General features: G+C 41.8%; 3 long non-coding RNA genes across 3 annotated transcripts; all 3 read left to right on the top strand.

The window, feature by feature from the left end:
* The first annotated feature begins 25936 nt into the window (after positions 1-25936).
* Positions 25937-26526, top strand: LOC139370854 (uncharacterized). Its single transcript, XR_011627187.1, has 3 exons — positions 25937-25968; positions 26079-26145; positions 26416-26526. It is a non-coding gene; the product is annotated as an uncharacterized lncRNA (long non-coding RNA).
* An 8789-nt stretch (positions 26527-35315) lies between these two features.
* LOC139370849 (uncharacterized) lies at positions 35316-39025 on the top strand. Its single transcript, XR_011627182.1, has 3 exons — positions 35316-35594; positions 38170-38454; positions 38719-39025. It is a non-coding gene; the product is annotated as an uncharacterized lncRNA (long non-coding RNA).
* Positions 39026-39916: 891 nt separating this feature from the next.
* LOC139370850 (uncharacterized) lies at positions 39917-42991 on the top strand. The gene is made up of 3 exons (XR_011627183.1): positions 39917-40487; positions 41467-41775; positions 42804-42991. It is a non-coding gene; the product is annotated as an uncharacterized lncRNA (long non-coding RNA).
* The last annotated feature ends 22694 nt before the right edge of the window (positions 42992-65685 follow it).

The following is a 65685-nucleotide window of genomic DNA, read 5'->3' as shown; positions in this document are numbered from 1 at the left end:
AATACTGGAGGCTGAGACAGGAGGGGTCAGGAGACACTGTGACCCCATCCGAGGACACCCCCGGACAGGGCCAAACAGGAAGGATATAACCCCACCCACTTTGCCAAAGCACAGCCCCCACACCAATAGAGGGATATCTTCAACCTGGAGGGGCGGGGGGGCAACCCAGACAGGATGACCACATCAGTGAATCAACCCACTCAGGTGACGCACCCCCTCCAGGGACGGCATGAGAGAGCCCCAGTAAGCCAGTGACTCAGCCCCTGTAATAGGGTTAGAGGCAGAGAATCCCAGTGGAAAGAGGGGAACCGGCCAGGCAGAGACAGCAAGGGCGGTTCGTTGCTCCAGAGCCTTTCCGTTCACCCTCCCACTCCTGGGCCAGACTACACTCAATCATATGACCCACTGAAGAGATGAGTCTTCAGTAGAGACTTAAATGTTGAGACCGAGTTTGCGTCTCTGACATGGGTAGGCAGACCGTTCCATAAAAACGGAGCTCTATAGGAGAAAGCCCTGCCTCCAGCTGTTTGCTTAGAAATTCTAGTGACAATTAGGAGGCCTGCGTCTTGTGACCGTAGCGTACGTGTAGGTATGTACGGCAGGACCAAATCAGAGAGATAGGTAGGAGCAAGCCCATGTAATGCTTTGTAGGTTAGCAGTAAAACCTTGAAATCAGCCCTTGCTTTGACAGGAAGCCAGTGTAGAGAGGCTAGCACTGGAGTAATATGATCACATTTTTTGGTTCTAGTCAGGATTCTAGCAGCCGTATTTAGCACTAACTGAAGTTTATTTAGTGCTTTATCCGGGTAGCCGGAAAGTAGAGCATTGCAGTAGTCTAACCTAGAAGTGACAAAAGCATGGATTAATTTTTCTGAATCATTTTTGGACAGAAAGTTTCTGATTTTTGCAATGTTACGCAGATGGAAAAAAGCTGTCCTTGAAATGGTCTTGATATGTTCTTCAAAAGAGAGATCAGGGTCCAGAGTAACGCCGAGGTCCTTCACAGTTTTATTTGAGACGACTGTACAACCATTAAGATTAATTGTCAGATTCAACAGAAGATCTCTTTGTTTCTTGGGACCTAGAACAAGCATCTCTGTTTTGTCCGAGTTTAAAAGTAGAAGGTTTGCAGCCATCCACTTCCTTATGTCTGAAACACATTCTTCTAGCAAGGGCAATTTTGGGGCTTCACCATGTTTCATTGAAATGTACAGCTGTGTGTCATCCGCATAGCAGTGAAAGTTAACATTATGTTTTCGAATAACATCCCCAAGAGGTAAAATATATAGTGAAAACAATAGTGGTCCTAAAACGGAACCTTGAGGAACACCGAAATTTACAGTTGATTTGTCAGAGGACAAACCATTCACAGATACAAACTGATATCTTTCCGACAGATAAGATCTAAACCAGGCCAGAACTTGTCCGTGTAGACCAATTTGGGTTTCCAATCTCTCCAAAAGAATGTGGTGATCGATGGTATCAAAAGCAGCACTAAGGTCTAGGAGCACGAGGACAGATGCAGAGCCTCGGTCCGATGCCATTAAAATGTAATTTACCACCTCCACAAGTGCCGTCTCAGTGCTATGATGGGGTCTAAAACCAGACTGAAGCATTTCGTATACATTGTTTGTCTTCAGGAAGGCAGTGAGTTGTTGCGCAACAGCCTTTTCTAAAATTTTTGAGAGGAATGGAAGATTCGATATAGGCCGATAGTTTTTTATATTTTCTGGGTCAAGGTTTGGCTTTTTCAAGAGAGGCTTTATTACTGCCACTTTTAGTGAGTTTGGTACACATCCGGTGGATAGAGAGCCGTTTATTATGTTCAACATAGGAGGGCCAAGCACAGGAAGCAGCTCTTTCAGTAGTTTAGTTGGAATAGGGTCCAGTATGCAGCTTGAAGGTTTAGAGGCCATGATTATTTTAATCATTGTGTCAAGAGATATAGTACTAAAACACTTGAGCGTCTCTCTTGTTCCTAGGTCCTGGCAGAGTTGTGCAGACTCAGGACAACTGAGCTTTGAAGGAATACGCAGATTTAAGGAGGAGTCTGTAATTTGCTTTCTAATAATCATAATCTTTTCCTCAAAGAAGTTCATGAATTTATCACTGCTAAAGTGAAAGTCATCCTCTCTTGGGGAATGCTGCTTTTTAATTAGCTTTGCGACAGTATCAAAAAGGAATTTCGGATTGTTCTTATTTTCCTCAATTAAGTTAGAAAAATAGGATGATCGAGCAGCAGTAAGGGCTCTTCGGTACTGCACGGTACTGTCTTTCCAAGCTAGTCGGAAGACTTCCAGTTTGGTGTGGCGCCATTTCCGTTCCAATTTTCTGGAAGCTTGCTTCAGAGCTCGGGTATTTTCTCTGTACCAGGGAGCTAGTTTCTTATGAGAAATGTTTTTCGTTTTTAGGGGTGCAACTGCATCTAGGGTATTTTTCGAGGTTAAATTGAGTTCCTCAGTTAGGTGGTTAACTGATTTTTGTCCTCTGACATCTTTGGGTAGACAGAGGGAATCTGGAAGGACATCAAGGAATCTTTGTGTTGTCTGTGAATTTATAGCACGACTTTTGATGATCCTTGGTTGGGGTCTTAGCAGATTATTTGTTGCAATTGCAAACGTAATAAAATGGTGGTCCGATAGTCCAGGATTATGAGGAAAAACATTAAGATCCACAACATTTATTCCATGGGACAAAACTAGGTCCAGCGTATGACTGTGACAGTGAGTGGGTCCAGAGACATGTTGGACAAAACCCACTGAGTCGATGATGGCTCCGAAAGCCTTTTGGAGTGGGTCTGTGGACTTTTCCATGTGAATATTAAAGTCACCAAAGATTAGAATATTATCCGCTATGACTACAAGGTCCGATAGGAATTCAGGGAACTCAGTGAGGAACGCTGTATATGGCCCAGGAGGCCTGTAAACAGTAGCTATAAAAAGTGATTGAGTAGGCTGCATAGATTTCATGACTAGAAGCTCAAAAGACGAAAACGTCATTTTTTTTTTTGTAAATTGAAATTTGCTATCGTAAATGTTAGCAACACCTCCGCCTTTGCGGGATGCACGGGGGATATGGTCACTAGTGTAGGAGGTGAGGCCTCATTTAACACAGTAAATTCATCAGGCTTAAGCCATGTTTCAGTCAGGCCAATCACATCAAGATTATGATCAGTGATTAGTTCATTGACTATAATTGCCTTTGAAGTAAGGGATCTAACATTAAGTAGCCCTATTTTGAGATGTGAGGTATCATGATCTCTTTCAATAATGACAGGAATGGAGGTGGTCTTTATCCTAGTGAGATTGCTAAGGCGAACACCGCCATGTTTAGTTTTGCCCAACCTAGGTCGAGGCACAGACACGGTCTCAATGGTGATAGCTGAGCTGACTACACTGACTGTGCTAGTGGCAGACTCCACTATGCTGGCAGGCTGGCTAACAGCCTGCTGCCTGGCCTGCACCCTATTTCATTGTGGAGCTAGAGGAGTTAGAGCCCTGTCTATGTTGGTAGATAAAATGAGAGCACCCCTCCAGCTAGGATGGAGTCCGTCACTCCTCAGCAGGTCAGGCTTGGTCCTGTTTGTGGGTGAGTCCCAGAAAGAGGGCCAATTATCTACAAATTCTATATTTTGGGAGGGGCAGAAAACAGTTTTCAACCAGCGATTGAGTTGTGAGACTCTGCTGTAGAGCTCATCACTCCCCCTAACTGGGAGGGGGCCAGAGACAATTACTCGATGCCGACACATCTTTCTAGCTGATTTACACGCAGAAGCTATGTTGCGCTTGGTGATCTCTGACTGTTTCATCCTAACATCGTTGGTGCCGACGTGGATAACAATATCTCTATACTCTCTACACTCGCCAGTTTTAGCTTTAGCCAGCACCATCTTCAGATTAGCCTTAACGTCGGTAGCCCTGCCCCCCGGTAAACAGTGTATGATCGCTGGATAATTCGTTTTAAGTCTAATACTGCGGGTAATGGAGTCGCCAATGACTAGAGTTTTCAGTTTGTCAGAGCTAATGGTGGGAAGCTTCGGCGTCTCAGACCCCGTAACGGGAGGAGTAGAGACCAGAGAAGACTCGGCCTCTGACTCCGACCCACTGCTTAATGGGGAAAACCGGTTGAAAGTTTCTGTCGGCTGAATGAGCGACACCGGTTGAGCGTTCCTACAGCATTTCCTTCCAGAAACCGTGAGAAAGTTGTCCGGCTGCGGGGACTGTGCCAGGAGATTTATACTACTATCTGTACTTACTGGTGGCACAGACGCTGTTTCATCCTTTCCTACACTGAAATTACCCTTGTCTAGCGATTGCGTCTGAAGCTGGGCTTGTAGCACAGCTATCCTCGCCGTAAGGCGAGTACAGCGACTGCAATTAGAAGGCATCATGTTAATGTTACTACTTAGCTTCGGCTGTTGGAGGTCCTGACGAATCGTGTCCAGATAAAGCGTCCGGAGTGAAAAAGTTGAGGAGGAAAAAACAAAAATATAAACGGTAATTAAAAAGTAAAAACCGTAAATTTGTCAGGTTGCAAAACAGGTTGGCAACAAAACGCACAGCAACTCGAAAACAAGTCTGCAAGTCTGCTTCCCCTACGTCCCATCCGTGTGTGATGTAGCGAGCAATACAATAATAATGTCCTCCTGTAACTGTGAAAGGGGGAAGCCTGGATGCGATGGACACATCAAATGGAAGGGAAACCTAAAATAATGCAGATCAATGCAACTGCCATCCTCTGGCTTCCCTGCCTTCATGAACAGCTTTACCATACAGGCCATTCCCCTGGGTGAATCAATTCCATCAAATGGAAAGGGGAGGGTAGTCAGCTGAGGTTTGGCTGTGGCACAGGCATAACATTCTTCTTTAGCTACTGATCTGGCTGTATAGTGGATCCATTCTAACCAAAGGTTAGAATCCCCATAACCAGTTTCTACCTCAATCACTTCCTTCAGATCTTTCGTCTTCACTATCTTCACCGGCCCTTGGCTCTGGACTACTCTGCTGTCAGTGTCTGTTGTGTCAGGTGCTCTGCTTGTATTCCTGCTGACGATAGAGTTACCACCTGGCCTAACCTCCTCTACCCGGAACCGTACTAGGGTGTCGACCGAAAACTGGTCAAATCCAACATACCATACCCCTAGATCCTCTTTCATTACCTTTTTAAGGGTCAAGTGTATCTTTATGCAATACATCCCCCTCTCCGGATAACAGTCAAAAACTCTCACCTTCACTATACTCCACCTCCTTCCATACTGGGTGAGTGGATTCATGTAGCCCTCTCTCTCCGTATGAGCTTTGACCTGTGTCCACGACCAACATGGGGACCTGCACCGATATATACCATAATGGTTCAGAGTCCTAGACTGCCATGTAGTTAGACACCCCATTTGGTCTACATAAAACTCCATTGAGACATCCTTCCCAACCTCTACTCTAACTTCCTGTCTACCCAGATCTAGGGATCTCTTATGCTTGTTTGGAACAAAATCCTCATCGTCTAAACCATGGGTGTCAAACTCTGGCCCGTGGGCCAAATTTGGCCCGCGGGGTAATTATATTTGGCCCGCGAGACAATACCAAATTACTACTAGAGCTGGCCCGCCGGTATTATACAGCGCATTCACCACTAATACTACGAATCCCATAATGCTCTGCTGTTTTCGCGCGCCAATCAGGACAGGACCCAGAAACGCTCTCTCCTCTGTGACAGTAGTCATAGCAACATAGACGCTACAACTGTCAGCGAGCTAACCCTTCCCAAAAATGGCGAAAAGAAAGGCAGAAAACAGGAGCTTTCTGGACAAGTGGGAGGCAGAATATCTGTTTACATATGTAAAAGACAAACCTGTTTGTCTTGTTTGTGGAGTCAACGTGGCTGTAAGTAAGGAGTACAACATTAGACGACACTATGAAACGAAACACCATGACAAATACAAGGACAAGGACATGACTCAAAGGAGCCAGAAAGTAGAGGAGATGAAAAGAAGTTTGGTTTCACAACAGAATATGTTTAAAAAAGCCACATCACAAAGCGAGGCTGCTGTAAAGGCTAGTTATATAGTGGCAGCAGAGATCGCAAAATCAGCCCGGCCCTTTAATGAGGGAGAGTTCATGAAAAAGTGCATGATGAAGGTTTGTGACCTCGTATGCTCAGAGAAAAAACAAGCATTTTCAAACGTGAGCCTGAGCAGGAACACATTAGCTGATCGCACATGTGATCTTGCCACCAATCTGTATGACCAGCTGATGTAAAAGGGAAAAGATTTTGTTGCGTTCTCTCTCGCTGTGGATGAGAGCTGCGACGCATCTGATACTGCTCAGCTGTCAGTCTTCATCCGTGGAGTGGACTCAAATCTGTGTGTTACGGAGGAGCTATTAGGATTCAAATCAATGCATGGCACAACCACAGGAAAGGAAATCTTTGAGGAGGTTTCCAAATGTGTAACTGAAATAAAGCTGCCGTGGGATAAACTCGTTGGATTAACGACAGATGGTGCGCCAGCGATGTGCGGTAAAAAGAGTGGACTGGTGGGCATGGTTCGGGAGAAGATGCGGGAAGAGAACTGTGCAGGTGAGCTAACTGTTTACCACTGCATCATACATCAGGAAGCACTGTGTGCCAAAGCCCTAAAGATGGAACATGTTATGACCACAGCAACACAGGTAGTTAACTTTATAAGAGCCAAAGGTCTAAATCACCGCCAGTTTAAATATTTTCTGGAGGAGTGTGGTTCGGAATACGCAGACGTGCCGTATCACACAGAGGTGAGATGGCTAAGCAGAGGAAAAGTACTGAACAGATGTTTCGAGCTGCGTGAGGAAATATGTCAATTCCTGGAAACCAAAGGGAAGGATACAGCAGAGCTACGGGAGCAAAAGTTCCTGTGTGAGCTGGCCTTTCTCTGTGACATCTCGAGCCATCTCGATGCGCTGAACCTGCAGCTTCAGGGGCGGGGGCGCATCATCACAGACATGTACGCTGCAGTGAGGGCCTTCAAAACTAAACTGTGCCTGTGGGAGAATCAGATGCTACAAGGAAACCCTTGTCATTTTCCCTGCTGCCAATCCATAAAAGCGCAGATCTCTACCGACGTGTTCCCATGCGCACAGTTTGCTGAAAAACTCAGTGTTCTCGCCGCTGAGTTTAGCCGGCGATTTGCCGACTTCGATGCCCAGAAATGCAAGTTTGAACTGCTTAGTAATCCCTTCGCAGTTGATGTGGAAAATGCACCAACCAACATCCAAATGGAGCTGATTGAACTCCAGTGCAACGACACGCTGAAGTCAAAGTATGATGTTGTGGGCACCGCACAGTTTCCACGGTTCATCCCTGACACAATGCCTCAGCTCTGCACCCAAGCTGCTCAGATGGTCTCCATGTTCGGCAGAACTTATCTATGCGAGCAACTTTTCTCCTCGATGAAGATGACCAAAACAACTCACAGGAGATGTCTGACTGATGAACATCTTCGCTCGATACTGAAGATTTCTTCAGCTCAGAGCTTGAGCCCAGACATTGATGAACTAGCATCCAAGGAGAGATGCCAGGTATCTGGCTTGGGCACATCAGATTAGACCAGTGTGCAATAATTAACGTTTTCTTTATGCACTTTTTCTTGCTACAAGGCATGGGCTTGAATGGTTGATTGATTTATTATCATTTTATTTGTAAAATTATTAGCCAGTGGAAAAAGTTTATTTTGGTATTTAAATCAGAAGGCTACAAATAGAAAAGAGGCATACAATTTTTATTTAAATTGTATTTATTTAATAAATGAATGCCATTGATGTGTTTTTTCATTTGAAATTCGATTTTGCATGTCTCCACTATTAAATGATATATTGTATGGTAATAAGCGATGCTTGTTCCATATTCAATGTTAAAGCAAAACTTGTTTGGGTCCAAATTAAAAGGTTAATTTGTTCAATGTTGGCCCGTGACTTTGTTCAGGTTTTACATTTTGGCCCACTGGGTATTTGAGTTTGACACCCCTGGTCTAAACCATGGGTCAAATTACCACTCTCCGCATACTCAGGTGGGACGTGGTGTATCAGGAATATGGCTCCCACGATAAGACAGCTCAGACCAAACAGCACTCCGGTGAAGCCCCACCCTTTTCCGGAAAACATATCAAATCAAATTTATTTATATAGCCCTTCGTACATCAGCTGATATCTCAAAGTGCTGTACAGAAACCCAGCCTAAAACCCCAAACAGCAAGCAATGCAGGTGTAGAAGCACGGTGGCTAGGAAAAACTCCCTAGAAAGGCCAAAACCTAGGAAGAAACCTAGAGAGGAACCAGGCTATGTGGGATGGCCAGTCCTCTTCTGGCTGTGCCGGGTGGAGATTATAACAGAACATGGTCAAGATGTTCAAATGTTCATAAATGACCAGCATGGTCGAATAATAATAAGGCAGAACAGTTGAAACTGGAGCAGTAGCACAGTCAGGTGGACTGGGGACAGCAAGGAGTCATCATGTCAGGTATTCCTGGGGCATGGTCCTAGGGCTCAGGTCCTCCGAGAAAGAGAAAGAAAGAGAGAATTAGAGAGAGCATATGTGGGATGGCCAGTCCTCTTCTGGCTGTGCCGGGTGGAGATTATAACAGAACATGGCCAAGATGTTCAAATGTTCATAAATGACCAGCATGGTCGAATAATAATAAGGCAGAACAGTTGAAAGAAACTGGAGCAGCAGCACGGCCAGGTGGACTGGTGACAGCAAGGAGTCATCATGTCAGGTAGTCCTGGGGCATGGTCCTAGGGCTCAGGTCCTCCGAGAGAGAGAAAGAGAGAATTAGAGAACGCACACTTAGATTCACACAGGACACCGAATAGGACAGGAGAAGTACTCCAGATATAACAAACTGACCCTAGCCCCCCGACACATAAACTACTGCAGCATAAATACTGGAGGCTGAGACAGGAGGGGTCAGGAGACACTGTGGCCCCATCCGAGGACACCCCCGGACAGGGCCAAACAGGAAGGATATAACCCCACCCACTTTGACAAAGCACAGCCCCCACACCACTAGAGGGATATCTTCAACCACCAACTTACCATCCTGAGACAAGGCTGAGTATAGCCCACAAAGACCTCCGCCACGGCACAACCCAAGGGGGGGGGGGAGCCAACCCAGACAGGTTGACCACATCAGTGACTCAACCCACTCAGGTGACGCACCCCCTCCAGGGACGGCATGAGAGAGCCCCAGTAAGCCAGTGACTCAGCCCCCGTAATAGGGTTAGAGGCAGAGAATCCCAGTGGAAAGAGGGGAACCGGCCAGGCAGAGACTGCAAGGGCGGTTCGTTGCTCCAGAGCCTTTCCGTTCACCCTCCCACTCCTGGGCCAGACTACACTCAATCATATGACCCACTGAAGAGATGAGTCTTCAGTAGAGACTTAAAGGTTGAGACCGAGTTTGCGTCTCTGACATGGGTAGGCAGACAGTTCCATAAAAATGGAGCTCTATAGGAGAAAGCCCTGCCTCCAGCTGTTTGCTTAGAAATTCTAGGAAAAATTAGGAGGCCTGCGTCTTGTGACCGTAGCGTACGTGTAGGTATGTACGGCAGGACCAAATCAGAGAGGTAGGTAGGAGCAAGCCCATGTACTGCTTTGTAGGTTAGCAGTAAAACCTTGAAATCAGCCCTTGCTTTGACAGGAAGCCATTGTAGAGAGGCTAGCACTGGAGTAATATGATCAAATTTTTTGGTTCTAGTCAGGATTCTAGCAGCCGTATTTAATAAACTGAAGTTTATTTAGTGCTTTATCCGGGTAGCCGGAAAGTAGAGCATTGCAGTAGTCTAACCTAGAAGTGACAAAAGCATGGATTAATTTTTCTGCATCATTTTTGGACAGAAAGTTTCTGATTTTTGCAATGTTACGTAGATGGAAAACAGCTGTCCTTGAAATGGTCTTGATATGTTCTTCAAAAGAGAGATCAGGGTCCAGAGTAACGCCGAGGTCCTTCACAGTTTTATTTGAGACGACTGTACAACCATTAAGATTAATTGTCAGATTCAACAGAAGATCTCTTTGTTTCTTGGGACCTAGAACAAGCATCTCTGTTTTGTCCGAGTTTAAAAGTAGAAGGTTTGCAGCCATCCACTTCCTTATGTCTGAAACACATTCTTCTAGCAAGGGCAATTTTGGGGCTTCACCATGTTTCATTGAAATGTACAGCTGTGTGTCATCCGCATAGCAGTGAAAGTTAACATTATATTTTCGAATAACATCCCCAAGAGGTAAAATATATAGTGAAAACAATAGTGGTCCTAAAACGGAACCTTGAGGAACACCGAAATTTACAGTTGATTTGAGGACAAACCATTCACAGAGACAAACTGATATCTTTCCGACAGATAAGATCTAAACCAGGCCAGAACTTGTCCATGTAGACCAATTTGGGTTTCCAATCTCTCCAAAAGAATGTGGTGATCGATGGTATCAAAAGCAGCACTAAGGTCTAGGAGCACGAGGACAGATGCAGAGCCTCGGTCCGATGCCATTAAAATGTAATTTACCACCTCCACAAGTGCCGTCTCAGTGCTATGATGGGGTCTAAAACCAGACTGAAGCATTTCGTATACATTGTTTGTCTTCAGGAAGGCAGTGAGTTGTTGCGCAACAGCCTTTTCTAAAATTTTTGAGAGGAATGGAAGATTCGATATAGGCCGATAGTTTTTTATATTTTCTGGGTCAAGGTTTGGCTTTTTCAAGAGAGGCTTTATTACTGCCACTTTTAGTGAGTTTGGTACACATCCGGTGGATAGAGAGCCGTTTATTATGTTCAACATAGGAGGGCCAAGCACAGGAAGCAGCTCTTTCAGTAGTTTAGTTGGAATAGGGTCCAGTATGCAGCTTGAAGGTTTAGAGGCCATGATTATTTTAATCATTGTGTCAAGAGATATAGTACTAAAACACTTGAGCGTCTCTCTTGATCCTAGATCCTGGCAGAGTTGTGCAGACTCAGGACAACTGAGCTTTGAAGGAATACGCAGATTTAAGGAGGAGTCCGAAATTTGCTTTCTAATAATCATAATCTTTTCCTCAAAGAAGTTCATGAATTTATCACTGCTAAAGTGAAAGTCATCCTCTCTTGGGGAATGCTGCTTTTTAGTTAGCTTTGCGACAGTATCAAAAAGGAATTTCGGATTGTTCTTATTTTCCTCAATTAAGTTAGAAAAATAGGATGATCGAGCAGCAGTAAGGGCTCTTCGGTACTGCACGGTACTGTCTTTCCAAGCTAGTCGGAAGACTTCCAGTTTGGTGTGGCGCCATTTCCGTTCCAATTTTCTGGAAGCTTGCTTCAGAGCTCGGGTATTTTCTGTGTACCAGGGAGCTAGTTTCTTATGAGAAATGTTTTTTGTTTTTAGGGGTGCAACTGCATCTAGGGTATTGCGCAAGGTTAAATTGAGTTCCTCAGTTAGGTGGTTAACTGATTTTTGTCCTCTGGCGTCCTTGGGTAGACAGAGGGAATCTGGAAGGACATCAAGGAATCTTTGTGCTCTCTGTAAATTTATAGTACGACTTTTGATGATCCTTGGTTGGGGTCTGAGCAGATTATTTGTTGCAATTGCAAACGTAATAAAATGGTGGTCCGATAGTCCAGGATTATGAGGAAAAACATTAAGATCCACAACATTTATTCCATGGGACAAAACTAGGTCCAGCGTATGACTGTGACAGTGAGTGGGTCCAGAGACATGTTGGACAAAACCCACTGAGTCGATGATGGCTCCGAAAGCCTTTTGGAGTGGGTCTGTGGACTTTTCCATGTGAATATTAAAGTCACCAAAGATTAGAATATTATCCGCTATGACTACAAGGTCCGATAGGAATTCAGGGAACTCAGTGAGGAACGCTGTATATGGCCCAGGAGGCCTGTAAACAGTAGCTATAAAAAGTGATTGAGTAGGCAGCTCAAAAGACGAAAACGTCATTTTTTTTTTTGTAAATTGAAATTTGCTATCGTAAATGTTAGCAACACCTCCGCCTTTGCGGGATGCACGGGGGATATGGTCACTAGTGTAGGAGGTGAGGCCTCATTTAACACAGTAAATTCATCAGGCTTAAGCCATGTTTCAGTCAGGCCAATCACATCAAGATTATGATCAGTGATTAGTTCATTGACTATAATTGCCTTTGAAGTAAGGGATCTAACATTAAGTAGCCCTATTTTGAGATGTGAGGTATCATGATCTCTTTCAATAATGACAGGAATGGAGGTGGTCTTTATCCTAGTGAGATTGCTAAGGCGAACACCGCCATGTTTAGTTTTGCCCAACCTAGGTCGAGGCACAGACACGGTCTCAATGGTGATAGCTGAGCTGACTACACTGACTGTGCTAGTGGCAGACTCCACTATGCTGGCAGGCTGGCTAACAGCCTGCTGCCTGGCCTGCACCCTATTTCATTCATATCAGCAGCCAGAGGCCAGACCATACTTCCACTTCTATGAACAAGCACAGGGATGGAATGACGGGGTCAGGGAGTCTTCGTCAGAGAGATGGCCCCCAGATCCTATTGATTTCAGTTCTCCTCTCTAACACTGTGATTGTTCGACAGTGTCAGTGTGTCTTGCCATTTTGCAGTGGGTGATATGAATCCAGGTAGTTATTTCAGCTATTCTCACAGCCAAGGGTGTCACCAGGAGTACTTGGTATAGTCCCTCCCACCGTGGCTGCTTCCAGTCTATTCTCCTCAGGGACTGGATTGAGTGAATCACCTTCTCCTGTAATTTGAAGCAGCCACAACATATGGTGATCGCTACATAAATAGTCATATTAAACATTCATGAAAATACAAGTGTCTCATATGTTTCGAAAGCCTAGAATCTTGCAAATTCAACTGCAAGGATTTACTGTGAAAGAATACGATGCGATTATCTGAGGATAGAGCCCCCTAAAAAACAACTATTTCAACCAGCACAGGCGTAGCAAAATCATAAACGACAATAAAATAAATTGTTTACCTTTGACGATCTTCCTCTGTTTGCAATCCCAATGCTCATTGTTACACAATGAATGGTCTTTTGTTTGATAAAATCAATTTTTATAGCCCCACACAGAAACATTTTGTGAACCGCTTGTGTCGTGAATTCCGTCTCATTCCATTTTCGACGACACATTCGAGGTAAATACACACACAAAACGTGACTTTTCCAGTCATGTTTGGTTTCATTGCAATCAACTGGTTTGTTTGTAATACAACCAAACCTGATGGGTCATTTCGCGGGACGTATTGACTAAAAGAAACCGATTTGAAGACAACAAGTAATGACATCATTGTGCACCAATGATAAGACCGCTGTTTCGTTGATTGACTGTATTTTAACCCAATGACCACCGATCATCTTGAAATCTAGCTGGGTAGATAGCCCATGAGCTGAGGTAAATGGCAATATGTAATGTTTATGTGTTGGATGACCAACCCATGTAGTAAACTCAGGAGTAAAGAGGGTCATTCGCCATTGACGATTCATACCGGAAGGAGCCACGCATGTTGCGCATAGCATTGTTTTGGTAAAGCGCATATTCAGCTGTTTATATATCAATCAGTATGGCGACTAAGTCAGGGAAAACTAAATCTAAGTCTAGATATACAGATGTACACACAATTTTAGAAGAAATTGATCGAGGACGATTCATTTAGCGATTCCCAAATGGAGGAATATTTTTTGAACGGAGAGGACATCGTTTTGGACTGGTAAGTTCTTCTCATGCTAATGCCGTTGTTTGAAATTAATAATATAAAATATTATTTGTGAAATGAAATAGCCTATTTGAGGCTGTTGAGGGGAGGGCAGGCCCACAACAATGGCCAAAGTGAAATGGAGACATTAGATACAGCTGGTCTGTTGTAATATAATAAAGACAGTAGATCTAGCTGGTCTGTCATAATATAATAGAGACAGTAGATCTAGCTGAAATGTCATAATATAAATGAGACAGTAGATCTAGCAGGTCTATAATAATATATTCAACCTTATGTTCACTGACTCTGTTTATTATACCTGTTGATACAGGGCTCATATGTGAAACTATTCTAACTGAACATTTTCTTTCACAGTGACACTGACTCCGAATGGGAGCCCCCAGTGCCAAGGTGTCCATCCCCCACTGAAGCTGGTTCATCCAGCTCCTGCCACAAGTGGTGTTCATCTGCCCAAATGTATTTCTGCAGGCATGGATGTGCCTCAGGGCCAAAAGGGCACAGCATGGAGGCGTTGCTGTGTTCTTTGCAAAATGAAGTCCCCCATCACCTGCACCACATGCTTGGTGACCCTCTGCTTTACAGCAGAAAGAGACTGCTATGGCACCTGACATCAGCAGCACAATATTGTATAGAGGACAAAGGGTCTTCGAAATATTGAAAGTGTTATTTTGTAAATGTATTTTTTTTCATGTTTTTTCTCCATTTTTGGGGGGGGGGGGTGTGTTAGAATACCATTTTGGTATTTTTGTATATAGTTATTCCATTCAAAATGTATAACTTCACCAATTTGGCCACTTGGGTACATTTGGGCTACTTGTGTGGGACACCTGGGTGACTTCATGATAAATGTCATGTAGCACACTCATTTTGGAAGTTATCATTCTGTAACTTTGCACAAGTACTGCTCCCCTCTTATGTTTTTCACTGAAATTGTCCCCATCATCCATGTTTGTTTTGTCTTGTTCATTTTAAAGATAATACAACAATAAAAATGAAAAAACATATGTTTTTTTCATTGTATTATCTAAACTAGATCTACTGTGTTATATTCTCCTACATTCAATTCACATTTACACAAACTTCAGAGTGTTTTCTTTCAAATGAAATCAAGAATATGCATATCCTTGGATCTGAGCCTGAGCTACAGGCAGTTAGATTTGGGTATGTCTTCAGGCGGAAATTGGAAAAAGTAAGGTGGTAGTTCTAAGAGGTTAATTAACCTTTAATAACAGAGCAAAAATGACATACATTTTCAATGTGTGGTTTACTTCGTCATGACCACCATTGTGACTGACGAAAAACATTGTTCCAAAGTCCCTTTAGTTCATGTTTAATGTTCTGAAGCTGGTTATCTATAGTGACAGGACAAAGGAATTTGTCTGTGGCCTGAGATTTACCTGGGCTGTGAGGGGCCATAAAACCCCGCCGCATCATCAGAACCCTAGATCTCTTCTCCTCTGTTGGGGTTGAGAGATAATATGTAGGGTTGTGGTCTCCTGTAACCTGACCTGATCAAGACAGTCATGACACCTGTTTAATTCCTGGCTCTGTCAGTAATGACACCACCTGTAACCTGTATTTTGGAGAGCAGAGTAAGTGTCTCAGGAGAGCACACATCAGGGAGAAGAAACACACCAATTCCAAATGCTGGTTCTGTCAATTCTCTGTGGCTGAGAGTGATCTGAACAGACTTCAGACAGTGAGGCATAAGGAGGTGAGCTGTGACTACAGACTGAGCTCAGGACCAAACTCTCTCTCTCTCCACGCAGTGATGGGTACAGCTTTACAGGTGAGTCATTATCTATACAATAATAATCTATCAGTTCAACAGGTCTTCATGATCTGACTACCCTTTAATTAGTTTAATATGACTATATTCATTCTGACCCTCCCTCCCTCCCCCACTCACTCGCTATTTGCTCGCTCCTTGGAGCACAGCACCTTGATATATGGATCTCCACACTGTCTTATTCTGGGCCAGGTCCCAGGCTGCTTTGGTGTTGAGTCCCAGATTGTGTAGGTTGTCCCCCAAATGGTCAGACCACCTGGATGTCTGTCTTCCTCTTGGGCGTGGCCTGTTGGGGGATGGCTCCTTCCTTCCAATCCCAAAATGGTTGTAAAACTAGTGGGAGTTCACATCAGTGATCCAACAACTATACAGACAACCTCTACAGCAGGGAGACAAAGGGGGTTAGCTTTGGTAATGTGTAAGTGTAGCTGTTGGAATGTCTTTCTCTGTAGTTCATTGTGTTGATGTTGATGGAGGATGTTGTTAAGAACACTTTACAGTAGAAACTTTATGTAATTTTGTTCATAGATATGAAACCAGTCTCAACACCAACGCCTGGAACCATTACCAGAAGTAACACAAATTATTTTTTTAAGTGTTTCAGTGTTTAGATCGTATCTATACGCTGTTAGTCTTCTGCTGTTAGATAACATGGTGACCTTATTCTAGGAAGCTGTCAACAACAATCAACACCTTATCTGTCCTGAAAGACTTGATCACCTTATGAACTGGTCTCATCATCTCTATAATGAGGAGAAATATAATCTACCAGGGCAAGAAGCAATCTGTCCATAGTGAATTTATAGTCCTACTTTTCCCACTTTGAATAGACAAGTCATGAAGGTATTTCAAAAGGACAACAACACCATGATGATCATTAATACGATCATGAATAAAAATACTAATTTCATTAATATGTGTTCTCAGTGGGTTTGACTCCAGGTCCTGGGTCTACTTTGCCGCCCAGCACAACAATGAGTCCTACAGAAGGTGTGTTGGGCCTCTAAATGACCATCTCAGCAAATACCAATTGTACAGTCAATTGTTTAGATTGCAGGCCTGTAAAATTAGGTGAACAAAATGTTAATGTAAAACCTAATTCTTGTGTAATCATATTGCTTCCAACTAGTTTTGACTGTTACTTCTACTTCGACCCGAGACACCACAGTGACACCAACTACCAGTAAGTAGATCCATTAATTTTAACTTACATGTATATTTTTGTTCACATTAATTCACTAAAGCTCCTTCCGATTTATGAATTGACCCATGCTTGTAATTTCTGTCCAGATTTGTATACTTTTAGTCCATATGATTTGTAGGTAATGTGTAGTGTACTTCTCTCTTTCTGCTTATTGAATGACCTTAGATATTAAATGAATTTACATTTGTTCTTGTGTAATCTCTTTTCACCAGGTTTGACCTCTCCTTTGACCCCCAGCACGGCAGTGAATCCTAGTGTGTGAATTCAGGTGTGTTGGTCATCTTTCTCTAGTTAGCAGATAGGACCTAAACAAATACAGTGCCTTGCGAAAGTATTCGGCCCCCTTGAACTTTGCGACCTTTTGCCACATTTCAGGCTTCAAACATAAATATATAAAACTTTATTTTTTTGTGAAGAATCAACAAAAAGTGGGACACAATCATGAAGTGGAACGACATTTATTGGATATTTCAAACTTTTTTAACAAATCAAAAACTGAAAAATTGGGCGTGCAAAATTATTCAGCCCCCTTAAGTTAATACTTTGTAGCGCCACCTTTTGCAGCGATTACAGCTGTAAGTCGCTTGGGGTATGTCTCTATCAGTTTTGCACATCGAGAGACTGACACTTCTTCCACATGTTTGGTGTGTCTCCCAGGTGGCTTGTGGCAAACTTTAAACAACACTTTTTATGGATATCTTTAAGAAATGGCTTTCTTCTTGCCACTCTTCCATAAAGGCCAGATTTGTGCAATATACGACTGTATACCTAATCTATACGATTGTTGTCCTATGGACAGAGTCTCCCACCTCAGCTGTAGATCTCTGCAGGTCATCCAGAGTGATCATGGGCCTCTTGGCTGCATCTCTGATCAGTCTTCTCCTTGTATGAGATGAAAGTTTAGAGGGACGGCCAGGTCTTGGTAGATTTGCAGTGGTCTGATACTCCTTCCATTTCAATATTATCGCTTGCACAGTGCTCCTTGGGATGTTTAAAGCTTGGGAAATCTTTTTGTATCCAAATCCGGCTTTAAACTTCTTCACAACAGTATCTCGGACCTGCCTGGTGTGTTCCTTGTTCTTCATGATGCTCTCTGCGCTTTTAACGAACCTCTGAGACTATCACAGTGCAGGTGCATTTATACGGAGACTTGATTACACACAGGTGGATTGTATTTATCATCATTAGTCATTTAGGTCAACATTGGATCATTCAGAGATCCTCACTGAACTTCTGGAGAGAGTTTGCTGCACTGAAAGTAAAGGGGCTGAATAATTTTGCACGCCCAATATTTCAGTTTTTGATTTGTTAAAAAAGTTTGAAATATCCAATAAATGTCGTTCCACTTCATGATTGTGTCCCACTTGTTGTTGATTCTTCACAAAAAAACACAGTTTTATATCTTTATGTTTGAAGCCTGAAATGTGGCAAAAGGTCGCAAAGTTCAAGGGGGCCGAATACTTTCGCAAGGCACTGTAGACTAGCTTTATTTTAGCCAGGTTTTTACTCACAAATATCCCCTGATAAAAAAAAGAGGTTGATATTTCATTAATTAAATCAACCCATTTAGATACCTTTTATTATTGTATAATCAGATCCAATGACTTTGCTTTGCACCGGGTTTGACTTCTAGTTCTACTTTGACGACTGACACCCCTAAGAGTCCACATGATTTTAGTTTAGTTGTGTAATAAGTTGTGTTGTGTGTTAACTGTTATCAAACATCTCTCTCTTGCATGTGCCCAGGAGGTCAAAGCTCCACAGAAAGCGTTCTGGGTAAGCATCCATCTCTAGCTGACTACCTGTCTTTTCTCAGACAAATGAGACATTTACAGGAAGGAAGTGGAGTTTACAATAAAAAATATTCTATATTATTCTCAGAAAATAAAATGTCGTCCCCCAACTCCCTTACCATGTAGGTCCAGTGCTTGTTAGAGAGGTGCTGATATCTGATAGATATTTTGGTTAATACATCCCATACCTCAATTGTATTTGCCCGAGCTTTGTTTATCATGCCCGCTGATCGCTCTAAACGAACAATATCTTGATTATATGATAACCATGTTTGAGGCAAGGGGATTGTAGGGGTAATCCACTAAGGATAACCTTTTTTGCTGCTGTTACTGCCGCATAAATTATTATTTTCTGAACCAGTTGCATTACAAATGAAGAGTTATCATTCAACAAAAATAAAGGTGGATCTTCACATGGAAACACATGTTTGTAAGGAAATCCGAAACATGTGACCAGAACTGGGACACCACAGGACATTCCCAAAACATTTGTGTTACAACAGCATTCATACGCCATCTCTCACATTTTGGAGTAGGAATCAGCTTCATCTTAAAATGTCTAAATGTGGTTGCATAACTTCTGTGTATGAGCTTATAATGTATAAGCTGGTGTGCTAGGTTTTTAGAGGTAACAAATACAAATACAAATCCATACTAGAGTGACACCCAATGTAGAGCATTTAACAGACAGCAGGCAATCATAAGTAGCAGAGACCATTCTAGAAGTTAATGAAGGGAATATCCATGTAAGCATTATGTGGGATGTTATGGCTGAGATCCGACTAACGGGATCGATATTACAACAGCCAGTGAAAGTGCAGGGCGCCAAATTCAAACAGAAATCTCATAATTAAAATTCCTCAAACATACAAGTATGTCACACCATTTTAAAGATATACTTCTTGTTAATCCCACCACGGTGTTCGATTTCAAATAGGCTTTTCGGCAAAAGCACCACAAATGATTATGTTAGGTCAGAGCCAAGTCACAGAAAAACAAAACCATTTTTCCAGCCAGAGAAGAGTCACATAAATCAGAAATAGAGAGAGAATGAATCACTAACCTTTGATCTTCATCTGATTATACTCATAGGATTTCATGTTACACAATACATGTATATTTTGTTCGATAAAGTTCATATTTATATAAAGAAATCTCAGCATAAATTGGCGCGTTATGTTCAGTAACGTAAACTCACTCACTTTTGTACATCGCCTTGATCCGTACAATTGACCTTATTTTTGAGCCCAGAAAACGTAATACTTCCAGATCAACTGTAATATCAATACCAATGTAAAGCACAATTTCTCCCCTTTCCAACTAAATTAATGACGAGACCTTCATGATGCCCATCTCTGCATAATTCATCAAGGCAATGAGCTCCGTCTGGTCTTTTTAAAAATGGCGGGTGGGGAGTGAAGGCTACGAAGTGATCTTGAAAGGGGGTAATATGTTGCGTGAAGAAAACAGTTTTTTTCACCCGATTTGTCCAACTAATTAACCTTAAAATGTAAATAAAACATAAAGAGTTTATGTAATGTCTCATCACATACCTGTTTGAAGGTTTGTGTCGAATTTGAAGAGGGGTTTAGGGCTGCGCTAACGTTAGCCTCACAAGTGAACTGCAGCTGTTCCGGCTTTTGAGTGTCATGATGGCTCGCAGAAATGACCTGCAAAAAACTGCAAATGGCACCCTAGTCATGAAATATTAGTTTAATATTAGCAATAATTATATTAATTTAGACAAAAATAATGAAGTTTTCTTACAAGTGTATATGGTTGAGCATGATTTTAATCTGCGAGAGAAGGGCTACCCCTGGTGGAAAGAGGCTGTACGGCACAAAATGAGTCGCAAATGCGCACTGGACGTTACGTAGTGACACGTCACGATGTAACGTACAGCACCAGAGGGGTTAGTTTTTTCATCTTTTCTCCAATACTGTTAGCTCATTACCATGTCAATCAATGCTGAATCGAAATGTAGTTTCACACCTCGGATTTTGATGCCAACACAGTCACTACAGTCTCATTCGTTTTCATTGCAGCCTCGTTTGAATGCCGTGGTTACCCACATTTGTACGGAATTGGGTGAGTTTACGATAGTTCCAAAAACATCTGGTGATTTTGCAGAGAGCCACATCAATTTACAGAAATATTCATTATAAATGATGATGAAAATACAAGTGTTATACATGGAACTTTAGATACACTACTCCTTAATGCAACCGCTGTGTCAGATTTCAAAAAAGCTTTACGGAAAAAGCAAACCATGCAATAATCTGAGTACGGCGCTCAGAGCCCAAACAAGACAAAAAGATATCCGCCGTATTGTGCAGTCAACAGAAGTCAAAAATAACATTATAAACATGAATTTACCTTTGATGATCTTCATCAGAATGCACTCCCAGGAATCCCAGTTCCACAATAAATGTTTGTTTTGTTCGATAATATCCATCATTTATGTCCAAATAACTCAGTTTTGATCGCGCGTTCAGAACACAATCTAAACTCACGACTGGCAGGTCCAGGCAAAAGTTCAGACGAAAAGTCATATTACAGTCAGTAGAAACATGTCAAACTAAGTATAGAATCAATCTTTAGGATATTTTTAACATAAATCTTCAATACTGATCCAACCGGAGAATTCCTTTGTCTTCAGAAATGCGATGGAACCGAGCTCGATCTCACGTCAACGCGCATGGTCAGCGCATGTTCAGCTCATGGCAGACCTTACTCAATCCCCTCTCATTCAGCCCCACTTCACAGTAGAAGCATCAAACAAGGTTCTAAAGACTGTTGACATCTAGTGGAAGCCTTAGGAAGTGCAACATGACCAATATCCCACTGTTTCTTCAATAGGGAATGAGTTGAGAAACGACCAACCTCAGATTTCCCACTTCCTGGATGGATTTTTTCTCAGGTTTTTGCCTGCCATAAGAGTTATGTTATACTCACAGACATCATTCAAACAGTTTTGGAAACGTCAGAGTGTTTTCTATCCAAATATACTAATACTATGCATATACTAGCAACTGGGACTGAGTAGCAGGCAGTTTACTCTGGGAACCTTATTCATCCAAGCTGCTCAATACTGCCCCCAGCCATAAGAAGTTAACGGGGCATCCCATGGTACACCATAAGCTTTTAAGGCTCTGGGTTTTAACAATAATATTCAAAATTCTGAAATTGTGAATCTTTCTACTGACTGAGTTGTGTTGTTTTCTAACAGAAATAATGCATACCTTTCTTCTTGTGTAATCAGATCCAGAATTAACTTTCAATACTTTCCAGCAGTTTCGACTGTTACTTCTACTCTGACCCCTGACATCACAATGAGACCAACTAGTAAGTATCCCTTACTTTGCAATTACATTTTTAGTTTACTCTAATTCACTGAAGCTCTAACAGGTTTACTCATAGACTTATTCATGGCTGCTTGTACGTTCACTCTAATTTGTACTTTTCTTAGATATGAATGGCGCCGGAGGGGATGGCTGCCATTTTACGGGTTCCTAACCAATTGTGCTATTCTGGGTGTTTGTTTTGCGTTGTTTGTAACTTGTTTTGCACATAATGTTTCTGCCACTGTCTCTTATGACTGAAAAGAGCTTCTGGACATCAGAACAGTGATTAGATTTTGTCTTTAATGAATTGAAGGAGAAAGATTTACTTCTTTTCACGGACCAGGCCCAAAGCCCTGTCATTCGCATGAAGAGGAGACGACCGATACAGGGGCCGCAGATCCTGATGCTTGGTGAGAATTCATCTGCAAGTGGATAATCCTGCTTTACCATCCGTATCTTATGTTTCACCGAGTCATGGCTGAACGAGGACATGGATCATATACAGTTGGCTGGATTTACCGTGTATCGGCAAGACAGAACAATAAACCTCCGGTAAGACGAGGGCTGGTGGTCTGTCTATTTGTCAATAACAGCTGTTGTGCAAATGTTAAGGAAGTCTAGAGGTTTTGCTCGCCTGAGGTAGAGTATCTTATGATAAGCTGTAGTCCACACAATATACCAAGAGAGTTTATCTATATTTTTTGTAGCTGTCTATTTACCACCACAAACCGATGCAGGCATTAAGACAGCACTCAACGAGCTGTATAAGGCCATAAGCAGACAAGAGAATGCTCATCCAGAAGTGGTGCTCTTAGTGCTGGAGACTTTAATGCAGGAAAACTTTAATCCATGTTACCTCATTTCTACCAGCATGTCAAATGTGCAATCAGAGAAAAAGAAAATCTAGACCACCTTTACTCCACACACAGAGATGTGTACAAATCTCTCCCTCACCCTCCATTTGGAAAATCTGACCATAATTATATCCTCCTGATTCCTGCTAACCTGCAAAAACTTAAGCAAGACTTACCAGTGACTCGCTCATTACAGAAGTGGTCAGATGACACGCATGCTATGCTACATGACTGTTTTGCTAGCACAGACTGAAATATGTTTTGGGATTCATCCGATGGCATTGAGGAGTACACTACATTACCGACTTCATCTGTACATACATATGCCAACCAGAAGCCATGGATTACAGGCAACATCCGCGCTGAGCAAAAATCTAAAGCTGCTGCTTTCAAGGAGCGAGACACTAATCCGGGTACTTATAAGAAATCCTGCTATGCCCTCAGATGAACCATCAAACAGGCAAAGCATTAATACAGGTTTAAGATTGAATCCTACTACACTGGCTCTGACGCTCGTTGGATGTGCCAAGGCTTGCAAACTATTACGGATTACAAAGGGATACCCAACCATGAGCTGCCCAGTGGCGAAAGCCTACCAAACGAGCTAAATGCCTTCTATGCTTGCTTCAAGGCAAGCAACACTGAACCTTGCATGAAATCACCAGCTGTTTCGGACGAATGTGAGATCACGCTCTCCGTTGCCGATGTGAGTAAGACCTTTAAACAGGTCAACATTCACTTGGCTGCAGGGCCAGACGGATTACCAGGACGCATACTGAGAACATGCACTGACCAACTGGCAAGAGTCTTCACTGACATTTTCAACCTCTCCCTGACCGAGTCTGTAATACACAAACTGACATGGTCCAAACACACCAAGACAGTCGTGAAGAAGGCATGACAATGCCTATGCCCTCTCAGGAGACCGAAAAGATTTGGCATGGGTCCTCAGATCCTCAAAAAGTTATACAGCTGCACCATCGAGAGCATCCTGACTGATTGCATCAATGCTTGGTATGGCAACTGCTCAGCATCTGACCGTAGAGGTTAGTGCGTACGGCCCAGTACATCACTGGGGACAAGCTTCCTGCCATCCAGGACATCTATACCAGGCGGGGTCAGAGAAAGGACCTAAAAATTGTCAAGACTCCAGCCACGCAAGTCAAAAACTGTTCTCTCTGCTACCGCATGGCAAGTGGTACCGGATCGCCAAGTCTAAGTCCAAAAGGCTCAAATGGCTAACCAGACTATTTGCATTGATCTCCCTTTTTACGCTGCTGCTACTCTGTGTTTATTACCTATTGCGTAGTCACTTTACACCTTCCTACATATACATATTACCTGAATTACCTATAGCCTCGTTATTGTTTTTATTTTTTAAATGACATTTTATTTCTTTAGAATTTTTTTAGCAAATATTTTCTTACTTAAAAAAAATGCATTGTTGAAAGTAAGTGTTTCATGGTAAGTGGTTCATGGTAAGTGTTTCATGGTAAGTGTTTCATGGTAAGGTTGTAACACCTGTTGTATTCAGCGCATGTGACAAAAAAACATTTTATTTTATTTGATATGAAACAAATGTACATTTCTCATCTCTTCTCACCAGGTTTGACCTCTCCTTTGGCCCCCAGCACAGCAGTGAATCCTACACCAGGTGTGCTGGTCATCTGTAGTTAGTTAAAATAAGTCAATTGTTTTCAGTTTATCTTACCCAGGTCTTTGTATTCTTTCCTCATCACAAATGTGCCTAATTACTAGAAAAGAGGTTGATCTTGGATTGATTAAATCATCCCATTAAGATACTTTATTGTATAACCAGATCTAATGACTTTGCTTTGCACCAGATTTGACTGTTAATCCTACTTTGACAACTGACACACCAAAGAGTCCAACTGAAAGTTTGTATGGCCACACGATGTTTGTTTATTGGTGTTTACTAGTTGTGATGTGTGTTAACTGTTAACAAACTGTCTCTATCTTGCATGTCTCTATCTTGCTCCGCCGGGGAAGTCCCATTAGTTCTCTTATTTAGTGCTTAAACAGACAAGTTATATTTGCAAGATTTAGCTTATACAAAATTCATCATTAATTCATCATTAACGTTTGTTTCATGCATGTGACCAACCAATACCTCACAAGGCTTCTTCTCTCCAAGCTGAGACCTTGAAACTGAGACACCCCTTTCGGTTTTCAAAACAATGTTCTTGGCGCACTGCCAAATTGCTTATACTGATAGTGAGGATTCCTCCCAGTCACGATCAATCAGTCAGTTGCATGGACCCAGTCCAATTGGTTATTAGAAAAGCACAAACATAACATTTTCCTTCACAGACTCAAATGTAAAACGCTTAGCTGACTAGCTGTCTTTTCTCACATATATGAAAACAGAAACGTTTACCAAGACTAATAATAAAGTGGTATTCTAACACCTGTCTACAATTGAAGTATTTACATTTGGATTAAGAGCTAATGACGTCTCCTGATGTCATCATGTCACCAAACAGAGGTGCAATTATGGCAGACAGCAGTGGGTATGGCTTCTGGAGTGGGCGTGTTCTTGATGGGATTGACAGCTGTCTATCTCTGCAGGAGGACCAGTGAGTACTTCTGATTCTGCATAACAAATAACTTGCAAACATTTTCCTTCTCATATTAATGTAAGTGCCTTTGACATGGGTTAATCTTTCAACTCCTTTTGGTGATATTGTGTAGTGTAGGCTATATTCAACATCAATCATTTAGTCTAATTTGTTTTTCAGAGAAAACCAATTCTCAGAGGTAAGAATTCCCTTGTGAATACGATGCAGATTGTATCAACCTTTAGTTCTGTATTGTCCATGATGAGATGTTCTTACCACAACCTTCTTATATACTTTTATGTTGTACAGACCTACAGCCAGACAGGATGATCACAGCCAATGTATGTTCCAAACAAAATACATCAAACACTGCACACACTACTAACACAACTACACACATGCATGTACAAACAACAAATTCTAATTTAAGTTGTATTTATTTTCTGTTGTAGGTGATTTGGTGATGGGAGCTATGAGCAGTGCAGGCATGTTGGATTCAAGGGATGCTGGGATCTGTTCTCTCATCACCTCTGTACCGTCCACGTTTTTGCCCTCGGGTGAGTTTGTAACATAATGTCTTCTGTCCCCACCCCCCCCCACACACACAGACACACAGACACACAACCTCTTACTTTGTCTCTCTCCGTGAGATGCAGGTCCTGTGCAGGTATCTGCAAATGAAGATGTAAGTACAGCAAAAATAATAGCCTTGGATATAGATACATACTTGTTTTCGTAGGAACAGACAGACAGTCTGAGGGATAATAAGGATCTTTCTCTCTCTCTTTCCTCCAGGCTGATTCAGAGAATGCAGGGGTCTACAGCCTGATCACTTCTGTACCATCCACATCTTTACCATTAGGTTTGTCTATTTAACTCTGTCCCAATGTTTCATATGTCAGGCTTTATATAGGACTCAAAGTTGTTTAAGCTTGGATGTTGGTCTGAGGTAGTCATATCAGTAAGCATGTATGTGTATAAGTTATACATAAGATAATGTGTTAGAGCATGAGAATAGAGCTGTACGTCTGTCTACAGGATGGTTTGAGTCAGGAGGAGAAGTGACTTGTGTGTGTGTGCGCACATACTGACTCACTCACTCACTCACTCAGGCTCCTTCTGTGTTGTACAGGTCCTTTTGAAGAAAATGGAAGGTCATCTGAAAACGTCAATGTAAGTTCAGAATCACCCACTGTGTTTGGTGATTGTGATCGACTCTCAGTTTCAGATTGATTTGACATCCTTTTAAATTACATTACATTTACAGTACTGTAGAATTAAAGGACTGAAGTTAAACTGTCTGTTTCTTTTCTCTAGTCTGATACGTACCACATATACAGCTCAATCCCCGACAGACCAGCAACCTCAGCCCAGCCTGATGGGTTTTACAGTCTTCTACAGACACACTGAAACTACACCACTGGCTCTCTGTATGTCTCACATAAATATTGTTTCTTTCAGGATGTCCTTTATTTATCACACATCATGTTACTGTAAATAAGTATCTAAAACATCTACTACAGTACCGTTTCTATTTATAAGTAACATTCAGTAAGCAGCCGCTAGAGGCCCCTCCCCCTCCAAAAGCAACAGTAGGATAGTAGAATACACAACGTGCAGTTTCGAAATGTGGTTCTACATCAGAAGTTTTTCTCTTGTTATTTCAGTCACTGACAGTCACTCAATTATCCCATGTCAGCTAAGATTTTATAGATTGCTTGGCAAGTAATCTAGCCAGCTATCTAAGTCTTGTAGTAATGGTCCAATTACTGCCCAGGGGCCCTGACTTCCACGGGGCCCCCAATAATTTTGTTAGTCACTCTCACTCAGATATCAAATGAACATGGCATAAGTCATGGCAAAATGTGTGGAATTGCAGGAAATGAGCTTTAAACTGAATTTTATTATTTCAACGACAATGGCACAACGTGTTGAAAATTTGCTTAATAACTGCAAAGTTCTCTCCGCCCCATGGCAAAATGAGTAGAATTGCAGGACAAATACTTTAAAGCTCCAAATGTTTCTCTCCGCCACTAAAATGTTTTATCGGTGAGGTGGGCAAATCTCGCTTAGGGTCCCCAAAATGCTTGGAACTGCCGTAATTTCCTGTATCACACATTGACACCTGGCCTGGATTTTGGAGGTGTCTGGGGCATACTCCCCTTAAAATATTTTTCAGTAAATGCCCAAGTAAATATATACTGTATTTATATATATTCTGTCATCTGTGTGATGTCTCCTTCCATAACGGTTTGATACAGTTTACTAAATAAAATATATTTGTGATCAAAATCGATAGATACAGACAATTTAAAATAAATAAATAAATATATAACATATTCACACAATGCAAAAAAACAGGTAAATAGGAAATTAAAAGAATATAAGTCATTAAGATCCAAAGTGGTATTGCTAAGAAATTTTTCTTGGTGAAATTCATCTTGTGTTGAAATATGCTTATAATATAAACCAGATGCACCCCAAAAATCTGTGGGAAAAGTCTAATGTTATTTGAACAATTTTTGCGGCAAAGTTTAGCAAACCCCAAAAGCCTGATCTTATAGCAAAAGTAGTGATATTGATATTGCCCACATACGTTGTTACAAGCTACAAAATATAACATTTCGGTTTTAAAAATGTTTACATTGTTGGCAACATCAGATCATCAAAACTGAAAAATATAGATTTCCAAATGCTATTCAAATCTCCAAATTTCTCCATGTTCACATGTTAACTTGTTGTTTTCCAAATTCCCAGTTGAATTTCAACTTACTCAGCACCTCAGTCCCTCCTTCAATGTGCAGTATTGTAGACACATTCTAGCCTTGAAGTCCAATGATTGCGGAGTGGTTTAGATGTAAATGGTGTGAGAACACAACTTCATTACATTTTTTTTCAGTTAATATGAGCTTACATTCTGTTTCGATGCACACTTGAGCCCAGCGGTCAGGATGGTCGATTATGCTATGGGGGATGGCTTTGTTTGTTGAAAAGGGGTGGCTCCCCGCTCACCTCCCATATACACTGTACACACTGTACATAGATCTTTCTATTGTGTTATTGACTGTACGTTTGTTTATGTGTAACTCTGTGTTGTAGTTTTTGTCGCACTGCTTTGCTTTATCTTGGCCAGGTCGCAGTTGTAAATGAGAACTTGTTCTGAACTGGCCTACCTGGTTAAATAAATGTGAAATAAAATAAAATAAAAAATAAATCCCTCTTCTATACAGTTGGGAGAACAAGTATTTGACAAACTGCCGATTTTGCAGGTTTTCCTACTTACAAAGCATGTAGAAGTCTGTAATTTTTTATCATAGGTACACTTCAACTGTGAGAGACGGAATCTAAAACAAAAATCCAGAAAATCACATTGTATGATATTTACAGTGCCTTGCGAAAGTATTCGACCCCCTTGAACTTTGCGACCTTTTGCCACATTTCAGGCTTCAAACATAAAGATATAAAACTGTATTTTTTTGTGAAGAATCAACAACAAGTGGGACACAATCATTAAGTGGAACGACATTTATTGGATATTTCAAACTTTTTTAACAAATCAAAAACTGAAAAATTGGGCGTAACGATGCTTCGTGGGTGACTGTTGATGATGTGTGCAGAGGGTCCCTGGATCGCGCCCGGGTATGGGCGAGGGGACGGTCTAAAGTTATACTGTTACACATGCAATCATAGACCCAATGAGGAGATGTTAAATGTCCTCCATTGCAATGGGTGTAGCTCAATAACAATGATCCCATACAATTGGGAAGATTATAGGGTGATGTCTAAATCCTAGGAGTGATGAGCACAATCAATTCAGTGGATTCAGTTTACCGGCTTCCTTGTCCTTAGTCTTCTTGGCTCCAACCTTGGCAGCCTTTGGAGACTTCTCCACATTGGGATCAGTGTCGTCAGTGGCCTTTGGCTGTTGCCTTTGGCTGTTGACTTATCTAATAAACACACCACTTTATATTCAAAACTGGTACCATGAAGTTTGGCTCATTTGGCAGGTAAGCTACTATCACATTCAGAAAATAAAGTCCATTCACCTTGGATCACATTATTCTTGATTTAATTACTTGGGTTAACAAAGCCTAGTTGCCACAAGGAGCCTATTGAAGTAACTGTCCAGTGGAGATCTCACTTTAAAAAAAATGTATATTCTGTTAATTTGTACCCAAATAATGTTGTGGACTCATCCGGTATAGTGATGTTATGTTTGATGCCTGAGCTCTGAGGTATGCGTTGAAATCGCAGTGTGCCGATGCCCATATCACCTTATCACAAGCATGTGATCAATGACGTCAAAAGCTTTGTTTCGTCGAACAACCACCTGATTGGTAAAAGACAAAAAGGCTACACTGCACACACACTATGGGGTGTGGGACATAATCAATAATAATTTGGCTGCTCTAAATTCGATGACCAGCAGGTGGCACTAGTGTGCACTCGATCAAAGCCTTGAGTAATTAACCTATTTCAGACAATTAGCTGGAAAATCTCAACGCTCCAGGAAGCTTTGTTTCCCCATCAGGATTAATGAAGCCCCTGGGCCCAAAAGGCAGAAAAAAGGTCACAAATTTATACATACATTTTACAGTACATATTAGATATGTAGTATATATTTTTTTTACTGCAACCGCAAACCACAGAAGGATTCAGGAGCCTGCTCTCAATGAGTGTAGACAGCTTCCTACTGCCAATCAGATGGGGGAGGAGAGGTTTGGGTAAATGGGAGGCTCTGCCTTGATTGGGTAACTGAAAAATAAACTGCATAATAACTAAATGTGACTGGTCAAATATGTGAGTCAGGGGCTGGGCCCAAGAGGCAAAAAAACAAATGAATTATTTTTTAACCAACCATGTTCTCAATGTTCAAAATACACCAGAGAACATATTTAGCCACAGAGGATCAATAGCTTCTCAAAAATAACTGGATTAAATTTTATCACAAGAGCATGCAGGTAACTGCCAAAATAAAGAAAACGCCAACAAAGTGTGTTAAAAAGGGTGTTTGGCCTCCATCAGCTGCAAGAACAGCTTCAATACGCCTTGGCATAAATTATAGAAATTGATCTAAACCATGGCAGGAAAACGCATCCCACACACTATAAACTTTGTCCATCAGTTATTCAAATGTTTCCTTTATTTTGGTAGTTACTGGTTGCCTACAGTCTGGAAGACTGCAATTTGGGCAGCATGCATGCCAAAATGTACAGCTTGTTGTGTTGTGGCCATAGACATAATACATTGATTTTTGGATCCTCTTATCCTGGCATTTTGAGTGGAAACTCATGGGTACACTAGCAATGGCTGCCAGTTCTGATTTGAACTGGAACTGGCATCCATGGATGATATGTAGTTGGTTGCAGCTGTCTGTTTGCTGTCTGTGCGCCGTTTGCTATCGAGTTGATGTCCTCACCAATACCCCGCCCTCGATTCCTATTTTCAGGGTCTTGCGTGTCATGTACTTCAACCTCATCAGGTCCACAGATGGATATTTCTCTGTTATGAAGCCGCGAATGGCCTGCGATGAGACGATTCGAGAGTCCAACTCCTTCAGCGCTTCATTAACCAACACCATCGTGGGTGGATGAAGAGGGGGTTTTCGTGCAAGAGCACCAGCTTTGCTGGTTTCTAACAATGAAATTGACAAATCTATCAACCGTAATCTGACCAAATAGCCGTTACTTCTTCCGCGGTTGCTGCTTTTTTTTAGGTGGCATGATCAAACGGTTAATATCAAAGTTAGGCTATATGAAAACGTTAGTTTAAAAATAGCAACTGCATTCTCAGCCTACACAGGTTCAATGTTATGCACTTCAAGCAAAGCACGCAGTTTATCTGAACGGGCGTGGAAATGTAGGTACCAGTCAGAGCATTAAAGGTAAACTGATCAGTCCGAGTAGTGTGAACTCGCTTTTTCTTCTCTCCTCCGTTCCTTCCTTCCTTCCATCCTTTCTTTTACTGCGCTTATCAGTTTACATTCACTGCTCTGGCATATTATTAAACGTGACTCACCAAACATAAATGAAATATGAAAACCCTTCTACATTTGAGAGATTCTAAAACTCTCATCCACAAATGCAGGGTTTTTGTAGTTAAACATTGTGCAGCTGTTAAAAACTTAAAACAAAAGGTCGAAGATAAATATTTTTCTCAGAAAGACAAGTTAGCTTGTTGGTTTTAGAAATTGAATTGCCTGCAATAATGATACAAAATAAAATTAGTTGAAGAAAGGTAGCTTTAGAACCTAAAAATAATTACAGATAAATGATTCTGAATGTTCAGCCTCCTCCTCTGCAACATGACATTAGCCCATAGTTGTCATATGAGACATCTGTGGTTTTCCTGTGAACAAGCTCCACATCTGCTTTTCTATTGAAACATTTAATCTTTGTCCCAGTCACTGCCACCATCTTCTGTGAAGTCAGACTAAAAGTATGTATGTAGCTGTCTAAAAAATGACATTGTTCATCCCTGATATGGCTGGTCGTCTGTTTTTGCTCATCTTCCTTTTCGGTGAGTTATTTTTCCCTTCCATCTGTTTGTGCTTCAGGATATTCCATTCTTCTTTCCCCTCTTTTAGTCTTTTACTTTAGGAACTCTTAATATTTCAACATGTTATGGTTATAAGAAGTGTGTCTTATTCCATTGATCATCCTATTGATTTATATTTCTCTGTCATTATTTTCCATTTTGTACAGATAAGAATGACCACTGCTTGATAACATGGTTGTGAATGCATTACAGACTGTTCTGCTTCGCCAGCTTGTGTAAAGTGTTCCCATCTCATGTTTTCTTATTTTTCATAGTGGTAAAAAGAGCATGATAATGACCCATTTTGTTATGTCTAGATACCTTCCAGTTCCTCAAAGCCAAAGGTCAGTATCATTATTATGGATTTAAAGCTGCAATATGTAACTTTTTGGGCTACCAGACAAAACAACGGGTTACCAAAATATTCAAATAATGATTGTCATATTTTCAATAATAACGTTATTTTGATTAATTTATTCACATGATTTCATCCTTCCACGAGATGCTGTATACACTGGCTATACAAAACATTAACATGACATAGACTGATCAGGAGAATCCAGGTGAAAGTAATGATCCTTATTAATGTCACTTGTTAAAGTCACTTAAATCAGTAAATAGATGAAGGGGAAGAGACAGGTTAAAGACATGGATTGTGTATGTGTGCCATTCAGAGGGGGAAAGGGCAAGACACAATATTTAAGTGCCTTTGATCGGGTATGGTAGAAAGTGCCAGAACTGCATCAGTGCTGGGTTTTTCACGCTCAACAGTTTCCTGTGTGTATCAAGAATGGTCCACCACCCTAAGGACATCCTGCCAACTTGACACAACTGTGGGAAGGTTTGAAGTCACAATTGGTCATCACCCCTGTGGAATGCTTTCTACACATTGTTAAATCCATGCCCCGACTGTTTGGTATATTCAGTGTATTCCTGACACAAATCTAGGGTTGGTACCCAAGCCAGCTGGTCGATCCATGATGGCTGTCAACGTTCTTATTCCTTGCTTGCTAGCTAACACTGTTAACACTGTCACGTAAAACAGTGCAGCCAGAATAACAGCAAAGAAGCTGTATTTGCATTTGTTTAAGCTGTTTTCTATATATTTTGGGGGGGATACATCCATAACAATGAGCTAATGACTCGATGTGAGATTTCGCCTGGCATAGAAAATGTGCTCTCTCTCCAGGACATTATTCAGTGGAGCTAGCCCACTACAGTACACAGTTAACATAATCACTTCAAACTGAAGCTGGAATGACAGTAAACTAGCTGAATTTCCTGTTTTTCTATTGGCATTTCTTTGAATATATCCATAAAAATGATACTGATTCATGATTTTGACTGGCTAAGAAAAGCTGCCAAACTCTCTCATCTCGACACATTCGTTCATTATTATGTGACAGCTGGAGATGATCAAAATTCAATATTGAAACAATGTTGCAAATGTCGGAGACAGACAGCAAGGTGAATACAAATCTACACTGTTGAAAAACAAATGCCAGTCTAAAATAAATGGGATATAATATCTAAATACATCTACTTTTTACAGTAGAGATCAAGTTTATAAATTGCCTGGTGATGTCTGGTTGTCTGATGGAATAGTGAATAGACTATTTTTTTGTGTTTGCAAACGTTGTGCGCATCGCCCTCCTGCGGCAACGTTTGCAAACACAAAAAAATGGTCTATTCACTATTCCATTTGACTGCTCAATCCACTATGGTGACAGAACGGAATGCCAACAAAAAAAAGCCTCTATTTACATGTTGCATAAGAGTGCATCTCACACTACTTTTGGATTAAAATTGGAGTTTAAGGCTCGTATGAATGACCTGCTTAATATAATGTTTGTGTCATCATCGCAAATCAACTGCATTATACTTCAAAATAACATACTTCAACCAGTAAAATGTCTCTTTGGCTACATCCTATGGCCATGTCAGTGAGTGTTTAGCATTCTAGCTAACAACTTGCTGCATCCAAAATAGTTATTTTACAAAGATCACAACAGAATATAATTTTAGTGACTGTTCTAGCAAGAATCAAAACATCATTGTCAGCGTAGGAGAGCCCCCCAAAAGTTATTTTGTTTAGAAGTAATAAAAACTAAATCTAGGCTATGTTGAATGGGCGCAGATGGAGTGGCTTTCTTACTGCAGCCAAGAGTCACGTGCATCTGTACGTGACGTCAGTGTGTCGTGCACTGGAAAGTATGGAACACCATCTGGGTCTTTGCATTTCAAAAAAGATACACGTGAAATAACACTGTTTGATGCATCAAATAACAATATTTGAAGGGTCAAATCAGCTTGTTGACCAATCAGGACCTGGATATGACTGTACGTCACATAATCATTTAACACGTTTGTTACTATTTTACGTAGTTATTACAGATTGATTACACTATCACTTGTATTTCATATGTCACAGTGATTCACCGATATGTATGATGCTGGTAAAGTTTGGTCTTGTGCACCTGCCGCTGCAGCACAAGCGCAGACACACCTCCCCAAGCTCTGGGACAGTTCTGGTCAGATAGAAATCCATCACTTCCGTTGTTTGGCTGTGCCCATTTAGCAACGTTCCAAAATGAGCATATGTCCTGGTGGAAGGATGTAAATAAAACACATTTACTCAGAACAATAATACGTCTTGAATGAAAGACATTTCCTTAATCTTTAGTTTAAATGTTGGCAACCGTTTTACAAAAGCCAAATGGCCATCAAAGCCGAGGATTATTGTGTGATAACTCCCTCCTAAGGGCTGTTCCTGGCACAGGCTCTCATTGTTTATTTATTACAATGTCTGAATTGTTTTTCTCTTTCAAACTCATATAATATTAAGTTGTACATTATCTGTATGAGTCATTAAACATTGAAAATGAATTTATAATTCAATTAAAAAAGACACTCCATCATCCCTCTGATCTCACAGATCTTCCTTGGCCCAGTCTAACAGTGATTCCTGCAGTCATCAAAGAGAGAGACTCAGTTCAGCTGAACTGTCAGACTCCTCCATCTGTCTCTGAGTGTTACTTCAAAATAGAGGGGAAAGTAGAATTCACCCTTCCATCACCCTGTCAACACACACTCACAGGAACACTACTGGTGAGGTGGACAGGTCAGAGTTCACCAGCTGAGGTCAAAATACAATGTCAGTACAATGCTAAAAGTTCACAGTTTAGATCCATATACAGTGAGCCTTCAACAGTCACAATTCAGGGTAAGAAGACTATTTGAATGGTTGTAAACAATGTACAGTTGTGCCATCATTACCATGTTCCTCTTTTGACATGTTATCATACTGTGTGTTGTCATAAACTATTACATGAAGCAATCAAGCAATATATTATATCTCCTTAATTTCCCATACTGTCGCTGCATAAAGTAATTGACTCAAGATCCTTAAGTCTGAAATAACAAGGAGGGATTAGTCTGTCAGTAAATTTCTCAAAACCACAAAATGCTAAATGCTAAATTCCCCTATTCTCACAGACATTCCCCAGCTGACAGTGAGTTCTACAGTCATCAGAGAAACAGAATCAGTTCAGCTGAGTTGTGAGACTCCTCCATCTCTCCCTGTGTCTCACTGTTACTTCAACATAGAGGGGAAGAATCTTCCAGACTCATTGTGTACGCAGACAATAACAGGAACTGAGCTGCTCAAGAGGTCTGGTCCAACATTTCCAGCTGTGGTCAAAGTGACGTGTTACTACACTGTATGGAAGTCTCACACATCTCCTTTTAGTGACCCTGTCTCAGTCACTGTTCAGGGTAAGTAGGTGGTTTAAACAATGATACACTTCACTGTTATACCGTATTAATTATGCTCGTTCTGAAAATGAGATCTTCTGTCGTATTTCTTAAACGTCTTCATTTCACATAATGATAGGAATTACTGTACTTTGTACAAGCATAAATTCTGACATAGTTTAACATTTTATTCATGGATTTTCCATACTGTTAGTATGTATGGATTACCTGTAATGTTTTTTAATATTAACTTTCAAAGAGACCCACCTGCTGAAATCAAACTGAGATGTTTTTACACAGTAGAAACTCACTATCCATCGATGCAAAGTGGTTCTGTCTCTCTTACTATTCTTGGTAAGAAATGTTAAATTCAGATTGTCTTGAATTATTCTGTTTAAATCACAATCTCATCCAATGTCATTTCAAAATAGTTGTTTTGACAAATCTTTGAAAGGTATATATCAAAAGTAGAGTTCTAAGATCCCACGGCAAACAACCACCGAGAGGCCAAAGTGCAATCAAAGGTTCTTTATAAACTCAGTTTACACAGTAATACACAGTATCACTACGACCCTATTAGAAACTTATAAATAGGCTGGGATTGAGGGCAATATGTTAACTAGAAGCAATGAGCCAAAATAACACTGCAGTTGATTCCCGATCGGTGGCCAATGTTCATTCTGGTCTCTCTGAGCCGGGTTTGTTCGTATGGTTCTACCCGAACAGGGTTCTTCCTCCAGAGCAGGGATCGTTCGTCTATGGCTGGTCTGGTAGTCGATTGCTGGTTTGGTGTTCAATGGTAGGTCGCCTTCTGTCCCTCGCTCCTCACCGGCCTGGTTGAGTGGTAGAGTTCGGTGTAGCCTTTCAGATGTGTCAGGCGTGTCCCCCGTGTCTGTAGTCGTGGGAGACAGAAAACATACAATTAGAGCATGTACTGGCCAACATTTGGGGTCACACTCACACGTTCGAAACAAGCACTTTCCTTAAGTAGTGCTGTAGAGAGCTTTGTGATTTGTGTCTTTCCTACAGCAGGGAACCAGGGAGAGGTGCAGCGAGTCGGTTGAAAGGTCCCTGGCTCAGCTCCTTTTAACTCTAGTTCTGGGGCGGGTTTAGCAATTAGTTTGGGGAGGGAGGCGCTGATAGAGAATTGGCAACAGCTGTCTCAATGTCACTTTAGTCCATGATAATCTGTGGAATCACAGCACACCATACAAGCAAGCAAAATAGTCCATGCGATTCAATTTGATTTCACACGTGAGAATGTAAGGAAATAAGTGAAAGGTAATCGTTGTAAACACACAGCACACATGATTAAATGGCACTCATAAATAGGAATGATATCAAATAAGACATGCTGATACGTAATATAAAGAGAATGGCAGGCTCTCGGTGAGTAAGAGTCAGTGTCAATTGTGACATATAAACTCAGCAAAAAAAAAATGTCCCTTATTCAGGACCCTGTCTTTCAAAGATAATTCGTAAAATTCCAAATAACCTGCAGATCTTCATTGTAAAGGGTTTAAACACTGTTTCCCATGCTTGTTCAATGAACCATACACAATTAATGAACATGCACCTGTGGAACGGTCGTTAAGACACTAACAGCTTACAGACGTTAGGCAATTAAGGTCACAGTTATGAAAACTTAGGACACTAAAGAGGCCTTTCTACTGACTCGGAAAAACACCAAAAGAAACATGCCCAATGTCCCTGCTCATCTGCGTGAACGTGCCTTAGTCATGCTGCAAGGAGGCATGAGGACTGCAGATGTGGCCAGTGCAAAAAATTGCAATGTCCGTTCTGTTAGACGCCTAAGTCAGCGCTACAGGGAGACAGGACGGACAGCTGATCATCCTTGCAGTGGTTGTTACACGTGGTCAGAACATCCAGACATCACACCTGCGGGATAGGTACAGGATGGCAACAACAACTACCTGAGTAACACCAGGAACGCGCAATCCCTCCACCAGTGCTCAGACTGTCCGTAATGGGCTGAGAGAGGCTAGACTGAGGTCTTGTAGGCCTGTTGTAAGGTAGGTCCTCACCAGACATCACTGGCAACAATGTTACCTATGGACACAAACCCACCGTCGCTGGACCAGACAGGACTGGCAAAAAGTGCTCTTCACTGACGAGTCGCTGTTTTGTCTTTATCGTGAAGGAACGAGCGTAACACCGAGGCCTGTACTCTGGAGCAGGATAATTTTGGTGGTGGGGGGTCCGTCATGGTCTGGGGCGGTGTGTCACAGCATCATCGGACTGAGCTTGTTGTCATTGCAGGCAATTGCAACGCTGTGCCTTACAGGGAAGTTACAGGGAGTCTTCCTCAACACAATCTGGAATATTTTTATGTATGTTGTAATAATTCATTACTTAAAACAATATATACTTCACATACTATCATTATATGAAGGAATGGACCTTATTATCAAAATCCTTTAGTGTAAATAACATGAAGATAAATGTTTTTAGACATTAAATGTTGATAGATTTACTTGATTTTATAATATACATATTTAAATCCAATTGAATGGTTGTTAGTACATTTCTCAAAACAAACAAACATTTGAAATACTCCTCTCTTCTGATCTTACAGGCCCTCCTCTTCCCAGGTTGACGGTGAGCCCTGCAGTCATCAGAGAGAGAGACTCAGTTCAGCTGAGCTGTGAGACTCCTCCATCCGTCTCCGTGTCTCAGTGTTATCTCTTCACTGAGAAGGGAGACTATAAACCATCCTGTCGTCAGACACTCACAGGGACTGAGCTCCTCTCGTGGTCAGATCAACGTTCACCTGCTGTGGTCAACGTGAGATGTTACTACTACGCTATTGGTAGTTCTTCCCCATCCTCTCACAGTGACCCTGGCTCAGTAACTGTCCAAGGTAAGCAGGTTATTTACATCATTGTGAACATGACCCTCCTATTACATATTACCATATTCTGAGATTCAATCAGCAACAATACACTAACCTGCAACAATATAATTCTGATTTCAAAGACAATGTTTCACAGAATGATTTACTGTCTTTTTACAATCTAGAAGTAATTTGTGTGATGAGTCATGTTCTTGAAATGCTCACGTCTGTTACACATGAAGATTTTATGTACATATTAGATTGACATACTATTTCCCTCTGAACTCACAGTCCCTCCTCAGCTGACAGTGAGTCCTGAAGTCATCAGGGATACGGACACAGTTCAGCTGAGATGTCACACTTCTCAATCTACCTCTGAGTCTCAGTGTTACTTCTACATAGAGGAAAGACAACATCTCCAACATACCACATCCTGTCAGCAGTCACTCACAGGGACCAAGCTGCTTGAATGGGCAGGTCATGGTCCAACCACCAAGGTCAACATGAGATGTATCTACTATGCTGTAGAGATGTCTATCTACTCTCCTTACAGTGACCCTGTCTCAGTCACTCTCCTGGGTAAGCAGGGTAGTTTATGTATTATTATACCCTAGTGTTTTTCTATTCTGGTCCAAGATTAACACACCAGATTATTTTATATTATTTATATAATATACATTTTAAATCCTGGCTGAAGTAATAAGAGATTATTTTTAGATTTTAGGGTTTATTATAATTTATTTTTATTTTTGAATTTTACCCCTTTTTCTCCCCAATTTCGTGGTATCCAATTGTTGTAGTAGCTACTATCTTGTCTCATCGCTACAACTCCCGTACGGGCTCGGGAGAGACGAAGGTTGAAAGTCATGCGTCCTCCGATACACAACCCAACCAAGCCGCACTGCTTCTTAACACAGCGCACATCCAACCCGGAAGCCAGCCGCACCAATGTGTCGGAGGAAACACAGTGCACCTGGCCACCTTGGTTAGCGCACACTGCGCCCAGCCCGCCACAGGAGTCGCTGGTGCGCGACCCCTACCGACCAAGCCCTCCCTAACCCGGGCGACGCTAGGCCAGGGACTCTGATGGCACAGCTGGCGCTGCAGTACAGCGCCCTTAACCACTGCGCCACCCGGGGACTCTGATGGCACAGCTGGCGCTGCAGTACAGCGCCCTTAACCACTGCGCCACCCGGGAGGCCCCTAGGGTTTATTATTTCATCCGATGTATTTTAGCAAACTGTTGAGTGGTTTACTTCCTGATTCTGATACAGACCTCCCTCAGCCCAGGCTGACAGTGAGTTCTACAGTCAACAGAGAGAGAGACTCAGTTCAGCTGAGCTGTGACTCTCCTCCATCTGGCTCTGTGTCTCAGTGTTTCTTCTACACAGAGGTGAAAAATCCTAAACCCTCACCCTGTACGAGGTCACTCACGGGGGCTGAGCTGCTCTCGTGGGCAGGTGAACGTTTACCTGCTGAGGTCAAACTGAGATGTTTTTACACAGTAGAGACTCACTATCCATCGATGCACATTCATCCTGTGCCTATCACTATTCTTGGTAAAAATAGTATTATTATTATGAATACACTGATCTGATTGGCTCACTGTAATCAGATTGGAATATGTAATGTCATGCTAACATATACAGACTCTTTAGTTCTTACTCTTTTCGTTATCTGGTAAAGAAAGAGGTGTGTATTCTCATTAACCTACAGTATGGACAGTTATTGATGTGTTCTCCTCACAGGTAAACTGCAGAAACCAGACATTAGTGTCAATGACGAATCTTCTCATGACATCACTATTGCCTGTGTACTTCCTGAGTCTGCCAGTGATGGTCATAGCTGTAACCTGTACACTGGAGACCAGCCTCAGGCCTACAAAGAGGCTTGGGTGAAGAGATTTAACGCAGCATCATCCAAACTATTCTGTACCTTCAGTGTTACTAAGAATGATCTGTTCAGGCATCTGCAGTTGGAGAGAGATGTGAGCTGTGACTATAGAGTGAACACAGGATCACACTCTCTGTCTCCTCACAGTAATAAATACATAATTACAGGTAAGATACTTACATAAACAAATGCAGAAATATGTATTATATGTACATTTTTTAAGTTTAGAATGGTATGAGCAAAAACTGGTTGAATCAATGTTGTTTACATGCCATTTCAACAAAAAAATACTATGTTTTTCCTTCTGATGACATTAAATCAACGTGGAAAATGTATTGGATTTGCTGAAATAATTTGGGGGAAATTTGTCTTTTTTTCACCCAACTTAAAAAATAAAGTAAAAATTGTATTATTTTTACCCCCCTTTTTCTCCCCAATTTCGTGGTATCCAATTGTTAATCGTGACTGTCTTGTCTCATCGCTACAACTCCCGCACGGACTAGGGAGAGGCGAAGGTCGAGAGCCATGCGTCCTCCACACACAACCCAACCAAGCCGCACTGCCTCTTAACACAGCTCGCATCCAACCCGGAAGCCAGCCGCACCAATGTGTCGGAGGAACCACCGTGCGTGCACCTACCAACCTGGTCAGCGTGCTCTGCGCTCGGCCCGCCACAGGATTCACTAGTGCGTGATGAGACAAGGATATCCCTTCCGGTCAAACCCTCCCTAACCCGAACGACGCTAGGCCAATTGTGCGCCGCCCCATGGGCCTCCCGGTCGCGGCCGGCTGCGACAGAGCCTGGGCTCAATTTTTCACCCAACTTGAACCTAAATCCCATGACATGGCTGAAATGTTGACAACTCAATCAAATGTAAATCAAAACTAGGTGTGGAACTGACGTCTGTGCCCGTTGGGCAAATGCTATTTTTATCTTATTTTGAACAAATCAATTCTTTTTAATTCATGTTTTTAAATCACAGTCCAAGGAAATTCAAAATAGTTACCCAAATCATAAGTCCATGTCATGTTTATCACCATCATGATTTGACTTTGCATAGTGAAAGACTGCGGGCTCTACAGTATATTGTTATGTGCAGAATAGTGTGCCTTGTACTTCATTAAGTCGTTGTCCTCTCCCAACAGGTCAGAAACCAAATATTACAGTCAGTCTGAAAGGGAACCTCATCATCACCTGTTTAATTCCTGGCTCTGTCAGTAATGACACCACCTGTAACCTGTATGTTGGAGAGAAGAGTAAGTGTCTTTTTAGAGCACAAATCAGGAAGAAGAAACACAAAGATTCCGAATGCTGGTTCTGTCAATTCTCTGCGGCTGAGAGTGATCTGATCAGTTGTCTACAGTCAGTGAGGCGTAAGGCGGTGAGCTGTGACTACAGAGTGAGCTCAGGACCAAACTCTCTCTCTCCACGCAGTGATTGGAACAGCTTTACATGTGAGTCATTATCTATCCAATAATAATCTATCAGTGCAGCAGGTCTTCATGATCTGACTCCCCTTACATTTTTTAGTATGACTATATTAATTCTGACCCTCCGTCCCTCCATCCTCACTCACTCACTCACTCACTCACTCACTCACTCACTCACTCACTCACTCACTCTTCACTCGCTCCTTGGAGCACAGCACCTTGACATATGGATCTCCACACTGTCTTATTCTGGGCCAGGTCCCAGGCTGATCTGGTGTTGAGTCCCAGATTGTGTAGGTTGTCACCCAACTGGCCGGACCACCTGGCTCTCGGTCTTCCTCTTGGGTGTGACCAGTTGGGGGAATGCTCCTTGAGGATGAGGGCAGGCAGGGAGCTACTGCCACCAAATAACATTCTGACCCACAAACTAAAGACCCCATTCCAACCCCAAAGTGGTTGTAAATCTAGTGGGAGTTCACATCAGTTATCCAACAACTACACAGACAACCTCTACAGCAGGGAGACAAAAGGGGGTTAGCTTTGGTAATGTGTAAGTGTAGCTGTTGGAATGTCTTTCTCTGTAGTTCATTGTGTTGAAGATGGAGGATGTTGTTAAGAACACTTTACAGTAGAAACTTTATGTAATTTGTTCATAGATATGAAACCAGTCTCATCACCAACCCCTGGAATCATTTCCACAAGAATTACAAATTAATTTTTGAACTGGTTCAGTGTTTAGATCATGTCTGTACACTGTTAAGCTTCAGCTGTTAGTTACATGGGGACCTTATTCTAGGAAGCTGATAACAACAATCAACACCTTATCTGTCCTGAAAGACTTGATCACCTTATGAATTGGTCTTATCATCTCTATAATGAGGAGAAATATAATCTACCAGGGCAGGAAGCAATCTGTCCGTAGTGATTTTATAGTCCTTCTTTTCCCACTTTGAAAAGACAAGTCATGAAGGTATTTCAAAGGCCAACAACACCATGATGATCATTAATACAATCATCAATAAAATGCTAATTTCATTAATGTGTTTTCTCAGTTAGTTTGACTCCAGGCCCTAGATCTACTTTGCCTCCCAGCACGACAGCGAGTCCTGCAGAAGGTGTGTTGGGCCTCTAAATGATCATCTCTGCAAATACCAATTGTAGTCAAGGGTTTAGATTAATGCTTTATCTTATTCTTGTGTCATCATATTGCTTCCCACTAGTTTTGACTGTTACTTCTACTTTGATCCTAGACACCACAGTGAGACCAACTACCAGTAAGTAGATCCACTCATTTTAACTTACATGTATATTTTTGTTTACATTAATTCACTAAAGCTCCATCTGATTTATGAATTGACCCATTCATAGCTGCTGTAATTTCGTCTAGATTTGTGCACTTTTAGTCCATCTGATTTGTAGGTAATGTGTAGTGTACTTCTCTCTTTCTGCTTATTGAATGACCTAATAATTAAATGAATTTACATTTGTTCTTGTGTAATCTCCTTTCACCAGGTTTGACCTCTCCTTTGACCCCCAGCACAGCAGTGAATCCTTCATCAGGTGAGTTGGTCATCTTTCTATAGTTAGCAGATAGGACCTAAACAAATAGACTAGCTTTATTGAACCCAGGTTTTAACTCACAAATTTACCCTGATTAAAAAAAGATGTTGATATTTCATTAATTAAACCCTTTTGTGACTAGGGGTCAGTATTTTCATTTTTGGAAAAATAACGTTCCCGTAGTAAACTGGATATTTTGTCAGGACAAGATGCTAGAATATGCATATAATTGACAGCGTAGGATAGAAAACACTCTAACGTTTCCAAAACTGTACAAATATTGTCTGTGAGTATAACAGAACTGATGTTGCAGGCGAAAGCCTGAGAAAAATCCAATCCGGAAGTGCCTCATGTTTTGAAAGCGCTGCGTTCCAATGCGTCCCTATTGAGCAGTGAATTGGCTATCAACCAGATTACTTTTTCTCCGTATTCCCCAAGGTGTCTACAGCATTGTTACGTAGTTTTACGCATTTATGTTGAAGAATACCCGTAAGCGGCTAAATTGCGCAACTGGTCACCTGATGCCCCAGAGAGATTCTCGCGTAAAATACAGAGGTAGCCATTATTCCAATCGGTCCTACTGAAAAACGAATTGTCCCGGTGGATATATTATCGAATAGATATTTGAAAAACACCTTGAGGATTGATTGTAAACAACGTTTGCCATGTTTCTGTCGATATTATGGAGCTAATTTTGAATATTTTTCGCCGTTTTCGTGACTGCAATTTCCGGGCGATTTCTCAGCCAAACGTGAAGAACAAACGGATCTATTTCGCCTACAAAAATAATATTTTTGGAAAAAAGGAACATTGGCTATCTAACTGGGAGTCTCGTGAGTGAAAACATCCGAAGCTCATCAAAGGTAAACGATTTAATTTGATTGCTTTTCTGATTTCCGTGACCAAGTTACCTGCTGCTAGCTGGACAAAATGCTATGCTAGGCTATCGATAAACTTACACAAATGCTTGTCTAGCTTTGGCTGTAAAGCATATTTTGAAAATCTGAGATGACAGGGTTATTAACAAAAGGCTAAGCTGTGTCTCAATATATATCACTTATGATTTTCATGAATAGGAATTTTCTAGGAATATTTATGTCCGTTGCGTTATGCTAATTAGTGTCAGTCGATGATTACGTTCTCTCATGCGGGATGGGGAGTCACTAGAGGTTAAAATCAACCCATTTAGATACATTTATTTTTGTATAATCAGATCCAATGACTTTGCTTTGCACCAGGTTCGACTAGTAGTTCTACTCTGACAACTGACACCCCTAAGGGTCCACACGATTTTAGTTTATTGGCTTATCAAGTTGTGTTGTGTGTTAACTGTTATTAAACAGTCTCTCTCTTGCATGTGCCCAGGAGGTCATAGCTCCACAGAAAGCATTCTGGGTAAGCATCCAGCTCTAGCTGACTATCTGTCTTTTCTCAGACAAATTAGACATTTACAGGAAGGAAGTGGAGTTTACAATAAAAAAATATTCTATATTATTCTCAGAAAATAAAATGTTGTCCCCCAACTCCCTTACCATGTAGGTTCATTGCTTATTCAAGAGGTGCTGATATCTGATAGAGTTTTGCATAATACATCCCATACCTCAATTGTATTTACCCGAGCTTTGTTTATCATGGCCGCTGATTGCTCTATACGAACAATATCTTGAAAATATGATAACCATGTTTGAGGAAAGAGGATAACCTTTTTTTGCTGCTGTTAACGCCACATAAAGGTTGTGCCTTTTTGCGGCGTTAACGCCCAGTTCAGGTTCAAATCAAATTTGATTTGTCACATACACATGGTTAGCAGATGTTAATGCGAGTGTAGCGAAATGCTTGTGCTTCTAGTTCAGACAATGCAGTAATAACCAACAAGTTTCTAGCTAACAATTCCAAAACTACTACCTTATAGACACAAGTGTAAGGGGATAAAGAATATGTACATAAAGTTAAATGAATGAGTGATGGTACAGAGCGGCATAGGCAAGATATAGTAGATGGTATTGAGTACAGTATATACATGTGAGATGAGTATGTAAACAAAGTGGCATAGTTAAAGTGGCTAGTGATACATGTATTACATAAAGATGCAGTAGATGATATAGAGTACAGTATATACGTATACATATGAGATGAATAATGTAGAGTATGTAAACATTATATTAGGTAGCATTGTTTAAAGTGGCTAGTGATATATTTTACATCATTTCCCACCAATTCCCATTATTAAAGTGGCTGGAGTTGAGTCAGTGTGTTGGCAGCAGCCACTCAATGTTAGTGGTGGCTGTTTAACAGTCTGATGGCCTTGAGATAGAAGCTGTTTTTCAGTCTCTCGGTCCCAGCTTTGATGCACCTGTACTGACCTCGCCTTCTGGATGATAGCGGGGTGAACAGGCAGTGGCTCGGGTGGTTGTTGGCCTTGATGATCTTTATGGCCTTCCTGTGACATCGGGTGGTGTAGGTGTCCTGGAGGGCAGGTAGTTTGCCCCCGGTGATGCGTTGTGCAGACCTCACTACCCTCTGGAGAGCCTTACGGTTGTGGGCGGAGCAGTTGCCGTACCAGGCGGTGATACAGCCCGACAGGATGCTCTCGATTGTGCATCTGTAGAAGTTTGTGAGTGCTTTTGATGACAAGCCGAATTTCTTCAGCCTCCTGAGGTTGAAGAGGCACTGCTACGCCTTCTTCACGATGCTGTCTGTGTGGGTGGACCAATTCAGTTTGTCCGTGATGTGTACGCCGAGGAACTTAAAACTTACTACCCTCTCCACTACTGTTCCATCGATGTGGATAGGGGGGTGTTCCCTCTGCTGTTTCCTGAAGTCCACAAACCTTAGTTTTGTTGACGTTGAGTGTGAGGTTATTTTCCTGACACCACACTCCGAGGGCCCTCACCTCGTCCCTGTAGGCCGTCTCGTCGTTATTGGTAATCAAGCCTACCACTGTTGTGTCGTCCGCAAACTTGATGATTGAGTTGGAGGCGTGCGTGGCTGAACAGGGAGTACAGGAGAGGGCTCAGAACGCACCCTTGTGGGGCCCCAGTGTTGAGGATCAGCGTGGTGGAGATGTTGTTGCCTACCCTCACCACCTGGGGGCGGCCCGTCAGGAAGTCCAGTACCCAGTTGCACAGGGCGGGGTCGAGACCCAGGGTCTCGAGCTTGATGACGAGCTTGGAGGGCACTATGGTGTTAAATGCCAAGCTGTAGTCGATGAACAGCATTCTCACATAGGTATTCCTCTTGTCCAGATGGGTTAGGGCAGTGTGCAGTGTGGTTGAGATTGCATCGTCTGTGGACCTATTTGGGCGGTAAGCAAATTGGAGTGGGTCTAGGGTGTCAGGTAGGGTGGAGGTGATATGGTCCTTGACTAGTCTCTCAAAGCACTTCATGATGACGGAAGTAAGTGCTACGGGGCGGTAGTCGTTTAGCTCAGTTAACTTAGCTTTCTTGGGAACAGGAACAATGGTGGCCCTCTTGAAGCATGTGAGAACAACAGACTGGGATAGGGATTGATTGAATATGTCCGTAAACACACCAGCCAGCTGGTCTGCGCATGCTCTGAGGGCGCGGCTGGGGATGCCGTCTGGGCCTGCAGCCTTGCGAGGGTTAACACGTTTAAATGTTTTCCTCACGTCGGCTGCAGTGAAGGAGAGTCCGCATGTTTTGGTTGCGGGCCGTGTCAGTGGCACTGTATTGTCCTCAAAGCGGGCAAAAAAGTTATCTAGTCTGCCTGGGAGCAAGACATCCTGGTCCGTGACGGGGCTGGTTTTCTTTTTGTAATCCGTGATTGACTGTAGACCCTGCCACATACCTCTTGTGTCTGAGCCGTTGAATTGAGATTCTACTTTGTCTCTATACTGACGCTTAGCTTGTTTGATTGCCTTGCGGAGGGAATAGCTACACTGTTTGTATTCGGTCATGTTTCCGGTCACCTTGCCCTGATTAAAAGCAGTGGTTCGCGCTTTCAGTTTCACACGAATGCTGCCATCAATCCACGGTTTCTGGTTTGGGAATGTTTTAATCGTTGCTATGGGAACGACATATTCAACGCATGTTCTAATGAACTCGCTCACCGAATCAGCGTATTCGTCAAGGTTGTTGTTTGATGCAATACGAAACATATCCCAGTCCACGTGATGGAAGCAGTCTTGGAGCGTGGAATCAGATTGGTCGGACCAGCGTTGAACAGACCTCAGCGCGGGAGCTTCTTGTTTTAGTTTCTGTCTGTAGGCAGGGATCAACAAAATGGAGTCGTGGTCAGCTTTTCTGAAAGGAGAGCGGGGCAGGGCCTTATATGCGTCGCGGAAGTTAGAATAGCAATGATCCAAGGTTTTTCCAGCCCTGGTTGCGCAATCGATATGCTGATACAATTTAGGGAGTCTTGTTTTCAGATTAGCCTTGTTAAAATCCCCAGCTACAATGAATGCAGCCTCATGATATATGGATTCCAGTTTGCAAAGAGTCAAATAAAGTTTGTTCAGAGCCATCGATGTGTCTGCTTGGGGGGGAATATATATGGCTGTGATTATAATCGAAGAGAATTCCCTTGGTAGATAATGCGGTCGACATTTGATTGTGAGGAATTCAAAATCAGGTGAACAGAAGGACTTGAGTTCCTGTGTGTTGTTGTGACCACACCACGTCTCGTTAACCATGAAGCATACGCCCGCCCCTCTTCTTACCAGAAAGATGTTTGTTTCTGTCGGCGCGATGCGTGGAGAAACCAGCTGGCTGCACCGACTCCGATAGCGTCTCTCCAGTGAGCCATGTTTCCGTGAAGCAAAGAACTTTACAGTCTCTGATGTCCCTCTGGAATGCTACCCTTGCTTGGATTTCATCAACCTTGTTGTCAAGAGACTGGACATTGGCGAGAAGTATGCTAGGGAGTGGTGCACGATGTGCCCGTCTCCGGAGTCTGACCAGAAGACCGCTTCGTTTCCCCCTTTAACGAAGTCATTTTTTTGGGTCGCCGGCTGGGATCCATTCCGTTGTCCCGGGTGAAAGGCAGAACACAGGATCCGCTTCGCGAAAGTCATATTCTTGGTCGTACTGATGGTGAGTTGACGCTGCTCTTATATTCTGTAGTTCTTCTTGACTGTATGTAATGAAACCTAAGATGACCTGGGGTACCAATGTAAGAAATAACACGTAAAAAAACAAAAAACTGCATAGTTTCCTAGGAACGCGAAGCGAGGCGGCCATCTCTGTCGGCGCCGGAAGTTGTGCCCCAATCTCTGCATTTCACAGTTCCATACTAGAGTGACACCCAATGTAGAGCATTTAACAGACAGCAGGCAATCAGAAGTGGCAGAGACCATTCTAGATGTTAATGAAGGGAATATCCATGTAAGCATTATTTGGGATGTTAACGGGGCATCCCATGGTACACCATAAACTTTTAAGGTTCTGGGTTTTAACAATAATATGCCAGGTTATGAAATTGTGAATCTTTATACTGACTGAGTTGTGTTGTTCTCTAACAGAAATAACAAATACCTTTCTATTTGTGTAATCAGATACAGAATTCACTTGTATTATTCTCCAGCAGTTTCGACTGTTACTTCTACTTTGACCCCTGACATCACAGTGAGACCAACTAGTAAGTATCCCTTACTTTGCAATTACATTTTTAGTTCACTCTAATTCACTAAAGCTCCAACAGGTTTACTCATAGACTTATTCATAGCTGCTTGTACGTGTAACAGTATAACTTTAGACCGTCCCCTCACCCATACCTGGGCGCGAACCAGGGACTCTCTGCACACATCAACAACAGTCACCCACGAAGCATCGTTACCCATTGCTCCACAAAAGTCGCGGACCTTGCAGAGCAACGGGAAACACTACTTCAAGGTCTCAGAGCAAGTGATGTCACCGATTGAAACGCTATTTAGCGTGCACCACCGCTAACTAGCTAGCCGTTTCACATCCGTAACATACGTTCACTCTAATTTGTTGTACTTTTCTTAGATATGAATGGCGCCGGAGGGGATGGCTGCCGTTTTACGGGTTCCTAACCAATTGTGCTATTCTGGGTGTTTGTTTTGTGTTTGTTGTGACTTGTTTTGTACATAATGTTTCTGCCACTGTCTCTTATGACCGAAAAGAGCTTTTGAACATCAGAACAGCGATTACTCGCAGGTCGAAGATTTTTTCTTAATGATTTGAAGGAGAAAGATTTACGTCATGTCACGGACCAGGCCCAAAGCCCTGTCATTCGCATGAAGAGTAGACGACCGATACAGGGGCCGCAGATCCTGATGCTTGGTGAGAATTAGTCTGCAAGTGGATAATCCTGCTTTTCCATCTGTATCTTATGTTTCACCGAGTCATGGCTGAACGAGGACATGGATCATATACAGTTGGCTGGGTTTCCCGTGTATCGGCAAGACAGAACAATAAACCTCCAGTAAGATGAGGGGTGGTGGTCCGTGTCTATTTGTCAATAACAACTGTTGCGCAATCTCTAATATTAAGGAAGTCTAGAGGTTTTGCTCGCCTGAGGTAGATTATCTCATGACAAGCTGTAGACCACACTATTTACCAAGAGAGTTCATCTATATTTTTCATAGCTGTCTATTTACCACCACAAACCGATGCAGGCATTAAGACAGCACTCAACGAGCTGTATAAGGCCATAAGCAGACAAGAGAATGCTCATCCAGAAGCGGTGTTCCTAGTGGCTGGGGACTTTAATGCAGGAAAACTTAAATCCATTTTACCTGTGCAACCAGAGGAAAAAAATCTCTAGACCACCTTTACTCCACACACAGAGATGTGTACAAATCACTCCCTCGCCCTCCATTTGGCAAATCTTACAATTATTCTATCCTCCTGATTCCTGCTAACAAGCAACAAAAAAAACTCAATCAGGACTTACCAGTGACTCGCTCAATACTGAAGTGGTCAGATGACACGCATGCTAAGCTACAGGACTGTTTTTCTAGCACAGACTGGAATATGTTTTGGGATTCATCCAATGGCAATGTGGAGTATACCACATCAATCACCGACTTCATCTGAACGTACATATGCCACCCAGAAGCCATGGATTACAGGCAACATCCGCACTGAGCAAAAAGCTAGAGCTGCCTCTTTCAAGGAGCGGGACACTAATCCGGATGCTTATAAAAAATCCTGCTATGCCCTCCGACGAACCACCAAACAGGCAAAGCATTAATACAGGGCTAAGATTGAATCCAACTACACTGGCTCTGATGCTCGTCGGATAAAGCAGGCTTGCACACAATTCTTCTACGGATTACAAAGGGAAATCCAACTGTGACCTGCCCAGTGACGAAAGCCTATCAAATGAGCTAAATCCCTTCTATGCTTGCTTCAAGGCAAGCAACACTGAACCATGCATGAGATCGCCAGCTGTTTCGGACGACTGTGAGATCACGCTCTCCGTAGCTGATGTGAGTAAGACCTTTAAACAGGTCAACATTCACAAGGCTGCAGGGCCACACGGATTTCCAGGACGTTATATTGAGAACATGCACTGACCAACTGGCAAGTGTCTTCACTAACATTTTCAACCTCTCATTGACCGAGTCTGTAATAACGACATGTTCAAGCAGACCACCATAGTCCCTGTGCCCAAGAATGCCAAGGTAATCTGCTTAATCAAATCAAATCAAATGTATTTATATAGCCCTTTGTACATCAGCTGATATCTCAAAGTGCTGTACAGAAATAACTACTGGCCAGTAGCACTCACATCGGTAGCCATGACGCGCTTCCTTATACTTGCGTACTATTATTTGTACAGATGAACGTTGTACCTTCAGGGGTTTGGAAATTGCTCCCAAGGATGAACCAGACTTGTGAAGGTCTCCAATTTTATTTGAGTTCTTGGCTGATTTCTTTTGATTTTCCCATGATGTCAAGCAAAGAGGCACTGAGTTCGAAGGTAGCCCTTGTAATACATCCACAGGTACACCTCCAATTGACCCAGATGATGTCAATTAGCTTATCAGAAGCTTCTAAAGCCATGGCATCATTTTCTGGAATTTTCCAAGCTGTTTAAAGGCACAGTCAACTTAGTGTATGTAAACTTCTGACCCACTTGAAATGTGATACAGTTAATTATAAGTGAAATAATCTGTCTGTGAACAATTGTTGGAAAAATTACTTGTGTCATGCACAAAGTAGATGCCCTTACCGACTTGCCAAAACTATAGTTTGTTAACAAGACATTTGTGGAGTGGTTGAAAAACGAGTTTTAATGACTCCAACATACAGTTGAAGTCAGAAGTATGTAAACAGAAGTATGTAAACTTCTGACTCCAACTGTATGCATAGTCACATTACACCTTCCTACATACACATTTTACCTGAGTTACCTCCAGTATATAGCCTCGCTATTGTTATTCTATTGTTACTTATTTAAATGTTTTTTTATGTGATTTATTTAGAGTTTTTTAGCAAATATTTTCTTACTTTCAGCAATGCAGTGTTTTAAAGGTAAGTGTTTCATGGTAAGGTTGTATTGTAACACCTGTTGTATTCGGAGCATGTGACACAACACATTTTATTTTATTTGATATGAAACAAATGTACATTTCTCTTCTCATCAGGTTTGACCACTCCTTTGGCCCCCAGCACAGCAGTGAATCCTACATCAGGTGTGTTGGTCATCTTTAGTTAGTAAAACTGAAAATAATTTAATGATTTTATCTTACCCAGGTCTTTGTATACATTTTTTGAATCACAAATGTGCCTAATTACTAGAAATTAGGTTGATATTGGATTCATTAAATCATCCCATTAAGATACCTTATTGTATAACCAGATCCAATGACTTTGCTTTGCACCAGATTTGACTGTTAGTCCTACTTTGACAACTGACACACCAAAGAGTCCAACTGAAAGTGAGTATGGCCACACGATTTTTGATTATTGGTGTTGACTAAGTTGTGATGTGTGATAACTGTTAACAAACTGTCTCTATCTTTTATGCGCACAGGAGGTCAAAGCTCCACAGACAGCATTGTGAATTCAAACAGTCAAAAAAGAGTTTGGGGTAAGTGTCCTTATTTAGTAATTCCACAGCAAAAATGCACTTGTCTTTTTCTGCTAGCTCTGACTTTGCTGATAACTACTTTGTTGAGGGAAAATGTACTTGTTGTGATTGTGATATGTTGTTGCCTCACCAAGCTATCTTCAAATTAATGCACGTAAGTCGCTCTGGATAAGAGCCTCTGCTAAATTACTTGTCGCGGAAATTACCATCAGGGACACCTGAAGTCAATATTAAATTAATCATTATTTATTATCAACAAGCTGGAGAGGTTCCAACAAACTTAATGTACCATAGTACACGTTGGTCAGGAGCTCCACCGGGGATGTCCCATTAGTTGTCTTATCTTAAACAGACAAGTTATATTTGCAAGATTTAGCTTATTCATAATTCATAATTAATTCATCATTAACATTTGGTTCATGCATGTGACCAACCAATACCTCACGAGGCTTCTTCTCTTCAAGCTGAGACCTTGAAACTGAGACACCCCTTTTGGTTTTCAAAACAATGTTATTGGCGCACTGATAGTGAGGATTCCTCCCAGTCACGATCAATCAGTCAGTTGCATGGACCCAGTCCAATTGGTTATTAGAAAAGCACAAACATAACATTTTCCTTCACAGACTCAAATGTAAACGCTTAGCTGACTAGCTGTCTTTTCTCACATATATGAAAACGGAAACATTTACCAAGACTAATAATAAAGTGGTATTCTAACACCTGTCTACCATTGAAGTATTTACATTTGGATTAAGAGCTAATGACGTCTCCTGATGTCATCATGTCACCAAACAGCGGTGCAACTATGGCAGACAGCAGTGTGTATGGCTTCTGGAGTGGGCGTGTTCTTGATGGGATTGACAGCTGTCTATCTCTGCAGGAGGACCAGTGAGTACTTCTGATTCTGCATAACAAATAATTTGCAAACATTTTCCTTCTCATATTAATGTAAGTGCCTTTGACATGGGTTAATCTTTCAACTCCTTTTGGTGATATTGTGTAGTGTAGGCTATATTCAATATCATTCATTTAGCCTCATTTGTTTTTCAGAGAAAACCAATTCTCTGAGGTAAGAATTCCCTTGTGAATATGATGCAGATTGTATCAACCTTTAGTTCTGTATTGTCCATGATGAGATGTTCTTACCACAACCTTCTTATATACTTGTATGTTGTACAGACCCACAGCCAGACAGGATGATCACAGCCAATGTATGTTCCAAACAAAATACATCAAACACTGCCCACACTACAAACACAACTACACACATGCATGTCCAAACACGTATCCTACTTTAATTTTTCATTTTGTTTCCGTTGTAGGTGATTTGGTGATGGGAGCTATGAGTAGTGCAGGCATGTTGGATTCAAGGGATGCTGGGATCTATTCTCTCATCACCTCTGTACCGTCCACGTTTTTGCACTCAGGTGAGTTTGTAACAGAATGTCTTCTGTCCCTGTCTTCCCCACCTGGGACTTGAATTTGGGACCCTCAGCACAATAACACTTAATCACTCAATGCCAACCTTACAAACTTACATTTTTAGAGCATCTTGAAAGCGTGAGAACAGAGCTGTAAGTCTCCAGGGTGGTTTGAGTCACTTCACAGAAGTGTGAAGTGACATCAAGCCTTGTTATTTTCTCTTCTTCTGACCCCCCCCCCCCACAACCTCTACTTGTGGCTTTGTCTCTCTCTGTGAGATGCAGGTCCTGTGCAGCAATCTACAAATGAAGATGTAAGTACAGCAAAAATAATAGCCTTGGATATAGATACAAACTTGTATCAGACAGTCTGACAGACAGTCTGAGGGATAATAAGGATCTTTCTCTCTCTCTTTCATCCAGGCTGATTCAGAGAATGCAGGGGTCTACAGCCTGATCACTTCTGTACCATCCACATTTGTACCATTAGGTTTGTCTATTTAACTCTGTCCCAATGTTTCATAACATGTAGGGCTTTTATAGGACTCAAAGTTGTTTAGGCTTGTTTGTTGGTCTGAGGTCGTCATATCAGTAAGCATGTATGTGTATAAGTTATACATAAGATAATGTGTTAGAGCATGAGAGTAGAGCTGTACGTCTACAGGATGGTTTGAGTCAGGAGGAGAAGTGTGAAAGGACATTAAGTATAGCAAAGTGACATGCAACCACACACTCACTCACTCACTCATTCAGGCTCCCTCTGTGTTGTACAGGTCCTTTTGAAGAAAATGGAAAGTCATCTGAAAACGACAATGTAAGTTCAGAATCACCCACTGTGTTTGGTGATTGTGATCGACTCTCAGTTTCAGATTGATTTGACATCCTTTTAAATTACATTACATTTACAGTACTGTAGAATTAAAGGACTGATGCTAAACTGTCTGTTTCTTTTCTCTAGTCTGATACGTACCACGTATACAGCTCAATCCCCGACAGACCAGCAACCTCAGCCCAGCCTGATGGGTTTTACAGTCTTCTACAGACACACTGAAACTACACCACTGGCTCTCTGTATGTCTCACAGAAATATTGTTTCTTTCAGGATGTCCTTTATTTATCACACATCATGTTACTGTAAATAAGTATCTAAAACATCTACTGCAGTGCCGTTTCTATTTATAAGTAACATTCAGTAAGCAGCCGCTAGAGCCCCCCCCCCCCCCCCCTCCAAAAACAACCGTAGGATAATAGAATACACAACGTGCAGTTTCGAAATATGGTTCTACATCAGAAGTTTTTCTCTTGTTATTTCAGTCACTGACAGTCACTCAATTATCCCATGTCAGCTAAGATTTTATAGATTGCTAGGCAAGTAATCTAGCCAGCTATCTAAGTCTTGTAGTAATGGTCCAATTACTGCCCAGGGGCCCTGACTTCCACGGGGCCCCCAATAATTTTGTTAGTCACTCTCAATCAGATGTCAAATGAACATGGCATAAGTCATGGCAAAATGTGTGGAATTGCAGGAAATGAGCTTTAAACTGAATTTTATTATTTCAACGACAATGGCACAACGTGTTGAATTTCAGGAAATGTGCTTAATAACTGCAAAGTTCTCTCCGCCCCATGGCAAAACGAGTAGAATTGCAGGACAAATACTTTAAAGCTCCAAATGTTTCTCTCCGCCGCCATGAGCGGGGCCACTAAAATGTTTTATCGGTGAGGTGGGCAAATCTCGCTTAGGGTCCCCAAAATGATTGGAACTGCCGTAATTTCCTGTATCACACATTGACACCTGGCCTGGATTTTGGAGGGGTCCGGGACATACTTTAAATATTTTTAAGTAAATGCCCAAGTAAATATATACTGTATTTATACATATTCTGTCATCTGTGTGATGTCTCCTTCCATAACGGTTTGATACAGTTTACTAAATAAAATATATTTGTGATCAAAATCGATAGATACAGACAATTTAAAATAAATAAATAAATATATAACATATTCACACAATGCAAAAAAACAGGTAAATAGGAAATTAAGATAATTTAAGTCATTATGATCCAAAGTGGTATTGCTAAGACATTTTTCCTGGTGAAATTCATCTTGTGTTGAAATATGCTTATAATATAAACCAGATGCAACCAAAAAATCTGGGGGAAAAGTCTAATGTTATTTGAACAAATTTTGCGGCAAAGTTTAGCAAACCCCAAAAGCCTGATCTTATAGCATAAGTATTGATATTGATATTGCCTACATACGTTGTTACAAGCTACAAAATATAACATTTCGGTTTTAAAAATGTTTACATTGTTGGCAACATCAGATCATCAAAACTGAAAAAAATAGATTTCCAAATGCTATTCAAATTTCCAAATTTCTCCATGTTAACTTGTTGTTTTCCAAATTCCCAGTTGAATTTCAACTTACTCAGCACCTCAGTCGCTCCTTCAATGTGCAGTGTTGTAGACACATTCTAGCCTTGAAGTCCAATGACTGCGGAGTGGTTTAGATGTAAATGGTGTGAGAACACAACTTCATTACATTTTTTTTCAGTTAATATGAGCTTACATTCTGTTTCGATGCACACTTGAGCCCAGCGGTCAGGATGGTCGATTATGCTATGGGGGATGGCTTTGTTTGTTGAAAAGGGGTGGCTCCCCGCTCACCTCCCATATACACTGTACACACTGTACATAGATCTTTCTATTGTGTTATTGACTGTACGTTTGTTGATGTGTAACTCTGTGTTGTAGTTTTTGTCGCACTGCTTTGCTTTATCTTGGCCAGGTCGCAGGTGTAAATGGGAACTTGTTCTCAACTGGCCTACCTGGTTAAATAAATGTGAAATAAAATTTAAAAAAATAATAAATCCCTCTTCTATACAGTGGGGAGAACAAGTATTTGACACACTGCCGATTTTGCAGGTTTTCCTACTTACAAAGCATGTAGAGGTCTGTAATTTCTATCATAGATACACTTAAACTGTGAGAGACGGAATCTAAAACAAAAATCCAGAAAATCACATTGTATGATATTTAAGTAATTAATTTGCATTTTATTGCATGACATAAGTATTTGATACATCAGAAAAGCAGAACTTAATATTTGGTACAGAAACCTTTGTTTGCAATTACAGAGATCATATGTTTCCTGTAGTTCTTGACCAGGTTTGGACACACTGCAGCAGCGATTTTGGCCCACTCCTCCATACAGACCTTCTCCAGATCCTTCAGGTTTCGGGGCTGTCGCTGGGCAATACGGACTTTCAGCTCCCTCCAAAGATTTTCTATTGGGTTCAAGTTTGGAGACTGGCTAGGCTACTCCAGGACCTTGAGATGCTTCTTACGGAGCCACTCCTTAGTTGCCTTGGCTGTGTGTTTCGGGTCGTTGTCATGCTGGAAGACCCAGCCACGACCCATCTTCAATGTTCTTACTGAGGGAAGGAGGTTGTTGGCCAAGATCTTGAGATACATGGCCCCATCCATCCTCCCCTCAATACGGTGCAGTCGTCCTGTCCCCTTTGCAGAAAAGCATCCCCAAAGAATGATGTTTCCACCGCCATGCTTCACGGTTGGGATGGTGTTTTGGGGTTGTACTCATCCTTCTTCTTCCTCCAAACACGGCGAGTGGAGTTTAGACCAAAAAGCTCTATTTTTGTCTCATCAGACCACATGACCTTCTCCCATTCCTCCTCTGGATCATCCAGATGGTCATTGGAAAACTTCAGACGGGCCTGGACATGCGCTGGCTTGAGCAGGGGGACCTTGCGTGCGCTGCAGGATTTTAATCCATGACGGCGTAGTGTGTTACTAATGGTTTTCTTTGAGACTGTGGTCCCAGCTCTCTTCAGGTCATTGACCAGGTCCTGCCGTGTAGTTCTGGGCTGATCCCTCACCTTTCTCATGATCATTGATGCCCCACGAGGTGAGATCTTGCATGGAGCCCCAGACCGAGGGTGATTGACCGTCATCTTGAACCTCTTCCATTTTCTAATAATTGCACCAATAGTTGTTGCCTTCTCACCAAGCTGCTTGCCTATTGTCCTGTAGCCCTTCCCAGCCTTGTGCAGGTCTACAATTTTATCCCTGATGTCCTTACACAGCTCTCTGGTCTTGGCCATTGTGGAGAGGTTGGAGTCTGTTTGATTGAGTGTGTGGACAGGTGTCTTTTATACAGGTAACGAGTTCAAACAGGTGCAGTTAATACAGGTAATGAGTGGAGAACAGGAGGACTTCTTAAAGAAAAACTGGTCTGTGAGAGCCGGAATTCTTACTTGTTGGTAGGTGATCAAATACTTATGTCATGCAATAAAATGCTAATGAATTACTTACAAATCATACAATGTGATTTTCTGGATTTTTGTTTTAGATTCTGTCTCTCATAGTTGAAGTGTACCTATGATAACAATTACAGACCTCTACATGCTTTGTAAGTAGGAAAACCTGCAAAATCAGCAGTGTATCAAATACTTGTTCTCCCCACTGTAAGACCTTTAAGGTACAGCAAATACAAATCCTATGTTTTTTTTCTCCGTTTGAAATGCTCTCTTCTGTAAAACAAAAAATTATGCAGAATAAATTGACTTTGACCATTCCCTCATCTTTGTTAGTATTTTACATTATTTGATCTTGATTATTCAAGATAATGCAAATAATATGTACAGTTGTCTCCGTCACCTTTTTCTGGCCATTGGTGAAGATCAAGGTGCTATTTTCCTTAAATGTTTATTTCAGTCCATATACAGCACATTCAGAAAGTATTCAGACACCTTGACTTTTTCCACATTTTGTTACGTTAAAGCCTCTCTAAAATGGATGAAATAGTCCCCCCCCATTAATCTACACACAATGCCCCATAATGACAAAGCAAAAACAGATTTTTAGACAGGTTTTTAGACATCAACACTGAAAATGATATTTAAATACGTATTCAGACTCAATACTCGGTACTTTGCTGAAGCACCTTTGGCAGCAATTACAGCCTCAAGTCTTCTTGGGTATGATGCTACAAGCTTGGCGCAACTGTATTTGGGGAGTTTCTCCCATTCTTCTCTGCAAAACCTCTCAAGCTCTGTCAGGTTGGAGGTGGAACGTTGCTGCACAGCTATTTTCAGGTCTCTCCAGAGATGTTTGATCGGGTTCAAGTCCGGGTTCTGGAAGGGCCACATAAAGAACTTTCAAAGAGTTGTCTGAAAGCCACTCTTGCGTTGTCTTCGCTGTGTGCTTAGGGTCATTATTCTATTGGAAGGTAAACCTTTGCCCCAGTCTGAGGTCCTGAGTGCTCTGAAGCTGGTTTTCATCAAGGATCTCTGTACTTAGCTCTGTTCATCATTCACTCAATCCTGACATGTCTCCCAGTCCCTGCTGCTGAAAACATCCCCACAGCATGATGTTGCCACCACCATGCTTCACAATAGGGATTGTGCAAGGTTTCCTCCAGACGTGATGCTTGGCATTCAGGCCAAAGACTTCAATCTTGGTTTCATCAGACCAGAGAATTTTGTTTCTCATGGTCTGAGAGTCGTTAAGGTGCCGTTTGTCAAACTCTAAGCGGGCTGTCATGTGCCTTTTACTGAGGTGGGGCTTCCATCTGGCCACTCTACCATAAAAGCCTGATTGGTGGAGTACTGCAGAGATGGTTGTCCTTCTGGACGGTTCTCCCATTTCCACAGAGGAACTCTGGTGCTCTGTCAGATCGGGTTCTTGGTCACCTCCCGGGACCAAGGCCCTTCTCCCCTGATTTTCCCAGAGACAGATAATGCTTAGTCCTGGACTTTAAATATTATTCAAAGGACAATTTACAGATTATCTGCATTGTGGTTAGTTTTACTGTGAGGGAAGCAAAGATGCCTACATTCTCCTGCAGCAGTCACACAGTCTACAGATCACATACCAACCAGTACATGTATGCTGCCACGTATCCACACCTGCAAACAGGTGCACGAGTGCACACATGCACACGCACCCACACACACATACACCACAGTCGGGTGGAAAGTTAGACGAGACTCTTGCCGCATCCTGTCCTTCTGAAACTTCAGCTTATCATATTTCAGAGACTAGTTGTGTTGAGGAGCTTGACAGAAGTACTGTTGAACCAAACCTCAGATACATCTAACTGAAACTATTCAAATACTTTACCAGACAATTTTAGCAAGATATAAAAATAAAAAAAACTCAACTAAATTCACCCTCCAAAATCACCATTATGAGAAATGTATTCATGCTTCTGACCATTACAACAAGCATCTCACCAGTGATGAAACCCCACTTGTCATGTTATATTTCCATGGAAATATTCAGTGTTGTTGTTTACTGCTTATGTATCTGCACCTCTATCTTATTAAGCTAATAACTACAGTAGATAGGAAAAATATTGCCTCTAATGCATAATGTGGAGAGTCATATAGACACAGCAAGACTGTTTCTTGTTTCTTACTTTTGGATGTTGGCAATATATACTGTAGTTGTACATGAAACCTGCTTTTTATTGTGCATTGTAGTTAAAAAGAAAGCCTGAATAAAATATAGTTATTTACTCTGACAGATAAGCAAATGGTTTTGGCTCATGTTAGGAGCAGGACACATTTACCTCTAATCACACCAGTTGATGGACTTTCTTTGTGGTTTCCTGTGAGTAGGCTCCTCGTCTTCCTCTCAATTAAAAACATTCTCTCAGTCACAGACACAGTACTTATTATGTAGTTTGTGATAGTCTGTTTCTCTGAAACATTGCATCATTCACCCCTGATCTGGCTCGTTATCTGTTTTTGATCATCCTCCTCTGCTGTGAGTTATTCCTCTGATCCAACTTTTGCACTAGTATATATACACTGTGTACAGATATATCATTGGTATTGAGTGTCTAATTTGATCAATTTGATCATATTTCATGTTAATATTGTACACTGAGTATACAAAACATTAAGAACACATGGTCTTTCACCAATTTCATTGGATTTAGGTGAAAAGTTGGGAGAAAAAAGATCAAATATTTTTCCACATTGATTCAATGTAGTCACATAGAATTTTTTGGTTGAAAGGATGTGGAAACAAACTTGATTCAACCAGTTTTTACACAGTGGGTAGTTACTAACATGATGTTACTTGTGCACTTTGACTGATGGCAATCGATACAAATGTTAAACGTTTGTTCTCAAGAATAATATCTCCACCGTGTTTTTCATTTTCTTTTCTTAGTCTCGAGTTCGGTCTCGATACCACATATTGAGTGTCTCGGTCTCAGATCGATTCTCACTTTGTCTTGACTTGGTCTTGGACAATGATGACTGAATTTCTTCTTTAAACCAGCCGAGTCTTTGGAGGTGGCAATTTTTTTTCTTTTGCAGTGACATTTGCTGTTTTGGACCTGTAAACAGATTGTTTGCATTCAATAATGTTTGCATTTACTTTTTGCCTAAATATGCTGGACTGCCTTTTGAAACATTGCCTACTCAGACAAAAATAATGGAAACTACAGTAGGCCTACTTGCAGTGGCAGTCTACACACTTCAATGCAAAATATCAACAGTCTGTTCAATTGACAAACTCCACTGTAGATCTGTGTTATCAACCACGCTCCTTTTTGGATGCATAGAGCAAAAACAAATGATGTAATATCCTGTAATAGTTCTAATAGGCCCAGTGAAATGAGACATGCATGGTAATTTGTCATATGGTTACTTCGTGAATATGAACTCTTCATGGCCAGAAAAGGTGAGAAATTGATTATGCAATGGTTATGATATATTTATATATTATGCTTATAAATTAACATTTGGCCCTACCAAAGGCAACAAAAAGGCAGAAACTATTCACAGCGTGGAACTGAGAAAAATGGCTTCCAACTTTAAATGTCCAGCCAATTGAACTATGGGAGAATAATTTGAGATGTGGTGATCTGTTGCCTTACTATTAGTTCATATTTTATTCATGTTGACCCTGACCTCTGACATGACCTTTGACCCTTAAACAGCGTTACTGCCTTCTTCCTTGGCATGATATGTTGCAAATGGCAGGGTAATACCAAAGCAAAGAGCAGTGTCTGCCATTTTCATTTGTTATTTTACTATTCTTCTCATGTATGTTATTAATAAAAGAGCAGTGTAATTCCTGACAGTGAAGCAGAGTTCAAACTGCATTCTTCGTGTGTCTTCCACTAAGATACCAGTTGCATTTATATGGAGATGTAGGTTCTGCGTCAGTCACACGACATAATGTGTTTTACAACTAGCCCATGTCTTGTTATAAGAATACATGTGAAAAGCAGCACTGCAATTGTTTGAATTACATTAAATGATTACCTATATTGTAATATATAATGATGCAATGGAACATGGTAGAAGAATGCCATAGGGTAATACTAATTATAACAAATTACCATGAGATTGCAAAGTAAATGATTTGTATACACTACCGGTGTAGTGTGACACCTACTCATTTAAGGATTTAATTTAAGGACATCAAAACTATGAAATAGCACATATGGAATCATGTAGTAACCAAGAAAGTGTTAAACAAATCAAAATATATTTTATATTTGAGATTCTTCAAATAGCCACCCTTTGCCTTGATGACAGCTTTGCACACTCTTGGCATTATTTCAACCAGCTTCACCTGGAATGCTTTTCTAACAGTCTTGAAGGAGTTCCCACATTGAAGGAGTTCGCCCCGCCGGGGCGGCAGGGTAGCCTAGTGGTTAGTGCGTTGGACTAGTAACCGAAAGGTTGCAAGTTCATATCCCCAAGCTGACAAGGTACAAATCTGTCGTTCTGCCCCTGAACAGGCAGTTAACCCACTGTTCCTAGGCCGTCATTGAAAATAAGAATTTGTTCTTAACTGACTTGCCTAGTTAAATAAAGGTAAAATAAAATTTAAAAAAATATGCTGAGCACTTGTTGGCTGCTTTTCCTTCACTCTGTGGTCCGACTCATCATTGGTTAGAGCGTTGGGCCAGTAATTGAAAGGTTGCTAGATCAAATCCCCGAGCTGACAAGGTAAAAATCTGTCGTTCTGCCCCTGAACAAGGCAGTTAACCAACTGTTCCTAGGCTGTCATTGTAAATAAGAAATTGTTATTAACTGACTTGTCTAGTTAAATAAAGGTAAAATAAAACATTAAAATAAATAATGTCAAAGTGGAATAATGTCAACAACAAAAAAAGTGTGAATGAGTATTCAACACCTTTGTTATGGAAATCCAAAATAAGTTCAGAAGTAAAATTTTGCTAAACAAGTCGCATAATACATTGCATGGACTCACTCTGTGTGCAATAATAGTGTTTAACATGATTTTTAATGACTATCTGATCTCTGTACCCCACACATGCAATTATCTGTAAAGTCGGTCAGTCGCGTTCTGAATTTCAAACACATATTCAAACAACAATACCAGGGAGGTTGTCTAATGCCTCACAAAGAAGGACACTTATTGGTAAAATTACACAATTACACTTTGGATGGGGTATCAATATAAACAGTCACAACAAATATACTGGAATCATTCCTAACTTAGTTGCTGGAGAGAAAGAAACCCGCTCAGAGATTTTACCATGAGGCCAATGGTGACTTTAAAACAGAGTTTAATGACGCGCAGCCACACCTTCTCCATGCTGCTCTTCGTCGTCCTCCTCGCCTTCCTGTGGAGGAACTGGGAGGTCATCTCGCAGTAACTGGATCGCTTCCTGATTTCCCCGAGTTGACCTACAGGGGTGGGGCTCTCTCAATGAGTGACGAAGGGAGGCGACAGCGGGGCGGGGCTCCCTGAACAATGAGGGACAGAGGCGGGGCCTGGTGTGAGGGGCGGGGGACGACTGACTAACAAACCCGTACTCTGCCTCTGATGCATGTGGTGGAGCCAGACCAACACAGGGCGGGCTTAGCGGAAAGGAGGAGGATGATGAGGAGCCAGTGAAATTGTTTACACATGGAAGACATTTTCTTGCAAAAACATCCTGTGGCGGACTGCAATAGCATCGAATAGTCCCCGCGATATGCAACTGTTCAGGGAAGTCAGGAACCAATGCACACAGTCAGTCAGGAAAGCAAAGGCTAGCTTTTTCAAACAGAATTTTGCATCCTGTATCTCTAACTCCCAAAAGTTTTGAGACACTGTGAAGTCCATGGAGAACAAGAGCACCTCTTCCCAGCTGTCCACTGCACTGAGGCTAGGCGACAAGGTCACCACCGATAAATCCATGATAATTTAATTAATCAATAAAATGTCAATAAGCATTTCTCTACGGCTGGCCATGCTATCCTCCTGGCTACCCCAACCCCGGCCAACAGCTCCACACCCCTCGCAACTACTTGCCCGATCCTCCCCAGCTTCTCCTTCACCCAAATCTAGATCGCAGATGTTCTGAAAGAGCTGTAAAACCTGGACCCGTACAAATCAGCTGGGCTAGACAATCAGGACCCTCTTTTTCTAAAACTATCCACCGCCATTGCTGCAACCCCTATTACCAGACTGTTCACCCTCTCTTTCGTTTCGTCCGAGATCCCTAAAGATTGGTAAGCTGTCGCAGTCATCCCCCTCTTCAAAGGCGATGACACTCTAGACCCAAACTGTTACAGACCTATATCCATCCGGCCCTGCCTTTCTAACGTCTTTGAAATCCAAGTTAATAAACAGATTACTGACCATTTCGAATTCCACCGTACCTTCTCCGCTATGCAATCCGGTTTCCGAGCTGGTCACGGGTGCACCTCAGCCACGCTCAAGGTACTAAACAATATCATAACCGCCATCGATAAAAGACAGTACCGTGCAGCCGTCTTCATCGACCTGGCCAAGACTTTCGACTCTGTCAATCACTGTATTCTTATTGGTAGACTCAATAGCCTTGGTTTCTCAAATGACTGCCTCGCCTGGTTCACCAACTACTTCGCAGATAGAGTTCAGTGTGTAAAATGTTGTCCGGACCTCTGGCAGTGTCCATGGGGGTACCAAAGGGTTCAATTCTCGGGCCGACTCTTTTCTCTGTATATATCAACGATGTCTCTTGCTGCGGGTGATTCCCTGATCCACCTCTACGCAGACAACACCATTCTGTATACATCTGGCCCTTCTTTGGACACTGTGTTAACTAACCTCCAAATGAGCTTCAATGTCATACAACACCCCTTCCGGGGCCTACAACTGCTCTTAAACGCTAGCAAAACCAAATGCATGCTTTTCAACCATTCGCTGCCTGCACTCGCCCGCCCGACTAGCATCACTACTCTGGACGGTTTTGACCTAGAATACGTGGACAACTACAAACACCTAGGTGTCTGGCTAGACTGTAAACTCTCCTTCCAGGCTCTTATCAAACATCTCCCAATCCAAAATCAAATCTAGAATTGCCTTTCTATTTCGCAACAAATCCTCCTTCACTCACGCCGCCAAACCTACCCTAGTAAAACTGACTATCCTACCAATCCTCGACTTTGGCAATGTCATCTACAAAATAGCTTCCAATACTCTACTCAGCAAATTGGATGCAGTCTATCACAGTGCCATCAGTTTTGTTACCAACTCGCCTTATACCACCCACCACTGCGAACTGTATGCTCTAGTTGGCTGGCCCTCACTACATATTCGTCGCCAGACCCACTGGCTCCAGGTCATCTACAAGTCTATGCTAGGTAAAGCTCTGCCTTATCTCAGCTCACTGGTCACGATAACAACACCCACCCGTAGCACGTGCTCCAGCAGGTACATCTCATTGGTAATCCCCAAAGCCAACACCTCCTTTGGCCGCCTTTCCTTCCAGTTCTCTGCTGCCAGTGACTGGAACGAATTGCAAAAATGGCTGAATCTGGAGACTTACATTTCCCTCACTAACTTTAAACATCAGCTATCTGAGCAGCTAACTGTTCGCTGCAGCTGTAAATAGCCCACCCAATCTACCTACCTCATCCCCATATTGTTTTTATTTTACTTTATG

This window comes from Oncorhynchus clarkii, chromosome 17 (assembly GCF_045791955.1).
Source record: "Oncorhynchus clarkii lewisi isolate Uvic-CL-2024 chromosome 17, UVic_Ocla_1.0, whole genome shotgun sequence".
Classification (NCBI taxonomy): domain Eukaryota; kingdom Metazoa; phylum Chordata; class Actinopteri; order Salmoniformes; family Salmonidae; genus Oncorhynchus; species Oncorhynchus clarkii.
Note: the sequence above shows the minus strand (reverse complement) of the source record. Positions and strands in the feature narration are given on the sequence as shown.